General features: G+C 30.9%; 1 protein-coding gene across 7 annotated transcripts; it reads left to right on the top strand.

Moving 5' to 3' along the window:
- The first annotated feature begins 12,818 nt into the window (after positions 1-12,818).
- LOC132723672 (uncharacterized) lies at positions 12,819-67,245 on the top strand. Of its 7 annotated transcripts, none has more exons than XM_060708433.1 (2): positions 12,819-13,115; positions 65,977-67,245. In XM_060708433.1, exon 2 carries the CDS (start codon positions 66,003-66,005, stop codon positions 66,795-66,797), a length of 795 nt encoding a protein of 264 aa, XP_060564416.1. In that variant the 5' UTR covers positions 12,819-13,115; positions 65,977-66,002; the 3' UTR covers positions 66,798-67,245. The 7 variants fall into 7 exon arrangements, with proteins under 7 accessions (XP_060564416.1, XP_060564421.1, XP_060564418.1 ...); XM_060708438.1 differs by lacking the exon at positions 12,819-13,115 and adding an exon at positions 21,054-21,100; XM_060708435.1 differs by lacking the exon at positions 12,819-13,115 and adding an exon at positions 41,826-41,906.
- The last annotated feature ends 4,844 nt before the right edge of the window (positions 67,246-72,089 follow it).

The following is a 72,089-nucleotide window of genomic DNA, read 5'->3' as shown; positions in this document are numbered from 1 at the left end:
CTGAAATTAATAAGATATGCCCTGATATACCTTGAATTTAAAGTACATATGCTATACTTTTAAATAAATAGCCCTTAGAGAACAAGATATGTTTTGTTTGTGTTTAGTTACTTAGTAATATCAAATGATATGTTATATAATTTCCACGATAATTGCTGCAATTGTGCAATACTTATTTTTATATCTTAAAAATGTCTGTTTTTTATATCCTTAATGTATAATTTGTATTATAATTGTTCTTTATGTGTGTGTATATGCCAGTGGTCTTATTACGCAATAAAATGTTTTAAATGAAGCATTTGCGTTTATAAAAGATGATGAAGTAGCATGATGTTATTTCTGCTGAATTAGTAATATATTAGTAATATACTTTAAAGGTAGACTTACTAGTTTAGTGACCAGGGTGAAAATATTAGCAAACCTAGAACCAGGTTCAAGAAATAAACTAAGAATGCAATGATTAACGTGTTTGGTATGTTATTTGTGGCCGTTCAGTTATTAAAACAAACAACATACAATTACTTTGTTACGATTAATTTAATAAAAAGAGCGGTTATGGCTTTCTGACAGCTTGATTGAAACACACAAAGGCAGCTTAATTCTTATTAAGTAATCACATAGCCGAACGTGACTTTTGGAAAAACCATCTCAGGTCTGGTTAATAGGTTTTTATACTTGATTTACAGATATAATGCCACATTAACCATGTGACACTGATATAACTAAATGTCGTCTGACTCGTAACCATAGAAACGAATTTTATATTGCAAAGTGTTCCATTTAGGATAAGTTTTATAGTTATGTGAGATTGATACAGGGGGAAAATAAATCTCTTAGACTCCTGTAAAATCACTTAAAAAATCAACTGTGTGTTTATGTAATTACGCTATATTGCTAATTAAAAAATACCAATTAATTGAAACTAATTTAAACTTCAATTTCTAGACTAAATAATTATCATAGTTTAGAAGTACACGTACGAGGTATGATCAAAAAGTTATCGGCCCGATATACTTCTAGCCACAACACTGACATTTACATACGATATGTCGAGACCGATATCTTATTGAAGATTACTGACCGAATTACACGCGGTTTTACACAGATTGAGTAACATGAAACACACTTTGATCAGAAGAGGGGTGTGTCATTTAGACCAAATGGAGAAAGTTAAAATCAGAGCCGTCATTAAGTACCTCTGTAAGAAAGGGATGTCCCCCAAGAAAATACATGAAGTCTTCATGGATACATCTGGGAAGATGTCCCCTTCCTATAGCACTGTGAAAAAATGGGCTGCTGAATTAAAGAGAGACAGGGAGAGCATTTGAGATGATGATCGGCCTGGGCGGCAAAAAATACCATCAACGACGAAACTACCGAAACTGAGCACGAGGATGAACCTGACTTTATCTATCGGATGGTAATTTAGGATGAAACATGGGTCCATCACTTCGATCCAGAATCCAAAAAACAGAGAATGCAGTGCAAGTACCCTGGCTCACCCCTTCCGAAGAAATTCAAGAGGGTGTATCAGCAGGGAAGATGATGGCTTCAAAGTTTGGGATAGTCGGGGATAATGATGATTATTTTGAGCAAGGTCGTAACATAAACGGTACGTACTATGCAGACGAATTGAGACGTTTGCGCAAGGAAACCGCGCGTAAAAGGAGGGGCAGACTGGCTCAAGGTGTTCTGCTACTGCACTACAATGCGCCAGCTCACATATCTTAAGCTGCGATAGCTGCTTCAACTGACTGCAGCTTTGAAATTCTTCCCAATCCCCCATCTTCTCCGGACTTGCCCCCCTCCGACTTATGTTTCCGAAACCCAAAAGCAAGCTTTCTGGTAGACGTTTTGGAAGCAATGAAGGTGTCATGGAGAAGGTCAATCAGTTCTTAGAAGACCAAAATAGAGAGTTCTATTTTAAAGGGTAAACAAGTTGGAGCGAGCACAGTTGGGCAAAGTGCATTGATGGAGAGGGCGATTATATTGAAAAGTAAGATCATAAGTTGGGTTCTCTGACTACCAGAAGTACATCGGGCCAAGAACTTTTTGATCAATCCTTGTATGTTAAAGCTACAGCCACAGAACGAATTTGCATATACATTTACAAACCATTATAGTTCTTATATGTTTGAATTACATTTAACGCCTGTTAAACAAACTATATTTTATGATTTTAAATGATTTTATTTTTTAACAGTTATTCCAAAATGTCTTTGACTTGATTGCTTGTAGAAAACGACATGAATCTCATATGAATAGAGTTGCACATCACTTTTTCCTTCCTGTAAGTTTTTCTTTGTTCTTTTTCTCTTACACTGTTACAAACCCAGTTTCATATGAACAAAAAATTAAGGCTTTTTAATTGACAAAATTATCCTGTTTTGCACACATTTCTATTAATTCCTAAAAAAAAATATACAAAGAAGGCTGAAAGAATAAAAAAAATGTTTTCTATTAAAATACAGAAGTTTTTTGTTATTTCTTGTAATTCGTATTTCGTGTCAAATACAATATAATTGTTTTAAAAGGCACATAATGCCTAAGAAAATTGTTTACGTTTTAAGAAAGGGCTAACATGACTTAAGTAATGTTTGGTTTAAACATATTTTATTTCGAACATTTTGTACAAACAAATTTATCATACAATATTGAATAACAAAATACAATGCTGAAAAAGGATCAGATCCGAAAGCATAAATGCTTATATAGGCCTTTTCCTAACATACAATTAATTACTAGAAATAAGACGGGTTTGAAAATGTTTGAAATATTGAATAAGAAGAGAAAATAATTATTAATACTAGTAGATTAAAGAAACATGAAGAAGTAAAACAGATAAGATAACGACCTACGAAACAAAAACATATATATGTGTTTATACCTGAAAGGAGTAGAAACAGGGACTTGAGATAGAAAAGAAGCATAACGTAATAAAAAGTGGAAAAGAGAAAGAGGAAAATCTATTCGGTAAGTAAACTGGAGGAGCAGTAGATGTAGCATAGACTATGGAAATCGTTTGCTATCTCGGATATATATTTGAACTGCCTGAAATATATTGATGTTGATGTTGTCACTTAAGTTTGTGTCGCCGTTAAGTAGTGTGTGGAGAGTTACATTACAGTAATCTGAAAGTGTTTGAAAAAGTCTGTCTCTGATAGAAGTGTATTGTTTGCATTCAAAGAAAAAATGATGGTTAGTTTCTTGAAGTCCACATTGGCATAAAGGTGTGTTTACAATATTTTTTCTGAAAAGATGGTGGTTAAGAGAACTACACTCTGTTCGTAGACGTGCATGGTATATTTTCCATTTTCTGATACCTGTATAGAAATATTTTGGACACTTTTTAATGTTTCTATTCAATAGACACTTGAAAGAAGATAACGAAGGGGCATTTTGTATATCATCTGGAAGTTCATTCCATTCTCTGAGAGCTGAGGGAAGAAAAGCATTATAGTATAGAGAAGTTCTTGTATGTATCCCTTGTATATCGTTCGAATTTCGTAAATTATAACGCGAGGTGTCACCTACAGAGGGAGGGACAAGACTTGATAGGTAGTCAGGAGATAGTCCATTTTTCATTTTATAAACAAGAATTAATTTATGTTTCTTTCTTCTACTGTCTAAAGATTCCCAAGAGACCTCTCGATGGAGCTGATGAATGGACACAAGTTTGGTAACACCAGAGACAATTCTTGAAGCTTCATGCTGGATTTTATCGAGTTCATCTTTTTCATATTGAGTACAATTGGTGTAAACAACATCGGCGTATTCTAGAATTGGCCTGATATAAAACAAGTAGATTATTTCTAAAGATTTACGATCAAGTTGGAATTTAAATTTGCGCATGATATGTATACGTTTCCAAGCCCTCTCTTTTACATGATTAATATGAATATGCCATGACCCATCGTCTGAAAAGTGTAAGCCTAGGTGTTTGTGAGATGTCACTGAAGATATTGTCTGGTTTTGCATTGACAGAGGTGGATGGAATAGTTTAGATGTTTAACGTGTGATTAGCATGGTTTCAGATTTGGAAGGATTAAACTTTACTAGCCATTTGTCAGCCCATGAGGAAATCTTGTTAATGTCAGATTGAAGAATATCAGCCACAGTAACAGGATGGTCAACGATCAAATACAGACTGGTATCGTCGGCAAAAAGATTTACAAAGGACCTTAAGTCAACAACAATGTCATTTATATAGACTAAGAAAAGAAGCGGACCAAGAATCGAGCCTTGAGGTACTCCTGCGTTGATTACTGACCAATCAGATTTGGCACCAGGAAGGACAAACAGATTGGCGTCTATTTGACAGATAGTCCGAAAACCAGTCGAGAAGGGTCCTTGAATACCGGCTCTTTTTAATTTCACCAGGAGACCCTTGTGCCACACTTTATCGAAGGCCTTGCTGATGTCGAAAAAGACAATCCGTAACTCAAGACCTTCATCAAGGGCTTTACAGAAGGAGTTGTAAAGAAAGGTTAATTGATTCACAGTTGAGTCGCCAGGTTTGAAACCAGATTGAAGGGGAGATATAAAGTCATTATCATGAAGAAAATTATATATATACTTGAAAATTATTCGTTCAAAGATTTTTTCCATGCAGCATAAAAGAGATATAGGACGATAGTTATGGGTAAAGATGGATCGCCTTTCTTAAAAATTGGGCAAATATTGGCATCTTTCCAAGTTTGAGGAATCTTACAAGAGCGGAGTGAATGATTAAAAAGTGAACAAAGTGGGGATTTGATTACGGACGACGTTTCATATAAGATCCTATTGCTTATTTCATCAGGCCCAGAAGCTTTTTATTGGTATTAAGAGTTTTGATGGCATCTTCAAAATCTTGAGTTGTAATATATTATTGAAGTGAGGGTGTTCCCAGGTTGCTCATAGAAATCGTCCGGAACTTCTTTATCAGAGCTTTCAAGAGAGGACTGATTGCAAAAATAGTTGTTTAATAAGTCAGATTTTGATTTGTTGTCAAATGTAAGTCTTTGAGTAACTGGGTGAGAGAGTGCCGGAATTGTTTGTTTTTCAGTAGGTGAAATGAATGATTTAATGAGTCTCCACCAGTCTCTCTGCGATGTGTTGTTTGATGTAAGTGAGTCTGCAAGTTTCTGAATGTTGTTGCTTTTGGCCGTATGAATGAGTGAGACGATTTTATTACGTAATTGTTTGAATGAGTGCCAGTGCTTAGGATTTTTGAGTTTTTTTTGGCTCTATGATAAAGTCTTTTTCGTTTTTCGAATGAGCTTTTTTGATTTTGTGTCGTTATCCATACTGCATCAGTCGGTTTTACTATTATTGATTTTGTAGTATATGCTGCTTTGAAAGATCGAGGATTTTGTTGCTTAATAAAAGTTGCATTTCATTTATGTCGTAGTGTGAATATTGTTCCCAGTCAGTTTGCATGATGCTTTGTTTAAGAGAGTGGTAGTTGCCTCGATCATATAACCAAACAAAACGTTTGAAAGATCCTGATTTAGGTTTAGAAAAGGAAAAAAAGCAAAAATAGGGCAGTGGTAGCGATGATTTTGGTCTAGAACTTGTTCCCCAACACCGGAAGTTATTACTCGATGACTACAAGAAACAAGAAAAAGATCTAAAACAGAGGCTGAAGTCTCGGTAAAATGTGTAGGTTCGTTTATTAGCTGCTCAAGGTGAAATTGTTGACAAATTGAAAGAAGTTTGCGTGACAATGAAGGACTAGATGGATTAAAGTTAAAATCTCCAGTTACAATGATATCTGGTATATTTGTTTCTTCTGCCAAGTTTAGAGAGTGTTCAATAAGAGTCGTGTAATGTGAATCTGGGCTTGGAGGCCGATAAAAAATACCTAGCAAGATACGTTTAGATTGAGATAGAATAATCTCTACCCATACACATTCTACATTTCTAGGTTCGAGATCCATTCGCCGTTTGTAAAATAGTGAATTCTTAATGTATAAAGAAACTCCGCCATGACTGTCATCAACCCTGTCATTTCTTTCTGGAGCATGGAAACATGGTATAAATATGTCCGAATTGGAGACACTGGGATTAAGCCAAGTTTCTGAAAAGGCAAGAACATCGAACATACTAAATTCAGTGGTAAGAATTTCTATTTTGCTTAGCAGACTTTGAACATTATATTGTAGAACAGATAAACAGGAACCTGACGACATTAGACTTGCAAGGCCCAGGGACATAGATGACGTAGTGGATAATGATTCAGTTGAGGAATTTGTTGATGATGGACCAGGATTCGGATGAATATCTCCAGATAAAATAAGAACAATATGCAGCCATTGAATACATACCATTTTAGCGAGAATAGCGATGAGTTGATGGGTAAATGATACGTTTTGAATGTAGCACTCATAGCATGGAAGGACTTGTCTGTATGGGTATTTAATGTTGTCTGTAATTTGATTCCTGATGTTAAGAGACAGCGGGTATGTAAGAATCATGTTTGGAGCAATGTGAAATAGAACAAGCATATTAAGTAAGAGGGAAAATTTCCATGTACAAGAGTAAGAGTGCATGATAGTGGTGCATGACAATTTATTCACTATGTAATTGATGTTAGAAACAGCAAAAAGCGCACCGTTACTATCATGCCTCCAAGTATATCAATTATTAGCATCCGTAGCATTCCATTTACAATGTTCCGAATAGATGTCCTTGTGGGAAAAGAAGAGTGAATATAAAGGGAGAAAATCTGTTTGGGGAAGACAAAAATAAAGAAAACATGATGTAATAAAGTGACAATTTAAAGATCAATAAACAATATAAAAGGACCAAAAGGAGCACTGAAATCATAGACTAAGATAAAAAATAAGTAAGCATACTGTTAAAACTACCTGATTTTGTATAAAAAGCGTGCTTATAAATGATTACTTGTATTTCAAAATTTTATCATATTGTACTATATACATATCATTTAAATATCAGTATCATTAGCTCTGAAAGTTATTGAACAAATATTCACAACAGTGGTTTGTTTGAAATAGATTGGAAGAGATAGTAGTATGTTTAAATCATAAACGTGACAAAGCAAACTACATATTTCAATACAATTAATTATATATTAAGTATTCTTGTCAATATCATACTTGAAATAAATGGAATAATAAGAGTGACAATTTGCATAATGTACTTATGTATATTAATATCTTTTCTAAGAAAATATTCTTAAAAAGAGACACAAAAAATTCAAAGGAAAATTAGCCAGAAGCATATACAAAACTTATAAGTGCATATAAGCTATACTATTTATTGATTTTATTTACATGAACTATATGACTTGTATTTGTTGAAGTTGTCTAAATTATCTTCATTTTTCATTGAATTTTTAACAAGCAAAGCAAATAAACATACAAATATGTACATATACACGCATATAAAAATCACGCATGCACACATACATATATTATACACATGTACACAAAATTGAATGCATTCATGGTAAGATTAATCTTATTAATACAATCATATAAAATATTATTAGGTATTTCTATATAGTTTGAAAAGCTCATTTACTTCAACAATATATGATATTGATTTATAAGTATGAAATTTTTATTATAATCATTTAGGCAAATAAACATACAAATATATACATAAACACGTACATGCAAACAAGTAAAAGTACAAAAATATACATAAACACGTACATACAAAAACACATATTCACACATACATACAATGTACATATGTACACACATTTACATATGTACACATAAGTACATACATATGTACACACTCACATATACATGTGTTCATGGTAAAGCTTAACCTTATTAATGCAATCATATAAAATAACAAAAAATGTATTTCTATGTAGTATGAATAGCTCATTTACTTCAACAATATATGATATTGATTTATAAGTATGAAATTTTTATCATAATCATATACGTTTTCTAAAACATCACTGATATAGATGTATTTAAAGATAGTAGATTACGTCGCGATGTATATTCAATCTTATTTTTATAGGAAAAAAGAACAACTTTACAGAATAAGTAACTTGGTCAAAGTTAAAACTTGATAATGAGTAAGATCTTTATATGATATAATATAATATAATATGTCTCGTTATAATCGATATAGTTTTTTTCATATGATAATTGCAATAATCTTACAAGCTGTTTATATATGACTTTTTTCGAATTTCTAAAATGTAATGACAAAATGATTGATAGATAGTTTAAAAAGAAGATTTTGTTCATATCTCAGTATCAATATAAATATATGCGTACACATAGTACATACGCGACATATTTATCTACAGTATTAGTTTAACTGACTTAAACATAGTGCAAATCAAATATAGAACATAGAAACAGTTAAAGCGAAGAATGTAGTGTAAATGTTTTAGAATGTCACACACGATATTCACGGGATTGCTCTAATTGTTACGAGTAGAAGTATACTGCATAACTTTAACTACCCAACAGTATAGGAATAGAACTTAGATAAGTCACGTTTTGAAAGAATACGATGAATAGTCTCTGTGCTGCTTTTTACAATTATTATTCCATCAGTGGTCCAAGCGCCGAGAATTACTTTATTTTTAACAAGTTGGCGTGCTTCATATAGAAGTTCAGATCTAATTTTTGTTAAATCTTCATTAACAAAGGTTTTCGTGTGGCCTTTAGACTTCAGAAGAGCACGCTTCTTGAGAAGTTTATCTCTAGAGCGACGAGAGGCGAACTTCACCAAGATATCGCGCGGCTTTCCAGATGATCTAGGTTTACCGACTCGTTGTGACACAGCTATTTCATCTAAGCTCAAGTCAGCACCAATGCTTGAGCTCATATCAAGTATGATTTGGTCGGTGTTTTCATCTTTGTTTTCTGATATACCTGTGATACGCAGATTGTCACGACGACTATATTGTTCTGTAGCGTCGGCTCTGAGCTCAAGTATGTCAATTCGGGTAGATAGTAATGTTTACACAATGGTTTTAGAGATTGCTAGTTGCTTTTTACCGGAAGAAAGTAGCGATAATGTGAAATAATTGTTCATGGAAGTTGAAAACAAAGTAATATTTTGACTTCCATACAAAATAAACATTGACTTAAATATACTTATTGCTAAAAAGCAACAGTTGAAAAAAATGGTTCGGGTAATTAGCCACTGAGTAACGTTTTGGATACTATAAAAATACATCAATATTAAAAAGCTTTTGAGAAATAAAATAAAAAGTATTTCTGGAGCATAAGGGTGACTTAAAATAAGAATGCTACAAATACAGGACGTGATCCAACTTAGAGATGACACACAAACAATGTTTGCGTGTATAGACATCATTACATTTTATTGTCAAAAACACCTTTCAATGTCAGCTTAAAACAACAGTATTTGCAGTATCTGTAAAAAAGGCAATATATAATTGATATTAACGTATATCTGAAAATGTATTTTAATTTCGTCTTGTTTCAAAAAGGCACCGATGGCTGTCTTATATTTTTTAATTTTCAAAATGCTATTTCTTGCTTATTGAAATTTCCTGATGCATTAAATCTGCTTCTTGTGAACATTAATGTATGGAAATGATATTCAAAACTGTTGGAGGCACGAGACATTCTCGTAGAAAGAGAGAAAATTGATGGCCTCAACTAAAGTTTATGTTTCCGTTCAAATAATTTAGTTTCTATTTCTAGCAACATGCACTTAAAATTTACATCCAAATGAATAATTTTACCCATTGCTTAAATCAAGAGAAATTTATATCGGCTTCAATACGGATATTACAAATTTAAAGCTTTAACCTGACCTATATTATTTGCAAGGTGAACTGGACCACCTTTTTGGGGGGCCCGACAATTAGTCCTGTCTAATATTCAAAATATCATGCAATCCTATTTCAACCACAAACTATGCTTAAAATGTATGGAGCAATACATTAAAGATAGAGATATCCGAGACAATTTGCATTATATTGCCTCCTTTGGATTTCAGTGTTATAAATCTATTTATCAGTAATGTGTCCGCTATAAACTTTGTGGTGATATTTAATTTTCTCATTCAAATGATGTTATTTTTTATTTCGTCATCGGTTGATCGGATAAATTTGAGAAATTATGCCACCTCGTTTTACCTTTCAAATATATTTCGTGGTTTCAAACAAAGTAGATCAACAGCCATGCCATCAAAATCTGTTTCTATCGGAATACATTATAAATGTTAGTGATGAGCACAAAACAATATGATTATTTGACGTTTAGGTTATATCATTTCAATCTGCATTTTTATAGTGATATATTAACATAGCTTTCTGTGTGCTGATTTTAAATTACTTTGTTGCATTATTACTTAATTGCTCCGACGAATATTTGAATAATGTGATAAAACCTCTCAGAATTAGGGAGACTAAGTTAATGTAAAAATTAAGAGAAATCACGTTATTTAAAGTCATGAAAAAAATAAGATTAAACATTTTATTTTAACTCGATTCTAGCGTAAAAAGCTGCTCACGCAGGTATACATAAATGTAGAAGACTTCATGCATTAATGCACTAAACAATGTGCATTAAAATTCTGAAAATTTGTAGTGTATTTAGTGCATATGAAACACCCTCGGATCCTTAACTACAAAGTTTTGTTCTCTTTCTTTTTGGTTGAATTAGATAAAGCTTATTAAATTTAGTATGTGAAGACCGAGGGTGTTAATGTCACATGGCGTTTATCTAACTATACTAGTGATAAACCTCAGATGCCACTCCATGCATTATGTCAGGCACGAGCGGGCACCTGAGGTAGCTGGATAGCACCCTAATGAAAAAATCCCTTGCGATATTTGAACCATCATTGGTGAGATACCTTAAACACTCGGTCTAGGACGACCCATTACTTAGTATAAGCTGGTATCCTGTACTGAAACCTAATCGCAATAGAAGGAAAATAATTCGGAATATTTCGGTTTAGAGGAAAACACCTTAAACGCCAAGAAAAACTTGCACATCCTTGCAAGCTATTCGATTGACTGCTCATTATTTGTTTTCACCTTGACAATAACACGGCTGCAGCAAACAATTAAATGTTATTAAAATTACGATGTCTTATTCTGTGAAACGATAATAATAACCCATCGTGCTTAATTGATAAGATACATCCGCATGTAATATACTTATTCACATCGGATTATATAAGAAAATAATTACATGAATGGGTGTCACCTTTAGAATGACAAGAATAATACATTTAAAGGTTAATCACACAATGCACGTGACATTTACATATTAACTTACATTCGCCAGACTTATTTCCAAGAAAATTAAACGTGTATTACGAAATTCTCTATAATCTTACTTAATACGTTTTTATGATCTTGAATAAATGGAGACAACCATGTTAGCTTAAAAACATCGCTGACATTTTTAATAAGTTAACCATTTCTGTCAAGACATGTTACTTCACTTTACTTTAAACTTCTATCTAAATATACACGTTTTGAAGATGTGAGACAGAATAACTAAAAATTTGCGCTCTGAATGCTGTGGATCACTGTTAATTATGATTTGATCATTGTGCATTTAGTATTCTATATGTCTTTTCTTATACATGCATTTGAGAAATTGAGCTGTAAACGGGTTATTTATTTTGTTGAAGTAGTCAATCCACATGATAGTTGTGGAAACCCTTAAAAATTGATTATTGAATGTTTATACCGAAACAGTAAAAATGTTTGGCAGCACAAAGCGATTGTTAGCATTGCTTTACATATCGTGTCATTTCATAAACTGCATATTTGATAAATTTAGCTTTATCGTACTTCCCTAGCTTTATAACTCGTCAAAACAAATTGAATTGAAATAAAGAATGGAATATTTGTATCTACTACAAGTGTGAAATAATTAAACTGATAAACTTTAAATCGCATCGATTTTTTAAATATAAAAGCCTCTTTTACAATTGACTAAAATCATTTGAAACTATTTCTTATCGATAATCCGTGGTTGTAAAGTCGCATACCATTGCGCTTGGTATGACCTAAAGAATGGTTGGTTTCATTTAGAATTTATTTTTAAAAGAATAGGAAATTAAAATTGAAAACATGATATTAAAAAGAATATCAGATAAGTATTTGATTTAGTTTGTTTCTCAGGCTCGGCACGAATAAGAAGGAACGGAAATTTACAAAATTATGCAACAGACGTGTCATCTTTGGTAATCCATGTAAAAACGTTTTTTATTTGAACATGCTTTGGCACGCTGCAATCCTTTACCGACAGTAGACATTTTGTAATTGACATTTCAAAGGCCTCTATCGAAATGATGCACATTTAATTAAATACGTTTATCTACAAAATAGTTATATCTGCTCAATATGTTAACGCGCTTACGTGACTTTGTGATGAATTAAAGCACCTTATATGGATCTAAATCTTGTTAATGACGTAGTCAATCATCGCTAATTCTTTAAGATTTATATTAAGCACTTTATTCATTAATGCGTTCATGTTTTCACAACAAATGTTTAAAGCAAGACATTCAATCTAGAGTAGAATATTTCAGTATCTATGAAATACAATATATATCAGAATGATAAAAGGCTTAACTAAAACTGACGATTTATATCAAAAGGCCTAAATTCAGTATCTTTTATCACTACAAAATTGTAATCTATTCCATTTTCACATTCGTGAACATATCCTCTTTTATGTAAAAACCATCACTATCTTGAAATTAATTAAATGTGTAAAAACCATTCCGACATTCCTTTCTAGCTAGGTCTTAATCTCTTATAAGTTGTTTATAATCTTTTTTACAAAGGTGAAGAATATGATGGATATTTTCGTTGCTGGTAGATGGTTCAACAAAATGTAGTATCGTATACGTTATATGGTCAAGAATAGATTTAAGATATAGAAATTAAGTGTTTATTTTACTGACTGATAAAATAATAAAAAAGATATTGAAATATTTACCGACGGATTTGTTTTGTGGTTTCATTTCCTTACTTCAAGGTTCATATGATAATCTTCTGTAATTGATATTTAGTTTGGTTTTTTAAAGTTATATACTTACAATAGTATATATTAGTGAATATTTTGCACCATTCACCTTACCAGGATGTTTTTTTCTACATGAAAAGGAGGTAAATTTGGCTTCAGAAGGTAATTAACATAGCTTTGTCATTTTAACTTCTTTTTTATGACAGTTTTTTCAGTATTATACTGTGTTTGATAAACGTCTAGAATACCAAAAATATATATGCGATTTTGACGTACAATGTAATCGTACATGCACTTATTACTTTTTCAGGGAAAGAATGCGAAAACAATATCTAACAATTTGGGTGGTATTGTAAGAATATATAATAGAATAGAGGGTTAAGTTATCTGTCACGACACTTTAAAGGCAAGGGATTTAAAAGCATCTGTAGATATTTGTGAACTAAAAAAAGGTGCAGAAGCTCTATACTTACATGTCTGATTCGGTTTGTCTGCCTTTTGTTAATTGTTTTTCGTATAAACATGTTACGCCGCGCTTCTGTGATTTAACGTCATTGCAGTAAGCTCTTTTTACAAGGTGCACTGAAACGTTGAAACAAAAATAGCACACAGGAGACGATCGTCACAATGTTACTGTAGATATTGACATTATAAAAATAGAACAATGCTATGATTTAATCGGAAGGATGGTTACCCGTGAAACATAACATAAAGATAATCTTGTCTGAACAGCTGGTTACTGAGAGAACTAAATTATACTGTTTATGACTTAAACATATGGTGACATTAATGAGCGTGCAATGTACATAATATATTATCATTCGCAAAGTATAGATTACTTAGTGAAATTTTGATTAAATTAAAGTTTAATTACTTACCGGCAATGCAATCACACATATGGTGTTTGAACGTTTGGCGTGTGAAAATGGTTTATTTACACTTTAAATAGAAAAAGAAAAAAAAACGACGGTCCAAAAAAATGACCATGCCATGCGGAAATTTCCTAGCCATATGCGTTTTGTGCCTTTTATGTTTGCGAAGAGAACCTCCAAACTAATACAATTTCTAATCTACAAAGCAATCACACAAATTGTGTTTGAACGGTTGGCATCAGAATATGGTGTGTTTTCTTTACATTGTAGATTGATATGAAGAATCATATTTAATTAAAGATTGAGGTAATACAAATAGTCTTACATTGATATAAAAACCCCATTTAATAAGAGATAGATGAAATATCTTAAGAAATAAATTATACGGAACTTATTTAAACAATATTCAAAAAACACTTAGTAGCAGTGACATTGTTGGAGAACAATGTCAAATTAGTAAAAGTGGTAATGCACTAAACGTGCAAATGAATTAAACAGCTTTTTGCTATAAGCAAAACTAAAGTTACGTATACTTGTATCATTTATCCAAATAAAAAGAAAAAGAATGTCGTTATATTTATTTAAATATTGACCTTGAATTCTTAGCTTAACATGAGTAGCTGTGTTGTTATTTAAAGTCTTCTTAAAATCATCGGCCTTATTACAATATCAGTAACATATTTTAAATGTTTCTGGTTTTGATGCGCATGGTTTTTTCGATACTTCTCTAATGCTAAATACTTTATTGTATTAACGTTTAAGCTTTTTATGAGGAAATATCTTACAACCATTAACGTTCATTTTTACCAAAAGAAATTTGCCTTTTAAGATCCAATGAGCATATTGAAAAACAAGGTTCTTCACCAAGGAAATATTTAGGTTATTTACAATTATTTTCCAGACTGTCCATCCGCACTCCTTATTTACAAATGTACCACCTTTAATTCCACAAATAGAACAATATAAAGATAGGGAGTGGGACTGTACCGAAGCTTGTAAAACACTCATATTATCAAAAAAAAATGTTATACTTACTTTCATAGGTAAATTAATTATATTAATTTTCAAACCTGATTACTCATTAAAAGCCACCGGTGACAACACATGCATAAAAAAGAGAAGTGCAGACAGCTTTGCAAGCTGTCTAGGTCCTTTGGTAGTGCGTTTCTTAGCTTTTTTGCTTTTAATATTTAAACGATACATTAAAAATCAAACAACTTGAATTAAATAAGGATAACCCACTACAATGTCTCAGTAAGTATAAAGTGGATACACTGGACTAATGTGTTAATAGTCTTAAAAGTTTATCTAATAACAAACGTCGGCACTAGTCAGGTTTTATGAGAAAATAATTATCTGAATGAATGTGAACTTTAGAATTACAATCCTAGTTGGAATAAAATAGTCTATTTACAGCTGCGTGACATTGATATAGTTTAATGTTGACAGACTTGTTACCATGACTACAAAACTTGTTTTACAAAATGTTCCACGTTGCTACATGTAATTACGTAGGTAAATTTAGGATCATTAACTTAACGGATAGTGGTTCATCATTAAAAAAGGATCCGCAAATAAGCAGAATGTACGCAAATTAATAAGGATCAATTAAAGATAGCACAGTACTGTTCTGTATTTGTTTCAACTGAAGCGTAGAATTTTGTAATTAAGATGTCGTTATAATTTACTGGTCCTTCGGGATCATTGATTCCTGCACTTTTAAGTGTTGAAAATTGAGAACCACTCAAGCCAGTCCTATATAGGGGGCGTGAGGGATAATGCACTCATGTACAGACTCAAACAGAGTTTACAACTTTCATAAAATTTGGTTGCGATTAATACCCCGAGTCCAGATTTGTAATAGTATCTTTACCTACGATTTTTCGTAAACTTCTGTCTGATTATTGCTGGATAACTAATGAATACGATTATTGCATGCTCGGCCCGAATATTTCAACGACGTAAACAAATCATTTTAATAGAGAAATCGTCGACCGATCAAGCATTTTACAGCGAGACGGATTTTTATAATTGAATATTTTATAGTGGTTTTAAAATCGTGTCGGACTTAAAAAATATCATCATTATTCCCCCCCCCCATCACCATTGAGTCTATTAACAGACACAAAAATTTAATACATATTCCTATATGATTTGCTAAAAATGCCCCAGGTTAACACTTTAGCGTTGCTACATGATTTGCTATAAATTCTTCCGAGGTTAACCACTTTAGCGTTTAGGTCTATTAGCTTTGGTAGCTTTGACATTATTAATAAAATCCACAAAATTACTGTGTGTGATAACCTAGAACCTTTGAAACTCGTTACATTAAATCGTTAATGAGTAAATAACTTTAAACAATTTTTATAGTTGTACGCACAATATTTAAAATTTCAAGATACGATTTAATGCCTAGATGAAAATACGAGTACGTAATAAAAAATCTACACATGTGCAGGCAAAATGTATGATGACATAACGAGTGATATTAGACATAAATATTAACAAACGTTGTGGCATTCATCAATATTCCCTAGAACGCTGATACACCGCAGACACACCAAGGGAATGCTATATCTAACGACTTGACAAATGTAAGAAATGTTTCTGGCTTATTTTAATAATAACTAAACAAGTATTTTCATTTTTATGTAATTCACGTGTAAGAATGAAACTAAACAGATCCACGGTCTAATAATATTGACTGTACATAGGTACATAAGTTGAGTAATGATTAAATAATAATATGGTTCGGAACATATTGATTCAATACAGTAAATTCACCTGTAAATGAGTATGATCATTTTTGTTATAATGTTCTTGCTTAACAGCTTTTTTACTTTATCTAGGTTTCTAGGGGATTATATGACGCTATTTTTGGAATTACACTAGCCTGTTACATTGAAGGTTCCTTGATAACCACCATATGAACACGTTTGCGTGTGTTTTTTTTTAATTCAAAATTTCATCATTTGCGTGTTTTGATGTTGAACTCTGCTTAAGCCGGTGCTATGGGACGTGGACGATCGCTTGCAATAATCACTGCCTCCATAAACCGGCTCAATCAAACCGATCCTACAATATTTTCAATTTGCTGAGCTGGGCTTTCTTTAGGGATTCTGTTCTTCTGTATTTTCTGAGTATGTAAATATAAGAAATTTTAATTTAATTTAAATTCAATCGACATTTTTGCATTAGTTGAATGATTTCCTTCTAAAATTTGATACACTAAAAAGACTTTCCTTTGTATCTTATATATCAACATGTGTCTTTTTTAAGCAGCAAATCTTGTTGTTTGTACAGTATCAAGACTTTTTTTCCAAATTTGTTACAATTCTAATAAGTCTAGTCACAGGTGCATCACAGTATGGATATCAGAAGAATTAAAAAAAAATCAGAATCCCAAATTTTATCGCAGACATCTCTTAATTGTCAATCTTATTAAGCCGTGGTATATTATGTTTATTGCAAGCAAACGTGATTTTCTATTTGACATTTTATCCACCGTTAAATCATGGCGAAAGTATTACTACTCGAAGAGTTTCACATGCTACGTTTTTGTTTTCCATAATTTTTGGTGATTTGATTTCAATAAAACGTCAAATTTTATTCGAGAAAGTTTATTATGAGGAAGATTCTATATGATTAAAAGTAACTAGCCGGTGCTCCGCTATTTCAATATTAGTGATGCCAAATAATAAAATTAGCACTTTCTTTTGACCACTATGTAATATATTCCTACTGAACAATGCTACGCGAATCACGACACTACTTGCAAGGCTTTTTATAAATAGAATAAATCAGAGATAGTAAGAATAATTTTAAAATAATTCGGACAATGTAGGTGCATTGTCAGGTGACACTAATATGACCTGGTCAGCTGAACTTATCTGAAATAGTTAATATGATATGTTGATACTATGATTACTAATCATGTAGCAATGGCAGCATGGTCGGGTTACTCGTTCGTTCATTTTGTATGTTATTTACGTACTCATGTCCACAAGGCTGGATGTAATTAGAACCATTATATTATAAAAAGTGTAAGAATATAGAAAATAGAAGCTTTTTATCATTATCATTACAATTTTGTTTGTTACATATAACAAGACATTTAATGAGTTTACTTGTTTGTTTGTTTGACAGCAGCGAAACCGTATAGCCGTGGACACTAATTAATACTAATACTAATATTAGTATGCAAATATATAAATAGTTATATTACAGTCGTTACTTTTTCAGTTCAAATGCTTAAGACATTTGCCATCATTCACAGAAATACCTATGCATGCTATATACTGACATCCAAATATTTCCTTTTACTAAATTATATTAACTAACAATTACATTTTTATTTATGGAATGCATAGTTGTATGTCAAAACTATCATTATTCTGAACACGGTATTCAGCAAAACATTTCTGTTGATAGTTTTGTCCAACTTGGCGCCTTTTCGGTGGTTAAATGTACAGTAAGTCATTTTATGAATGTTGCCTTCTGGTGTGAACTATTGTTTTCTAGAATTTTCTACAATAGAAATTAGCTAAAACCGTACATGTATCTGCACGAAAAGAAAGTAAATATCTAAATCAAAAATGTGAGTTGGTGTCAAACAATTCTGATTAACAGTTCTTCCAATCCGTTTACACGGAATGATGTTTATGCTAACTGTGTAATGCAGAACTTTATAAAATCTAGAAAAGTTGATGTTACACGATCTGTAATCAGTGGTTATTTTGATGTCATAAACTAGGATGAATTTTCTCGAAGAAAATATCTCCTTTATTTGAATCCCAAAAACATGTTGCTTTAACAAGTGTTTTGGATTTGAGATACAAACGTCTTTAAATTTAATCAAGATTAATCACTCGAGAATCGAGAGAAATATTTGATTTGTAAAAGGAAAATTGATGCCAGAGAAGAGTATAAAACATTGAAAATTCAAAACAAAACAAAACAAATCGTCTTTTTACGGCATTTTCATAATTCTGAAAAGATCTCTCGAGAAAACGGAATACAAAATATATATGTCAAAATTGCAAATATACAGGTTTTCGTGTCTAAATCATTTACAATCAATTGCTTTGATCGTAAAATGTATACATCATCTGTTTGAATCAGGGTCCTAAGATAGTTTCAGCGATATACTTTTCTAATTTTGTCCAGACGAAACGAATGACTAAATCAATAGAGTACACAGTAATAAAAAAAACCCGTGTCATTAAACACAATTTTCGTTCCGCAAATTACTATTTACAAATTACTTTGGCATAATTATAACTTATATCGTTAGATTAATTAACCGTTCTGTTCTATATGTTGTATTGTCTTCTTTTCTGATTATGCCCTTGAATAGTACTTTAAGACACTGTCTTTCCTGTATATTCATCTTTTATATTTGATTAAACCGGTTGCACAGTGCACCGGTATGAAACGCCTCAAAATTTTACCTTTGTACAAAATGTATTACAAAATGTATGGTTACTTATATGAAAGACTATGAATACGCCAATAAACCAGTCTACTAAAACTAATCTTTGGAATAATTTTAGCTTTATTTATTTACAACGGTGAAAAAATCTCTTTTTTTCTAAGCGTGTGTTCTCGGCATCGACCATTTTTCTTCCAACTTAGTTTAAAAAATACAAATGATTTCAATAGAATCGATATTGTCGGTGCATGTTGTACACTCTTTGTAACTATGTACTGTCGCCTCCCTTTTGTCTTCTCCAAGTTTTAGATTATAAGCCCTGCTTTATGCTTTGCCTATGTCGGGGGCTATCTTTTGTTAACGTCTCGCCTTGATCTGTGTTATTTTTCTCTTCTGCCTTTGAAGTTTGTAAATTATCTGAAAAGCACCATTACGTATGTCTTATATTATTTTATATTACATGTATATCTTTGATTACGTTCTTTACCTCTATTCATTAAGTTTATGAAAACTTAATTTGAAACGTAATAGTGCCGTTAGCTCTTAGGTCAATTAATAGAAATCGAAAAGGTATTGGTTGTTTTTTGTTGTTGTTTTGTTTTCAAACAATAATTTATACTGTATTGACTATTACGTTTATTGCATAAATCGTTCATTGCAAGTTTCATTCTGCTAGACACTTTTATTTGTAACGGTAAAAGCATTGTTATTTATGTGCCCATTGTTACTTATTTGCCAGACTGCACATATACGTACTAATAAAACACTTAAACACAACATTTACGTTTCTTGTCAGACAATAATTGTCAAGAGACTATGTTTTCTAACTTATAAGTGACCAATAGCCAACATTGTATTCCCCCTGTAACACAGATAATATCAGATGACTCGTCTTCATGACGGGGGACGGGAAAGCATATGCAGTTGGTAACCTGGAATTATAATTCTAAATGTAGGATGCAATAGGAAAGTGAACACATTAAAATCAGTAGCCAGGGATGAAAAATATCACCTAGTAATAACAAAGTAATAAAAAAGCCCTGTAGTTGTCATTGCACTATCGATTTTATTTGGACCGTTCTTAAGAGAAAATGGAACGTGCAACATCTATCACTCCACATAGCACCGGCTTCAGATGAGGTAATCAGCAAAATATAACAGCAAAACGACATAGTCAATTGAAAGGAACATCAATATTTTGTTTGTTATCTCTGTTCTCTTAAATAAAATCAATGCATATAAATGATAGTTTATCAGCCATAATATTTGCTAAAGTATTTTATATGCTAATAAACATCGTCCGTATGTTTTAATTTGTAAACAGTCCAGATATTTTATGTTAATTTTGTTTACAAGTGAACATGTTGACTTTACTTGTTAACTGATTTAGTCATGGACTAAGATGATGTAAAGATATACATGTATAAAGAATCATACTTCGAACATTCGACATTTTATAATAAAACATCATTTGTATGCACCCATTTTAGATTATTTGAATGCAATGGACTCCCCTATTGCTATTTTTTTACATTGAAACAATTTCAATGCTTCTTTCATGAAACTTTAAATCTTTTGGAATTTCAACCGTCGGTGTTTTCAAAACATTTTATATGTTAAACATTTTAACATCATTTAAAATAAAAGAAAACTGTTTGTTGTGAAATCAACAACAGTTATATTGACACTGTATTATCTTGCTTGCTTGTTGTTTGATAAATCAATAGCACTGCATCTGACCTACTGTTACATCTTTTATATGAGAAGATAACAATATGTTTGGTGAGGCTCTTCTGTTATACGCTTGTTTGGATTTTTATTGGAACTAACTTTCATTCCTTGGAGTACGTATTATTCATAGTCTAACGTTTCTATTGTGTTTGTTGATGTTTTTAATATATAAAAACGATACTAAAAACTGTCTTGATTTTATTTAACAGAGAAAAAGAGAATCATTGAAAAATATTTTATATGTGAACATACTTTTATCAATCAATTTCTTAAGTAATCAACAAGATATTTAAGAAGTTAAAGTAAAATGTTGGCTTACTTATCAAACCATATCTCTGTGTTGGAATAGAACAATTGAAAATATTGCTTAATTATCATTATAAGTATTACCATATCATTGTTGCCGTGTTCTTCTTCTTATTCTTTCTCTTTGTCTGCCTCTTTTTCTTCATATTTGTTGTTGTTTTTCGTTTATTCTCTTTTATATTTCTTTCTATTCATCTTCCCTTGCTTCTTTTTTCTTTTTTCTTTTCATTATTGTGGTTGTTGTCAAATGCATGAATTACATTTTTTTGCTTAAAATTAAACATTTTATACAGACAACAAAAATGATATTTTTAACATTAACAATGTGAATCAGATAGGATAAATCGGCTTAACATTATTAAAAAGTTGTTTTGTAAAGTATGCGTTGAGATTATAAAACACATTAGAAAAATCTTACATGTGATGCTATGTATCGTAAATTACCCTAAAGTTACAATAACATTCTTAGACACAGTAAGTACATGATGAATGGTATTGCAACAATGTGGGACACTTCTTTCATTTATATTATGTTCTGATTGGCTTAATGCGACAGATAAGAAAATTCCGTGCTATTTTCACGTTGCGTCTTATAAGGTATCTTTTACTGATCAAATACAGTAATAGGTATTCGCACAAGACTTCTAATATATAATGATGTCTTGGTTACCAAGGAAACATATATCTTAATAAGTACTCCTTTAGTTTTTATTTTGTTCTTTTGACTCGGCAGTCGGTTCGGAGCGAGCATTATGCAAGATTATTAAACTAAGTAATGGTTTAGCTTATTTTCTTTTAATTTTATGTTCTTAAGTTTCATGATTATATTAATTAACGTCATCAAATATGATAAAGCTATATGAAGTTACAGAATAGGTCTTTTAAACTTAATCTACATGTACCAAAAATAGTTATGAGGTTATAGATACAGTCGATGCAACTTCTTAACAATAGACTGGTGGTGTTGACAGTGGGCTGTCAAAAGCGGGGCTTTGGAGATGTATTTGAACAGAAAAAAGGGAAAGGCCGGATCTTTCAGAAGCAACGAAAACAACAATATAATATGAATATTACAGACCAGGTTTGATTGAATCTGTTCATGAGAGATAATGAAAAAGTGCAACATCCCTCAAGTCCCCTAGCACCGGCCTAAGCGGTAATTAACCTTCACTACCTGTGTGCTTGAATAAATTATCCCAAAGGACCAGAAAGGTATAACAGCACAGAAGTGAAGTACGGGGCAGCATCTTACAACTACCACACAGCACTTTATACTGCTGTGAGGTATAAAAAGCCCGGATAAGGTGTCTCTAGGAAGCACAGAAAACAACAATATAATATGCAAATTGGAGACGCATTTTAAATGAGACTGTTTATGAGAGAAAACGAAAGTTTGCAACATCTATCATGCCCCCTAGCACCGGTTTAAGTGGTGTTCAAAGGCGGTATATAATCTTCAAGACAAGACGAGCATGTTTACAGATGTATTGATGGTGATCCCATTTCAAGAACCGTAGACAAATAAAATCAATCAAGATATTTTCAAATCTTTTGACTGAAATTTAACCCTTCGTAAGGAATATTTTTCTAAAAAAAATCACTATTATTTATAAAATTTCCAAACATATTTCATTAATATAAGATAGTGATAGAAATACTAATCAGTGTATGTTCTTCAATAAACAATTGTTCTTATTTCATTGCCTTATTTTTAATTGTGGTCCTAATATATCTCGTACAAATTTTAATGACCGTATCGCGCCTTTACAGTATCGTTGCTATAATTGTTATTGTTCTGCTTGCTTTTCGTCTGCTTATTCTTTTCTTCTTCTTTGTCTTCTTAATTCCTTCTCTTCTTCTACTTCTTCGTTGTATAATTATTTTTGTTGTTGTACATTCTGTTATCTTTATCAGAAATTATTTCACATGACTTCCGATAAAACAAAAAAATGACGTAAATTTCATTTTTTTTTAAAGTTTTTTGCTGATAGAACGGTCTAAAAGCGGTCCTTTAGATTTGTGTATGGCTAAAACAATTATTAAAAATCCAAAACATTAAATATATTTCCTAAATCAGCAGATATGATGGGACGTTTGTAACTTACACACATACATTTGGTTTTCCGGATTTAATTATCTTTATCATCTATTAACTAAGTATTACATAGTGCATTTGTTCAAATTAAGCATTTAATTATTTCCAACTAAAACAAAATTACTTGGCTATGACAATGGCACATTTAATCATTCTCTGTTGTTCTTTTTTTATAATGTTTGTAATTTTAAATGACATGTTATGGCAAGAAGCACACAATTTCAAATGCAAAAATGAAACCCTTGCCTTAGGTAAGACACTTTTTGTCAAATTAAGGAAAATTGAACTTTAAATTGCAATCTTAAAATGTAGCTGGAATTTTTTTTTGTTTATTACTGAAATTTAGTAACTAAATCGAATAGTTAATTTATTTTAAAACTGATATCAATTTCAGTAAAAACGAAATTTGAGATCCCTTAAGAACAATAAAAAAGGCAAATGTTCCAAATTGCATATTCGTTTTTTATAATTTTTACTTTAATATTTTTCGCTGCTTCTGATAAAAAAAAACAATAATAAATATTCACATCCGAAATATCATTTTGGTAACCAATGTCTTTATTAGTACTTTCTCACATTATTTACTTCTCTCATGAGTCGACTGTTGGTAATAAATTTCTAGAGTAGATATGATATTATTATTATATAGTATGTTTTATCTTTAAGAAACTTGATATAAATGTCATATAGACAAAAGTAATTTGTCTATATTAATCAGTAATTATATGGCAAACAAATTGATGTGTCATTTTGTTAGACATTGTTATTAATAATGGTTACAACATATATCACAATCTACCAGACATGATATATACCGACAAGAACAATACACTTCTGGCTAATTGTCAGAGGCTAATAGTTCTAAGACAAATGTGTGCCTCCTAAAATGGACCAAAAAGCGAAAATGAAATACCCATGTAAACATAATAAAAGAACAGATGTATCAGCTGTAATTTTAACAAGTGCAGGAAACACAAATCCTCTAGTGGGACAAAGATATGATGTCCCCGGGTTAAAGTCCTACCGTGTTCTCATGTTTTGAATTTCCCCGCGTTTCTTCTCTTTATCTGGATGTCAGGTGATACCTGCAATGTACGTGCAGTTTTTTTATCCGTGACGCCATAATGTGGGCTGCCATAAACCAAGTAAAACCTACACAATAAAGTGTTTGTACTTTTATTGCACTGTTGATAATTTTTCGTTATTTATGTATTATAAGATCATTATATAAGGAACTTTCTTAATGTCAAATCAACAAACTAATAGCATAATGCATTTTCCTTTGAACTTGTGGTTCGACAAATCAATAACCCAGTATCCGACCTGCTGTTACATCTTTTATTTGACAGACAACATGGATATGTTTGCTTTGTTTCTTCTGTAATACACCTGCTTGTCTGTGGGGACTTAACTTCAATGGACTGCTTATTATTAATATGTACCTTTGTCATATAGCATTGGTACGATACTATAATTTATAGTTTTGTATTCAGTAAATAAATGTACGTTAACGTACATGCAACTGTTAAATAAAAAAGGAATTCTTTTGTAATCATTATTCCATTTAAAACGCGACGTTAATGCTGTCTTCTGTGTGTCGGGTTAGAACAATGTAAAAAGTATTATCAAAATTTAAAGGAATTTTAACTTACTGTGTTGCCATTTTGAATAACTTTGTACCAGCTGCAAGTTTAATCTGAATCTTTTAAATGCTTTTTCATAATCTAAAAATGTAAATGTTTTCGAAAAGTTCCTTTAAATTTTGATAGAACTTTTTACATTGTTCTGTACATTTGGACAGGTAGCTAGCTAGATTTAGGTTTTCATTCACATGTAACGGGCGAAAGTCTGAAAATTGTTCTTACACAGTCTCTTTCGCCGGCGTGAACACATCAATCCTGCTGATAATGTCCTGGAAATGAATGTTGAAATTGTCTCTGTGTCTGTAATTGTTTTAATTTATTAGATTAGGTTATTAATGCGTCTGAAGGCAAGTAGATATGTTGTCATTTAGGTATGTGAATGATTATAATAAATAAGGCAATGGAATAAGAACAATAATTTATTGGAGGACATACACTTATTAGTATTTCTATCACATATTATGTGATTACCAAAATTTCCATTGTCGTCTTGTATTGAATTACAAATCTTTATATTCGAACATTTTTTTAAATTCATGTTATGCCAACTTATTTTGTTATTCGTAATACATGAATCGATTTGTTAATAAGCCAAACAAACGATATATATATTATTATTGTAAATTTAAACACACACAACATGCTCACCATGGATTTATGGGAATAACAAGGTCTTTATAATTATTTATGTAGTAGTACGGCAAGGTTTGAAGCCGTGTTACAACGAAATGAAATGTTGATTCCAAAATTATTCTGTATTATATTTTTAACTAAACTAAAAAAATGTAAACTTATATTTTCTGGTCCTTCTGGATTATTGATTGAAGCACATTAAGTGTTGAAAATTGAGTACCGCTTAAGCCGGTGTTTCATTATCACTCATGTACAGACTCAATCAAACCGAGTCTGCTATTTTCTGTAATTTTGTTGATTTTGGTGCTTCCGCGGTATTACTCTTATCCCAGATTTTTGTCTACCTTGTGGTCTTAAGAGAATGCTGATCTATCATTATAAATTTTGAAATATAGCTATGTGCTTGATATAAACAAATGTAATTTGTCTGTTTGTATTAATCAGTAATTATAAGGCATACAAATTGATGTGTCATTTTGTAGGACATTGTTATTAATAATGGTTACAACATATATCAACATTTGTCAGACAGAATATATAGCAACAGGAACACCACACTGTGGCTAATTGTCAGAGGTTAATAGTGTAGAGACAAATTTACGCTCTTTTTATATTGACCAAATCGAGATTACAAAATTCATCTGCAAAATGTAACGGAACAGATGCTGCACTTGTATCAGTACAAGAAGCAGTGGCCTAGTTAGACAACAGTATTCTCGAGATCCCGGATCAGTTTCCTGTCACCTGCTATGTCATACACAGTATACCATTGAATATACCCGCATCGCTGCACTTTTACAAGGTGTAAATTTAGACAAGGGCCGGCACAATTACTTAGTGCCATAACATTACATATTTAAGCAGAAGTGAATACCCACGTGGAAGAAGGATTGATAAATTACAGAAGATGCCTGTGGTAAGATTCTAAATACGGAAAGCATACCAAGTGAGTAAAATGTGTGCTATTAAATCTTTGTACTGGGCAAGAATATCTCAGCCCTGTCATGCCGATAAATGAACATTATATAAGTTACAAAATTGAATATAGTTAAGTAATTTTTACATTATTCTTGTAACTGTATGTTTTATTCAGTGGCATTTTTAAGAGCAGTAATATGATGTACTTTCCTGAAAAATTAAACAGTCATAATCGGCATTTCAGTTTATGTTAAAGGGAGATATTCAATCTATGTAGGCAATAAATAAGTTGTGCTTTTAATGAATTATAGTGCTGCAAATTCTTTGCCATAAATAATTATCTGGCATATCACGTACAATGTCACCAAACGGTTTATTGATTGAATGGTAATAAAAAAAGTTAACACAGAAAAATTTCAAACCTTTAATCAACATCGGTGCAATCTGAACAAAACCACAAAGTTTAACCCAGTTTAGCAAAACAGCATTAACAACAATACCAATGTTTTTTTCCATTACCACGAAGGCCTTGTTATCGACTTATTATATAAGAAACTCACGTGTTGCCCGTTTTTCATGCAAAGAAAAATGATTATAGTGAAATTCAAAAACAAAACCATCGTTAAGTTTGTTATTCCAATATTTTGAATCAGTCACGTATTGGAGACTTGTTGACATGTTTTCTTAACTTTGGAGAACTTTTTTTTCAAATTAAAAAAAATATAATAATAATTAGATAGAAACAAAATGATGCACTTATTTTTACACGAAAAAAATAAATTAAGCTCTTTCTTCATTTTAGTGAGAATTTCTTTACATCCTATTAAAAGCAACATTCGCTCCCAACTGAAACTTTATACAAAAAGAATCAGCAAAATATTTTTTGTCGTCAAACTAGAAAACATGTAATTTGAATTTAGGATCGAATGAGTGTAAGCAGCAGAATTTATTTGATTTGACGTTGAGTAAATTAAGGTTAATGGTTAAATTGTTATAATGTGATATCAACTTCAGAAAATCGACAGTCAATTGAAGCTTGAAGAAAATAATTAATTTAGTTTTTCCTTATATATTGTGAAATTGATCGATATGCATACTCATTATAAAATTTAATCAGTCATAATATATTTTCAGGTATTTTCTATGCTTATATTTATCGGCCTATTGACCCTTTCATTTTGTTAATTATTGTACACTTACAAACTTATATTACTTGCTTTACATAATCACATGTTTAAAATTCAAAGGGTAATTTTGTACCAAATTGTTATGTTATCTATTCACGTAAAAGATGGTTAAAAGTTGTATATAAAATCGTATCTTTTTTAAAATACTGATATCAATGTTATTTGAATGTAATCAATCTAGATTATTTGTACGGAATGGAGCTATTTTTCATGTCTTGAAATAAGTATAATACTTCTTAAATTTAATGTCAGATTAATGACTTTTTGAAACTTCTAAAAGTTATGTTTCAAATAACTTGATAACTAATGACACCATACTCGTATTTATCAAATCATTAATAAGGAGGAGCGGCGTTCTTGAAGAAAAATCAACAACTATTGATAATGTGCATGATTCTGTTTGCTTGTTGTTTGACAAATCAATAGCCCTTTATCAGACCTGCTGTTACATCTTTTATTTGATATAAGATAGAAATATGTTTGGTTTTGCTCTTCACTAATATGCTTGTTTAAAAAAATGTTTGGAAAAGTAATATTATTGGAACTTAAGTTTGATTTGTTGGAATATTAAGAATATTTCACCTTTGCCCGTCGTAGGTGAGTGTAGTTTTAGTTACATTATTTGACTATGTTTTGAAATAGTTGCATTTAGTTTATGTTAGTAAAATATTTTGCATCTGTCTAAAGAGATATATGGAAACAAATTTTAAAGAAAAGCTATGCAAATAACTAATGTTTATCAAAAGATACATTTAACTGTGAATTTAGCCCCCCAAAAATGTATGCATGATTCATTTGATTATATATAAGAAACCGAAAAACTTTGATAAGTAAAACAAGTTTTATGCACGCGTTGTTTTTAAAATATATCTATCATTCTAACATAAAATTGCCTTTGTATTTGTATAGTAATCTACATTATTTTAGATAAGAAATATGTTGTATATTTAAGAATCAAAACGAATGTGTTAGAGTCATTCTAGATATGGTTCATTTTATATACGATATTAAAAGCAAGCGTGTACAATACGACGCTTTATTTCAAAATTTATACCAGCTTGACAACTATTACTAGATCTGTAGTAAAAAAAAACAACAAAACATTTGTCAGGAAATGATTTTAATACTTACTGAAGATTAAAAGGAAAAAAAGACAGATCTAACATTAACTTTTTAGGTTCTAGTAAGGTGACACTATTTGAACACACTGCATATGCATGTGTTAACATATTACTCTGATCGACTCTGCTGTATATTAGCATATTGCAAAGTAGCAGTATAATTCGCCGTAACAATAATAATTTAAATTAACTTTTGGTATTAGGTAAGCTTATCAACATATCGTATCAAAAGTAGGATGGAATTTCAAATTCTGATCACATACATTAGCATAGCAATTATTCCAGAAAGATACTGATATTTTTTTGTCTTTCTTATGCACACACAAAAACTCATTTGTTGTAAAAAACATCTTATTTCCTCTCATTCAGAAAAGATTGTTTTCACTAGCCGTGATATGTATGTACTAGTATCCAATTTAAATGGTAATGATGTAATTACTGTACCAAGTTTAGTAATGAAGCATGCTACTGACAGACAGTCTCCCCATCATGATACATGTACGTGTATGTATATACATGTATATATCTCATTATTCAAACTAGAATTGAGTTTAAGGGGTTTTAAGCAAAAATAAGCAATCAGATATTTGTTGGTATCTTAGTTAAAATCATACTTTGTATAAAGTACTTAAATCTACAGAGTGATGTTCGTGAATTTATAAATAAACGGTTTTCGGACGCGAAAATTCATTGCCAAGTATACAAAAATACATTTTTGTTAAAGAACTTTTTATTCCGTTTAATTATACAATGATAAGTAACTTGTAGAGGTACTAAATCCAAAGATTACAATAAGAATATGGAAACAACCTTTGGACCATACTCCGTTTTCTTTTGTTTTTTTTGTTCTTTTTTGTTTGTTTTTTTGTTGTTTTTTTTAGGGGGTGGGGGGAGTTGCATGATAACCGCCATTTAAACACGCCAGTTTCATGTTTAAATGTTGAATTTTGCTTAAGCCGGTGCTAGGGGTCATTGACGGTGACTTGCACTTTAAAGTACCATCTATGAACAAACTCAATCAAACCGAGCCTGCAACAATTTCAATTTTGTCATTTTGGGCATTCTTTAAGGATCCCGTTTTTTGTCTATTTTATAGTTTTTGCTTTGTTTTGTATATTGTATTGTGTAAGTTAAAGCTTTACATTCTAAACCTATAGATCAGCAGGCAGTAATACTACATAATTCAAATTGTATCTCAACTTCAGAATTTCTATGAGAATATTTATCTACTCTGTGTACATGTCCATGAGTTTTAACCATTGCTGATAAAATATTTCTAAATTGTTTTTAACTTAACCAAATACAATAGCGTTGTTCATAATTGTAAACTTCGGAGCAAGGCTAAATTTCTCTCGGACACTTCCTGCTAATTCAGAAATCATGTGAGATTAGTAGTGGTCTCTTGCGACAGTATTTGTAATTACTGCTAAATTAATCATGGAAGTTCGTGCCAATATACATGTATCACCAAAAGTGTTTTAAAATCGGCTTAAAAACCAAAACTGAATGAATTGAATGAACAAACAAACCATGTTCACGCAGTTAAATCGAGATAGAATAAAGCCAAATTGATAACATTCATTTACAAGCTATATATGAACATGAGTTGACTGAAAACAAATATGGACTCTCCATTGACGACAGAAAGGTTAAGCCTGACGAAGTTGGTTTACTAGCCTCTAACCAATAGAAAGTTTAAATCCTGATTTTAATTAACATAAAAATTTCTTTTATTTTATAGGGCTATCCAGCAGTCGTACAAGAGGTTATGTCGTTCTACTAATTTTCCCAGCGTATGACTTAAAATTCACTTAGGGACCCCTAAAGTTTTCTCTACAAGTAAAGCTGGACAGTAATTATGTGCCTTTCACAATGTCAGTAGGACTAATGTTATAACCAAAATAGAATACAAATTCTGTCTATATCATCAACGAAAATGACCACTACAAATTGTCGTGTCTGTAAATGATTTACTGTATTTGATTAGGTTATAAATTGGTATAAAGACAAGTAGATATGTTGCTTTTTTGTCACGGGACTTGTTATAATGAACATCTGAGACAATGCAATAAGAACCAGATTGTATTGAGTGACACAGACTTATCTTTATCACGTTCTCTGTGATAAACTTTTAAGTAATGTCTTCACACTAATTCTCCCGAATCTTTATTAATGTGTCGCATTTTATTCAGCAAAGAAGGAACATCTTTTATCATAGTTATCATTATTTTCGTTATAACTGTTCTCCTTTTAAATAGTTTGCTCCTTCTTATTTTTTCTCCTTTTTCTTTTAGTTTTTCTACATAATTATGAATATTACTATTATCATCATTTTTATGATGATAAAAAATAATAATCATCATCATTATCATCGTTGTCGTCGTCATCATTATCATCACTGTTGGTTTTACACCTTTTGTTACATAAATCCTTATGTTTAGTATGTTTATGATTTTGCTTCTTCTATTACTAGTATTAATAATATCGATGAAAATAATTCGTATTGAATTTAAGAGATCGCTTCTATTTTCCAATAGAAGATTTAAAAGAACAACAGAATTTGATACTCTATTTTGATTTTGACAATATTTATAGTTAATTCATTCCTCAAATGAACATTTTTTTCTTTTGGAAAAATTAATTAATGTAGTCTGCATACATTATGTTCTAAATGTATTTGGCTTCATTTTACAGATAAAAAAACTTCGTGATAATTTCACGCTGCGTCTAGTAGGTTTTTTTTTGTCTGTTCAATTATATTAGACTAGTTATAGTTATTTACATAGTCTATTTTACAAATAAGTATTTTGGTTACCAAGGAAACTTACATATATTTTTAGAGTAATATATATTTTTCATTATTCAGCTGTTGGTTAGGGATGTTAAGGGAATGACACGAAAGTGTCACATTAAAGATTCCTTGATATCTACCATATGAAAACATCTGCAAATTTTAATTTCACATTTTTCGTGCTTTCGCTTTTCAATATGGTTCATGAACAGCTTTTATTAATATGAGCCTGCAGCTTTTTCAACTTTGCCGTGATGAGATTTCACATGAGTGATACATTGCTCAAACGGTCTTCTTGTTAGTTTGCTTAGTTTGTATATGATGTACACAAATGTTACAATACAGTTTAACAGGCAACACGTGATTCGTTTTTATTCGGTATATCCTTTACAGAAATAGACATATTAGAATGGGGTCGATCCTGAAAAATGTGGAAAGTCTAACAATTATCCCGGCCTCCTCTTATAACAAACTGATAAACCTATGCATCGTTGAGATACTAAAATATCATGTATATGCTAAATGACATGAACTTTTGACCCTTGCAAACATTATTAAAGTAAAGAATCACAAATTTTATGGTAATTTCATATTCAAAGATCCGTGTTTACTTAAATCATTAAATCATGTAATCATATTTATACAACCTTTTGAAAATCAGATTATTGATTGCTTTTATTTTCAATTCCTTTAAACATCTTTATAAACTTCTTAGGCTAATTTTGTTGATGAATTTTAAAAAAAAGTAATTAAATTCTTTTGTTGAAGATGTTCAATAAATTTGACGCTAAATATTTAAGCAATTGGTATGAGATTTGAACACTTATTCAAGGGACTTTAATATGTTGTATAACCTATACTGCAGTGGATTCGGTAAGTCTTGAATACATATATCATAGTGAATTCGGTATGTCTTGAAACACACAACTTAGTGAATTTGGTATGTCTCGAAAAATTAACATTACATTCTATTTGATTAGATATTCATGTACATATTTACATTGTATTTTAAAACATAAATATATGTACATCTATGGATTCAGTTAACATATCTTAAGATCAATTATCATACTTTATTTAGGATGATTTGAAACAGCAGATATATTTTAGTGGATTCAAATACGGCTCGAAAGCATACAGTTTTCGAGGTTTTATAAACGAAAAAAATGTTTGCATAAAAAAAAACGAATCAGTTTAAAATTCTAGAGCTACAGACAATATACTAGCAACCATCTGTTAGTTTGACAAATCAATAGACCTGCATTTGACATGCTGGAGTTGCTTTTAGATGAGAGAAGACAGAATTCTGTTGATTTAGCTATTCTGTAATCCGTTAGTTTGGAATTTTATTGCAATCGTATTCAGAGTTTTTGGAGTGCTATAAAACATGTGTCATATGTATGAAGGAAACGTGAGTATTACATTTTTAACGAACTAAGTGAAATCTGCAAAATATAGTGAATTTTATGTTATTTTTTGCACTGTTTTTTTTTTTAATTTTCCTTTTAATACCAGTATATTCTGTCAAAAAAAATAATATTCAAATGTTCGTCTAAACCTGCCTTATTTTATGCTCATTCGTCGATTTGTATAAATTCGACAAACCTAATGTTTTATAAAATTTTGATGTACTATTATTATTTTTATTTTATAATGCAGTATTTAGGATTTTCTTTCAATGCGTAAATACAGCATTATACCATATGATTTTGCACGTTTTTTTTTTCTTTTTTAAAATATGTAAATGACAATCGTTAAAAATGTCTAATTTAGGGACCAATTGAAATTCTGATTGAAATAGATTATTGATAAATAAAATTAGGTTTATTTGACATTTAGCAGGCTTTTACCCATGCGACCGATTAAGAACATTGTTTGCTATTCAGTCAAAGAATATTTGTATATCTTCTCTAAATGTGATGAAAGTATTTTTCCTAGCTTGAGAGATGGGCAGATTAAATTGGTACGGGTGATGAGACTTGGTTTATGAAAATGGACAAATGAACTGTAAGAAACAAGATAATGTGACTAATAGAATACGATCTCCAGGGTTTTTTTATTCAGTTTTTTATTATTAAGAGAGAGACTTATATGAAGAGATAAAGATTCATTATCTTAAAAAAGCGATATGTTGCAAAGCTTTAAATTAAATGAATTTCATGATTTACACAAAACAAACACCGAGAATCGGCGTTTAAGAGCATGCAAGTGTGGAAAAACCTAGAAACAAACTTCAAACATGTACTATTCACGTTCTGTAAACACCGCAAGCTAAAAAACGTACTTATTTTGGGTTGGTTTTTTTGTATGCAATAGTTTTTTTTAATATGACTATGCGTTGCAATGTCCCTTTTACGTGCATGACTACTCTGTCGGATTTGTAACACGACTGTGGGAGGTTTTTTATGTTTACAATTCGACCTTGATTGGCCGCGAATCTCTGTCTGGAATTTTATTCGTGAACTTTTCTAATACAAGCAAAAAGTACTAGGAAAAAATACCTTTCTTATATGCTCCACGTGGGCGTCGTACAGTAGCCGTGCAAGCGCCATGTGATCCCTACAAAAGCACCTTAGACGCCGAAGTTTCATAGCACACACTCCAAGAACACACTGAAGCGTCACATAAACGTCATAAGAAAGACAACGTGTAAACGTGTACAAACACCATAAACGTACTTGGGAAAAGTACCAGTTATATATTTTGCAGTTAGAACGCCCACGAGGGTATTTCTAACATTAATTATTAACATAACTTGAGAAGTTTGCTTTTAAAGTATATGTATACGTCTGTAATACAATAGCCTACTCTTGTAACTGAAAACATACGGAAAATTATATCTTATAACTAAAATAAGTTTTTGTTTAGAATATCTATTTTTCTAACGTGTATAGCTACAATTGTTTTTCTTACTCCAAGGTAATTATTTTATAAAATTCATATTAACCATCTTAAAATATTTACGTCAGAAAATAGCTGTGTTGGCATGTTCGTTTCTCTAAACACAAGTATAATCGACAACAAAAACAAAACAAACAAAAAACTGCCTCCATAATTTTGATCGTAAGACCAATTCTTTCAAACGACCATATATTATGTCGATTCAAAACCCATTGTTTTACGTAAAAGGAATTATTGCCCCCCAAGTTTAATTATTCAATTGATTTTATATAAGGAAAAATTAAACCATTCATGAAATAAATTGAACGAAAGTATTCAAGCAATTCGTATAAATACTCTTTATTCAGAATAAGGCGGAATTAAAGAGCCAAAGGGAGCTCATTATTGGAGAAAAAATAGATTAAAATAGATGTCTATTAGTTGAATGTTTACTGAAGATTAAACCACGAATGTCATATGTTGCCTGTGGCGGAATTACACATATAGTTATATAAACAGATAAAAATCATGCTATATTCAGTGAATTGCCTAATTTATGATACACTTCAATTCTTGTAAATAATTACACGTATTGCAGAAATTACAGAAATGATTAAGATTGAAATGATTGAGGATCCAACTAAAGGGACTTTGTTTTATTCTGGCAACAAAATGTATTATGATTCTTATTGTTTTTCTTTCGTTTGTTTGTGTCTATAAGATAAATGATTTCTAACATGAGCTGAGCATTTGTATTAAAGTGTGTGATTGAGTAGGTTTTTTTTATTCGCTGACAAGCGGACACTATTAGCTTTCTAATTATGTGCTTCTGCAATGAAATCGGCCGATGGATTAGGTCAAAGTGTCTTTCGGAAAAAGAAAATTCATCCCGGGCGGTTTTATACTGACTTGGTTGTAAAAATTTGGATGTAACCCAAACGCGTTGCACATAGTCAGATAAAAAGAATTACATTTTTCTACAATGCCCTTCTCCCAAACACATATCTTCTTGATTTATACTTTGAATTCGTGTTGATTCTTGTCATTTTTAAATGTAAAAAAGTCTCCATCATTGAAATCTTTTGACCTGAAATGCTTTGCCAGTGAAAAAGCACGATTGTTGCGTAAAAACTGGTTCACGCACTAAAATGATACAAAATAATTTCCCTTCCTCTTAAATTGATTTATTACATTCTGTGAGCAATCATTGCTTTCATTTACCGTGGTAATTTGTTTTCCAATTTAGATGGTAATTCTCCAAACCCAGCATCACTATACTCATTTCATTTTGGTCAGATTCATGAAAATCACATTACGAGCTGTAGCATTTCATTAATTTACAAAACGCCCAAATTGGTATTCAATGACTAAATTTTATTGCTAAATGATGTCAGGGTTTGTTGTATCAATTTAGGTCAAAGAAATATCTAATAGAATAACCAGATGCCATATTGATTGTTGGGTATCATGCTCATGAAAATATTCTCCAAATAATTGTCCCGTTCTGTTGAAAAGATGGGTGTATACCTGTAAATAGAAAAAAATAGTCCTTGAATTTTATATATACTTGTATTTGAGTTCATTGTATTATAATAGAATGCATACATTGCATTTTCAAATAACGCGTCTTAAGAGTATTCTTATTCATTTTGGCTTAGAAAAACTTAAATTATGTTCCAATCACTTGTCTTTTATAATTACGCAGACTGCATACAAAGCAACCAGATTTAGACTATAAAATGAATATTGAATAAATAGTATGATCAATAAGGCTTTAAGTAAGACTGTGTTTCTATGCTTTCATTGGATTTGTATTCGTTGCTTTGAAAAAAAGAATATCTATTTAAGTCGAACTGTAAAAAAAATATGATGACACTCTCATTAAGAAGAAAAGCGAAATTTAAACAGTGTTGTTTATACATTTCACAGTTTTTATGTGATGTAACACAGCACTGATTATCGTTAAAATGCTCCGTTCCATTCTTTCTTTTTAATTCGACTTGATGATTCCACGCGGTATTAGTTTAAACCAATCAGTATCGTAATAAATCGTCACCTTGGTGCAGTGACGGGCTAATTCCTATTAAAAAACAAAAGGGGTAAAAAAATCTGGAAACTTTACCCATTTCTACAATAAGTTGACGAAATATATTTCTTTTCGTTATATCAAAATATGATATATGTCCTTTGCCTTAAATGATTTAAAAACCCATTAAATTAGTGTTTCAATGATAAATATGGTATAATGGAAATATGGAAATGCTGGTATAAAGCTATATTATAATGAATTATTTATGAACTATAACATTAACAGAATAAAATGTTCCAGAACAAAACATTATTCTGCTATTCAAAGAGGAATTTTAACCATTTAGCGCAGGCACCATTTTATATAAAGAAAATATTCAAGCATATTCATTTCATATAGAAATATTGGGATTATTCTTTATTCAAATTTTAAACAATAAATTTTATAAACAACAAACATCTGATATACAGGTTTATTCACTTTAAAGGGGCACCCGTCAATAATAACGAATAGAGATGATCATAAGTAATTGCATGTAGTTGTCAGAAAAAAGATACAAATGAAAAGGAAAAAAAACTTTATATTCATAACAATAGGAAATCATACAGATTCACTCAGGATTATTTTCTGATAGACGTAATATCTGCCATTCATGTCATATTTCTGTGAAGGTCATAAATCAATATCACTCTCTACATTGTGGCATAACGTTTCTACCATGGAGAGGTTTTTGTTATAATATTTCTTTTGAGATCTTGGCTCTATGGAACAAGAATTGGCAAATGCTCATTTTGTGTCGTAAAAACATAATGGCTGTTATTCAAGAACAAGAGTTCTAGTGTAGACACGCATTGAAATGACGTTTGTCGAAGGTCCTTTGCCTTTTATATTTCAACCCTTATCACGCTAAATATCTTAAATGAACTTGTCCATCTTTCAATCTGGACGAAACCATTTACCTTTTTTAGTAATAAATAAATTATAAAAAAACACGAATTGACCAAATAGCGAACAGTGCAGACAATGATCAGATGGCACAGTGTGTCGGCATGCATATTTTGGTCTACACTAGTCGCATGGCATGATAGGAATTATGTTGCCACCAGCATACTGAAGGTTAAAAAAATGACATTTAAAAAGTCAAACCAAACCCATGATAAAACTCATGTCACATTTAAACAGTCTTTGTTTGGTTTATTGACGTCATACTTATTTTTTATGACGTGGTCCAGGCAAGTATCGTTAATTTAAGAAGTTTGATTTTCAGTTTTATTTCTTTTTTTATAACAACGTGACTGGAACATTTTTTAATAAATTGACCCGACTTTTGTCTGGTCCTCCGAGGGAGATATTTGGTTCCAATTCTTATATTGTTGAAGATTGAATATCGATTAAGCCAATATATATGTCCAACTTGTCATTATTACAGTTTAACAATCTAATTCAAACTGAGTTACTAAAAAGTCATGTTTATACTATTGTTTTCTTTTCTCCGGAGGGATACCCCCTTTCCATATTTGTTTAACATATTTCATCGTGTCTATGCATTTAAATGATTCACTTAAGTTTAATGATGTATGTGCTATGGATAAGTAAGACATTATCTAAAATGTGTAAGAATTGAAGATAACGAAACCATTTTTTTTATTCCACAGCAATCATTTTCTAGTTTAGTACGAACAGTATGCATTATGTATTTTAATATTGTCAATGCAAATTACTATTCCACAAATCTTTACACACATGATACCATTAAACCTTATGGCCTTTTAACACGCAAGTCCACTGATTGTTAATCTAGCCTTATTGTTTATACAACTTTATTGCATGGACAGAAATATCTATTACAGCTCAAAATAAAGCACACTTCCTCCTGTACACTTGATACATGTAAAACAACAATGGTCATTATCACATGGTTTGTATTTTTTGTACTTTGTAACATTTACTTTTTTACGCGTTTTAAACGTTAAAATCATTGTTCCTAAATGTAATTTGGTGCTATGAGGCACAGTCTGTATAAAAACATCCACCTTATTTCTATTTGGTTCTCACGCTTTTAGATGTACAATAATTAAGAAAAATCAAAATTCGGTCATTTACATGTACAATAAAAATTAACTGAGGTTCCGAATTGGTTTATGATTTATCAGGAGAAGGATTAATATGAATTAAAATTTCATGTCTAATCAAATTTTTATTTCTATTTATGATGCGTTAAAACGGTTAAAGTATATCGAACTTGACTGTTATGAGGAAATATCATGACCTGGACTGCATCTATAAAAATTCCTATGAAGCGACCCTAAATTGATTGTTTTATTATTTATATTTAGGTTTACCAACTACAATAGTGGTAAGTTTATTTGTAAACTTTGTGGCAAGGCTTACAAATTACCTCAAACGTCGATTCTTGTCTCTCACTGGTAATTTAGTAATCATGTGAGATTAGTAGTCGGTCACTTGCGGCTTTATTTGTAATTACTGCTAAATAAACCGAGGAAAGATTGTTAGTTGAATCAACCGCCAACATGTATCACCAAAGGTGTACAAAACAATTGAATGCAATCAAGCAGTTACATCGAGATAGAATACGCAAAATTGATACCATTCAATCACAAGCTATATATAGCCAAACATAACTTTAATACAAATATTGACTCGCTATTGACGAGATATAAAGGCTGACGATTTTGGTTTACTAGCCTCTAACCTCTGGAAAGTTTGAATCCTGACTTTAACATAATGATTTCTTTTATATTAAAAGGCTATCCAGCAATTTTGCAAGCGGTTGTTTGGTTCTACTAATTTGCCCAGCGTATGGCTGAAAATTCACTAAGGGACCCCTAAAGATTTTTCCACAAGTAAAGCCGGACAATTATTATGTACCCTTTACAATGTCAGTAGGACTAATGATATAACCAAAATAGAATACAAATTCTTTCTATATTATCAACAAAATGACCAGTACAAATTGTCGTGTTTGTAAATGATTTACTGTATTTGATTATGATATAAAATGGTATAAGGACAAGTAGATCTGTTGCTATTTTGTCACGGTACTTGCTATAATGAACATTTGAGACAATGCAATAAGAACCAGATTGTATTGAATGACACAGACTTATTAGTATCTTCATCACGTTCTCTGTGATTAATTTTAAGTAATGTCTTCACACTAATTCTCCCGAATCATTATTAATGTGTCGTATTTTATTCAGCAAAGAAGGTACATCTTTTATCTTTATTTTCGTTTAAACTGTTTCCTTTTTAATCGCTTGCTCCTTATTATTCTTTTTTTCTTCTATTTCGTCTTTCTGTATAATTATGAATATAACCACCACTACCACTACCTCTACTGCTACTTCTTATTCTTCTTCTCCTTCCTTCTACTGCTTCTTCTTTTTCTTCTTCTCCTCCTTCTTCTTATTCTATCATTATTATTATTATTATTATTATTATTATTATTATTATTATTATTATTATTACTATTATTATCAATGAATATAGTTCGCATTGAATTAAAGAGATTGTTTAACAAAATATGCTTATATAGATTTAAAAGAACACGAAAAAAACTCTATTTTGATTCTACAATATATGTAGTTAATTCATTCTTCAAATGATTATATCTTTCCCCTTTTTGAACCACAGTCTGCACATGATGTTCTCATTGTTACTGGTTTAACTTTACAGATAAGAAAATGTCGTGATGATTTCACGCTGCGTCTAGTAGGGTATTTTTCTCTGTTCAAATATATCAGACGTAGTAATAGTTATTCACGTAAAACATTTTTTTACAAATAGGTATTTTGGTTACCAAGGAAACATATAGTTTTAGAGTTTGATATATGTTTTTTATTCAGATGTTGGTAAGGGATGTTACGGACTGACACGAAAGTGTCTTATTAAAGATTCCTTATAACTTTAGTTTAGTCTTGTTAGTTTGCTAAGTTTATACATGATGTACTCAAATGTTACAATACTGTATTACAGACAACACATAATTCGCATTTATTCGGCATGTCGTTTACAGGACTCGGCTTATTAAAATAAGTTCGATAATTAAAAAATTTGGAACACCTTTCCCCGACATCTCCTTTTAAAGAGAGTGATAAACTTATGCATCGAAGTGATACTAAGGTATAATTTATCTTTTAACTTTTGACCCTTGCAAACATTGTTAAACAAGTAAACAAACACACATTTTATGGTAATTTTATATTGGACGGTTCACGTTTACTTAATTCATAAAAATGTTAAACTATATAATCATATTAATAAAACCTTTAAAAATTCAGATTATTTATCGCTTTTATTTGCAATTCCTTTAAACATCTTTATAACCTTCTTAAGCTAACAAATACTGAAAACATACAAATCAAAGTTTCATGTTATAAGCAATTCATTTTGTTGATGAAATTTAAACAAAATTAATTCTTTTGTTGAAGATGTTCAATAAATTTGACGCTTAATATTCAAAAACATTTGGTATGAGATTTAAACATTTATTCAAGGGACTTTAAAATGATGTATAACGTGTACCGCAGTGGATTCGGTAAGTCTTGAAAACATATATCTTTGTATATCTGGTATTTCTTGAAAACATATATCATAGATTATTCAGTATGTCTTGAAAACATATATTTTAGTGGATTTGGTATGTCTTTGAAGCATATGTCTTAGAGGATTCGTTATGCCTTGAACGCAAACATCTAAGTGGATTGGTGTGTCTTGATATATATCTTAGTGGATCCGGTTGGCTTGAAAACATATATCATAGTTGAGTCGGTATGTCTTGAAAACACACAGCTTGGTGGATTCGGTATGCCATGAAAGCACACAACTTAATGAATTTAGTATGTTCAAAAAAGTAACATTATATTCTTTTTGATTAGATATACATCTACATTTGTACATTGTATTTAAAAAAAACAACATAAATATATGTACATATGTGGATTCAGTTAACATATCTTAAGATCAATTTTTACACTTTATTTAGGATGATTTGAAAACGGCAGATAAATTTTAGTAGATTCAAGGGCTTGTATAAACGGAAAAAAAATGTTTGCATCAAAATTATTATAATGAATCAGTTTAAAATTCTAGAGCTACAAACATTAACAAACAACCATCTGTTAGTTTGACAAATCAATAGACCTGCATTTGATATGCTGGAGTTGCTTTTTGATGAGAGAAGACAGAATTCTGTTGATTTAGCTATTCTGTAGTCCGTTAGTTTGGAATTTTATTGCAATCGAATTCAGAGTTTTTGGAGTGCTATAAAACATGTGTCATATGTATGAAGGAAACGTGAGTATTACATTTTTAACCCTCAAAATTTAAGTGAATTTTATGTTATTTTTTGCACTATTTTTTTTTAAATTTTCCTTTTAATACCAGTATATTCTGTTAAGAAAATTTAATATTCAAATGTTCGTCTAACCCTGCCTTATTTTATGCACATTCGTCGATTTGTTTAAATTCGACAAACCTAATGTTTTATAAAATTTTGATGTACTATTATTATTTTTATTTTATAATGCAGTATTTAGGATTTTCTTTCAATGCGTAAATACAGCATAATACCATATGATTTTGCACGTTTTTTTCTTAATAAATGTAAATGATAATTGTTAACAATTTAATGTCTAATTTAGGGACCAATTGAAATTTTGATTGAAATAGATTATTGATAAATAAAAATAGGTTTATTTGACCTTTAGCAGGTTTTTACCCAGGCGACCGATTCAGAACATTTGCTATTCAGTCAATGAATATTTGTATATCTTTCCTAAATGTGATGAAAGTATTTTTCCTAGCTTGAGAGATGGGCCGATTAATTTGATAAGGGTGATAAGACTTGGTTTATGAAATTGGACAAATGAACTGTAAGAAACAAGATAATGTGACTAATAGAAAACAATCTCCAGAAAGAAAAACGTTGGGTTTTCTTATTCGGTTTTTTATTATTAAGAGAGACACTTATATGAATAGATAAAGATTCATTATCTTAAAATCGCGATATGTTGCAAAGCTTTAATGAATTTCATGATTTACACAAAACAAACACCGAGAATCGGCGTTCCAAGAGAGTGCAAATATGGAAATTTCCTAGGGACAAACCTCAATCATGTACTATGCACCTACTGTTAACACCGCAAGCTTAACAACTTAGTTGTTTTGGTTTTTTTTTAATATGACTATGCCGTTTTAGGTCCCTTTTACGTGCATGACTACTCTGTCGGATTTGTAGTACGACTGTAGAGGTTTTTTCCGGTTTGCAATTCGACATTGATTGGCCGCGAATCTTTGCCTGGAATTTTACATTATTCGTGAACTTTTCTAATATAAGTAAAAAGTACTATGAAAAAATACCCTTCTTATATGCGCCACGTGGGCGTCGTACAGTTGCCGTACAAGCGCCATGTGAACCCTACAAGACCACCTTAGAACGCCCACGAGGTATTTCTAACATTTATTATTAACATAACTTGAGACGATTGCTTTAAAAGTATATGTATACGTCTGTAATACAATAGTCTACTCTTGTAACTGGAAACATATGGAAAGCTATATCTATCAACTAAAATAAGTTTTTGTACAGAATATCTATTTTTCTAATGCAAAAGCATAAAACGTGTATAGCTACAATTGTTTTTCTTACTCCAGGGTATTTATTTTTTTTTAATTCATATTAACCATCTTAAAACGTTTACGTCAGAAAATGGCTTTGTTGGCATATTCATTTCTCTAAACACAAGTATAATCGACAACAAAAACAAAACAAACAAAAATGCCTCCATAAATATGATCGAAAGACCAATTCTTTCAAACGTTTATATATAATGTCGATATTAAGCCCACTGTTTTATATTAAACGGAATTATTGCCCCGAAGTCTTATTATTCAATTGATTTTGTATAAGCATAATTGCATAGGAATAATTAAATCATTCATGAAATAAATTGAACGGAGGTTCTCAAGCAATTCGTATAAATACCGATCTTTATTCAGAATAAGGCGGAATTAAAGTGCTAAAGGGAACTCTTTATTGGAGAAAAATATATGATTTAAATAGATGTTTATTAGTTGAATGTTTACTGAAGATTAAACCACGGATGTCTTATGTTGCCTGTGGCGAAATTACACATATACGAGGGTTGTTCAAAAAGTAATAGGACTGCAGCTCTACTGTTCACATTTTTTCATCTACGTACACGAGTTTACAAAAATCAAATATCGGAACTTGTCCTCTATATACAGTGAAAATATCAAAACAATATGTTTAAAAACAACAATTCTGTACAACTTACAAATAACAAGGGGTACGTTGTTAAAGTAGTGATATAAACAGATAAAGTTCATGCTATATTCAGTAAATTGCCTGATTTATGATACAAAGCTTTGTAAATAATTACGAGTATTGCTGAAATAACAGAATTGAATAAAATTAAATTGAATGAGCATCCAACTACACGGACTTTATTTCATTTCGGCAACAAAATGTATTATGAATTCTTTTGTTGTTCTTGTGTTTGTGTTCCTTTGTGTCTATAAGAGAAATGATTTCTAATATGAGCTGAGTATTTGTATTGTTTCGCCAACAAGAGGGCAATATTGTATGTCTCATTCTGTGCTTCTGCAATAAAATCGGCCGATTTACTTGGCAAAAGTTTGTTTTGGAAAAATGATATTCTTTCCATGCGGTCCTATAATGATTTTGTTGTCAACATTTGGAAGTAACCAAAGGCATGGCGCATGAGCCAGATTAAAAGGAACTACATTTTCCACAATGCCCTTCCCCCAAACACCTATCCTCTTGAACTTATAATTTAAAGTCGTGTTGATTCTAGTCATTCTTAAATGTAAAATATTTTCCCGATCATTTTGAAAATTTTTTATGGCGTAATGACCTGAAATGCTTTGCCAGTAAAAAGGCACGATTGTTGCGTAAAAAACTGGTTGTCGCACTAAAATGATACAAAGTAATTTTCCTTCCTCTTAGATTTCTTTATTACATTCTGTGAGCAATCATTGCTTTCATTGACCGTGATTATTTGTTTTCCAATTTAGATGGTAATTCTCTAAACCCAGCATCACTATACTCATTTCATTTCGGTCAGTTTCATGAAAATCACATTATGAGCTGTAGCATTTCATTAATTTACAAAACGCCCAAATTGGTATTCTATGACTTAATTTTATTGCTAAATGATGTCAGGTTTATTGTAACAATTTAGGTAAAAGAAATATCTAGAAGAAAAGCGAATTTTAAACGTTGTTGTTTTCATAAAGTTTACAATATTTTAGGTCTTCCGTATCTGTGATGCAACACAACACTGATTATCGTTAAAATGTTCCATTCCATTTTTTTTCGACTTGATGATTCCACGCGGTGTTAGTTTAAAGCAATCAGTATCGTAATAAATCGTCACATTAGTGAAGTGACTGTTAATTCCTATTAAAAACACAAGGAGTTACCCAATTCTGCAATAAGTTGACGAAATATATTTCTTTTCGTTATATCAAAATATGAAATATGTGCCTTGCCGTTTTTCTTAAAAATGGAAAGAAAACATTAAATTATTGTTTCAATGATCGATAAGGTAAAATGGAAATATGGAAATGCTGGTATAAAACTTTACATAGTGAAATATTCTATGAAATATATTAACAGTTTAATTATATTGTTTCCATAATCGGTTTGGTCGATTCTTGAATGCGTTGTAAGACAGAATCCCCTTTTTTACAAATATGAACAATGTACATTAACAAATTATAATGTTTTGGAACAAAATATTACTCTGCTATTGTATGAGGACTTTAACCATTTAGTGCATGCGCAATTCGCTTTAAAGGAAATATACAAACATAGTCATTTCAGAAGAAATTTTGGAATCCTTCTTTTTTATAAAATTCAAATAGTTTTTTTTTGTAAACTACATGCATCAGATATACAGCTTTATTCATTTTAAAGGAGCACACGTCAATTTTCACGAATGAAGATGAGAATAAGAAATTGCATGTAGTTGTCTCAATAAAAAGACAAATGAAGAGGGAAAAAAACTTTATATTCATAACAAAAGGAAATCATACAGATTCACTCAAGATCATTTTCTAATAGAGGTTATATCTGTTATTCATGTCATATATCTGTGAAGGTCGTAAATCAATATCACTCTCTACATTGTGGCATAACTTTTCCACCACAAAGAGGTTTTTGTTAAAATATTTCTTTTGAGATCATGGCTCTATGGAACAAGAATTGGCAAATGCTTTTGTTGAAGAATTGTCCTAGTGTCGAAACATGACAAAATGAAAACATAATGAGATTATTCTGGCGTAGACATACATTAAAATGATGTTTGTCGAAGGTCCTTTCTCTTTTATATATTAACCCTTACCACGCTTAATATCTTTAATAAATGTGTTTAATCTTTCAATCTAGACGTTTAGTGGAAAATAAATTAAAAAACCACATGAATTGACTGAAAAGCGAACGGTGCAGGCAATAATCTGGACTGGTCGGATTTGTAGGAATTATCCTCCCGCCAGTAGAATGATTTTCAGTTTCATTTTTTTATAATAACGTGACTGGAACATATTTGAATAAATGGATACGAGGGGGATATTTGGTTCCATTACTTTAATTGTTGAAGATTGAATATCGCTTAAGCCGGTGCTAGAGGGGCAACATATATGTTCAACTTGTCATTATCACAGTTGAACAAACTAATTCAAACTGAGTTACTAAAAGTTCATGTTTTTACTATTGTTTTCATTGCTCCGGAGGGATACCCCTTTTCCATATTTGTTTAACATATTTTATCGTATCTATGCATTTAAATGATACACTTAAGTAAAATCGTATTTGTTCAATGGGTAAATAAGACATTAACAAAGATGTTTAAGTTAAGAGATAAGAAACAAATCTATTTTATCACAAAGCAATCATTTTCTAGTTTAGTACGAACAGTATACTTATGTATTTCAATATTGTCAATGCAAATTACTATTCCACAAACCTTTACACACATGATACCATTAAACCTTAAGTCCACTGATTGTTAATCTAGCCTTATTGTTTATACAACTTTATTGCATGGACAGAAATATTCATTACAGCGAGTAAGTGATTTAGATTGATCTCAGATGGACATGAAAGCTGTTTCTCATTTGATACTTTTAGACACGACCATTTATCATTAATCATTTTAGCTCCTCCATTATTTTTTTTCGTAATATTCTATAATGCTTTTTAGATAATATCGTAAGTGGACACACAAAAACAAATCCAGTCGAAAATGGGGTGTGGTATTTCATCATAATAAAATAAAGATACCCAAATAGAGTACACTTCCCCCTGTACACTTGATATATGTAAAACAATAATGGTATTATGGCATGGTTTGTATTTTTTACGTGTTTTAAACGTTTAAATAAAAATCAAAATTCGGTCATTTACATGTACCATAAAAATCAATCGAGGTTCCGAAAATGGGTTCATGATTTATCAAGAGATGGGAAAATATGAATTAAAATTTCATGTCTAAGCAAATATTCATTTCTATTTATAATGCGTTAAAACGGTTAAATTATATCGAACTCGACTGTTATGAGGAAATATCATCACCTGGGCTGCATCTACACATGTATAAATATTCCTTAGAAGTGACCCTAAATTGATTGTTTTATAATTATATTTAGGTTTACCAACTACAGTAGTGGTAAGGTTATTTGTAAACTTTGGGGCAAGGCAAAATTATTCGCTTACTAATTAACCCAGCGTATGGCTGAAAATTCACTAAGGGGCTTCTAAAGATGTCTCCACAAGTAAAGCTGGACAATTATTATGTACCCTTTACAATGTCAGTAGCACTAATGATATAAATATAGATATTTTGGAAAATTAATTAATGTAGTCTGCACATGGTGTTCTCAATGTATTTGGCTTCATTTTACAGATAAAAAAATTTCGTGATAATTTCACGCTGCATCAAGTAGGTGTTTATCTCTGTTCAATTATATCAGACCTAGTTATAGGCATTTTTTTACTAATAAGTATTTTGGTTACCAAGGAAACATATATATTTTTTTTATTATTCTGCTGTTGGATAGGGATGTACGAAAGTGTCACATTTAAGATTCCTTGATATCGACCGCATAAAAACATCTGCAAATTTAAAATTTCACATTTTTCGTGCTTGCACTTTTCAATACTGATCATTTACAGTTTAAATCAATCTGAGCCTGCAGCTTTTTCAAATTTGCCGTTATGAGCTTTCACGTGAGTGATACATTGCCCAAACGGCCTGCTTGTTAGTTTGCTTAGTATATACATGATGTACACAAATGTTACAATACAGTATTACAGGCAACATTTGATTCGTTTTTATTCGGTATATTCTTTACATAAATGGGCATATAAAAGGGGGTCGATCCTGAAAAATGTGGAAAGTCCAACAATTATCCCCGGCCTACTCTTATAACAAACTGATAAACTTATGCATCGTTGAGATACTAAAATATCATGTATATGCTACATGACATGAACTTTTGACCCTTGCAAACATTATTTAAGTAAACAATCACAAATTTTATGGTAATTTTATAGCCAAGTGTTTATGTTTACTAAATTCATTTAGAATGTTAAATCGTGTAGTGAAATAAATACAACCTTTTAAAATTAAGAGTATTGATTGCTTTTATTTGCAGCTCCTTTAAACATCTTTATAAACTTCTTAGGCTAACAAATACTGAAAACATACAAATCAAAGTTGCATTATATAAGAAATTCAGTTTGTTGATGAAATTTAAACAAAATTAATTCTTTTGTTGAAGATGTTTAATAAATTTGACGCTTAACTTTCAAAAGCATTTGGTATGAGATGAAAACTTTTATTCAAGGGACTTTAAAATGTTGTATAACGTGTACTGCAGTGGATTCGGTAAGTCTTGAAAACATATATCTTTGTATGACTGGTAATTCTTGAAAACATATATCTTAGTTGATTTGGTATGTCTTGAAAACATATTTCTTAGTGCATTTGGTATGTCTTTGAAGCATATGTCTTAATTAGTGGATTCGGTATGACTGGAACGCAAACATCTAAGTGGATTGGTGTGTCTTGAAAACATATATCTTATTGGATCCGGTTGGACTGAAAACATATATATCATAGTGGATTCGGTATGTCTTGAAAACACACAACTAGGTGGAATCGGTATGCCGTGAAAGCACACAACTTAATGAATTTAGTATGTTCAAAAAAGTAACATTATATTCTTTTTGATTAGATATACTTTTGTACATTTTATTTTTTAAAAAAACATAAATATATGTACATCTGTGGATTCAGTTAACATATCTTAACCACAATACTTTATTTAGGATGATTTGAAAACGGCAGATATATTTTAGTAGATTCAAGTATAGCTTGAAAGCACACAGTTTCCGGGCTTTTATAAACGAAAACAAAATGTTTGCATCAAAAAAAAAGATGAATCAGTTTAAAATTCTAGAGCTACAGACAATATACTAGCAACCATCTGTAAGTTTGACAAATCAATAGACCTGCATTTGACATGCTGGAGTTGCTTGTCGATGAGAAAAGACAGAATTCTGTTGATTTAGCTATTCTGTAATCCGTTAGTATGGAATTTTATTGCAATCGAATTCAGAGTTTTTTGAGTGCTATAAAACATGTGTCATATGTATGAAGGAAACGTGAGTATTACATTTTTAACGAACTAAGTGAAACCTGCAAAATATAGTGAATTTAATGTTATTTTTTGCTCTATTTTTTTAAAGTTTACTTTTAATACCAATATATTCTGTCAAGAAAATTTAACATTAAAATGTTCGTCTAAACCTGCCTTATTTTATGCACATTCGTCGATTTGTATAAATTCGACAAACCTAATGTTTTATAAAATTTTGATGTACTATTATTATTTTTATTTAATAATGCAGTATTTAGGATTTTCTTTCAATGCGTAAATACAGCATTATACCATATGATTTTGCACGTTTTTTTTTTCTTTTTTTAATAAATGTAAATGATAATCGTTAAAAAGTTAATGTCTAATTTAGGGACCAATTGAAATTTTGATTGAAATAGATTATTGATAAATAAAAATAGGTTTATTTGACCTTTAGCAGGCTTTTTTCTCAGGCGACCGATTCAGAACATTGTTTGCTATTCAGTCAATGAATATTTGTATATCTTCTCTAAATGTTATGAAAGTATTTTTCCTAGCTTGAGAGATGGGCATATTAATTTGGTAAGGGTGATGAGACTTGGTTTATGAAATTGTAAGAAACGAATGATATGAACTGTAAGAAACAAGATAATGTGACTTATAGAAAACGATTTCCAGAAAAAAAATCATTGGGTTTTTTATTCAAGTTTTTATTATTAAGAGAGACACTTATATGAATAGATAAAGATTTGTTATTTTAAAAACAAACATCAAGAATCGGCGTTCCAAGGAAGTGCAAATATGGAAAATCCTAGGGACAAACCTCAATCATGTACTATGCACGTACTGTAAACACCACAAACTTAACAACGTAGTTGTTTTGGGATTTTTTTATTTGACTATGCTGTTATAAGGTCCCTTTTACGTGCATGACTACTCTGTCGGATTTGTTATACGACTGTAGAGGTTTTTTCGGTTTGCAATTCCACCTGGATTGGTCGCGAATCTTTGTCTGGAATTTTATATTATTCTTTTCTAATACAAGTAAAAAGTACTCGTAAAAAAAACCTTCTTATATACGCCACGTGGGTGTCGTACAGTTGCCGTGCAAGCGCCATGTGAACCCTACAAGAGCACATTAGACACCGGAGTATCTCAGTACACACTCCAAGAACGTTCTGAAGCGTCATATAAACGTTATAAGAAAGGTAACGTGTAAACGTGTACAAACGCCATTTAAAAACGTACTGGGAAAAATACCAGTTATATATTTTGCAGTTTACCCACGAGGGTATTTTAACATAACTTGAGAAGTTTGCTTTTAAAGTATATGTATACGTCTGTAATACAAAAGCCTACTCTTGTAACTGAAAACATATGGGAAAATATATCTTACAACTAAAATACATTTTCGTATAGAATATCTATTTTTCTAATACAAAAGCAAAAAATGTGTATAGCTACAATTGTTTTTCTTACTCCAGGGTAATTTTTTTATAAAATTCATATTAACCATCTTAAGGTATTAACGTCAGAAAATGGCTGTGTTGGCATGTTCGTTTCTCTAAACACAAGTATAATCGATAACAAAAATAAAACAAACAAACATAAATAGCCACCATAATTTTGATCGTTAGACCAATTCTTTCAAACTTCATATATTGTGTCGATTTTTAGCCCACATTTTTACATTAAAAAGAATTATTGCCCCCAAGTTTAATTATTTTTGTATAAGCATAATTGCATAGGAATAATTAAATCATTCATGAAATAAATTGAACGAAGGTTCTCAAGCAATTCGTATAAATACCCTTTATTCAGAATAAGGCGGAATTTAAGTGCCAAAGGGAGCTCTTTATTGGAGAAAAATAGATTTAAATAGATGTCTATTAGTTGAATGTTTACAGAAGATTAAACCACGAATGCCATATGTCGCCTGTGTGATATATACAGATGAAGTTATGCCATTTTCAGTGAATTGCCTAATTTATGATACACTTAAAGCTTTGTTAATAATTACACGTATTTCAGGAATAACAGAATTGAATAAAATTGAATTGATTGAGCATCCAATTATATGGATTTTATTTTATTCTGGCAACAAATGTATTGTGAATTCTATTGTTTTTTTGTTTCTGTTCGTTTTGTGTCTATTAGAGAAATGATTTCTAGCATGAGCTGAGCATTTGTATTAAAGTTTGTGTTTTAGTGGTTTGTTTCGCCAACAAGAGGGCACTATAATATGTTAAATTTATGCTTTTGCAATGAAATCGGCCGATTTACTTGGTTAAAGTATGATTTGGAAAAAGTATTTATCCTGCGCGGTCCTATATCCACTTTGTTGTAAATTTGGTCCCCATTGGTGTGGTGCATTTAGCCAGTGAAAAAACACAATTATTGCGTAAAAAACATGTTCACGCAATAAAATGATACAGAGTAATTTTCCTTCCTCTTAGATTTCTTTATTACATTCTTTGAGCAATCATTGCTTTCATTGACCGTGATTATTTGTTTTCCAATTTAGATGGTAATTCTCTAAACCCAGCATCACTATACTCATTTCATTTCGGTCAGTTTCATGAAAATCACATTATGAGCTGTAGCATTTCATTAATTTACAAAACGCCCAAATTGGTATTCTATGACTTAATTTTATTGCTAAATGATGTTAGGGTTTGTTGTAACAATTTAGGTTAAAGAAATATCTAATAGAATAACCAGATGCCATATTGATTGCTGGGTATCATGCTCATGAAAATATTCACCAAATAATTCGCCCGTTCAGTCGAAAAGGTAGGTATATACATATATGTAGAAATATTAGTCGTTAGGTTTTATATATTTACGTTTATTATATTTATGATAAAACGCATGCATTGTTTTTTTTTTTTCAAATAACCCATCTTAAAGGTATTATAAATAGATTATATTAATCTTGATATAGAGAAAAACTAAATTCTGTTCTAATCACATGTCTTTTTTAATTATGCATACGGGTACATAGACTACACACAAAGAAACCAGATTTTAACTATCAAATAAATACTAGATGTTGCTGTATTACTATAACATGGTCAAAAAAACTTAGGTAAGGACATTTTCAAAAACTATGGTTTTGTGCTTTCAGTTGATTTGATAATTATTATAATCTGAGAGATGAAATACTATTCTGTATATGTACATGTATATCTTTGATGGACAATAATAGATGTAAGTGAATTTGACGTAAGAATGTTATGTAATTACAAGTTGATTCTGACGTATTACATTGTAAGACAATTGCGTCGTTAATCAATTGGTTTGATATATTAAAATATGATATTTAAAATTCTGAAGTATCTCATGTTAAGAAACATTGTAAACTGTCTTTGTTTGGTTAAATGACGTCATAGGTCTGTCTGACGTCATATGAGTGTTGATGGTTATTTTTAACATTATACATCGAAGTGATACTAAATTATAAGCGTTGTCTAATTGCTTCAAAAAAGAATATCTATTTAAGCCAAACTGTAAAAAATAGAAGAAAAGCGAATTTTAAACATTGTTGTTTTCATAAAGTTTACAGTATTTTAGCTCTTCCGTATCTGTGCTGCAACACAGCAATGATTATCGTTAAAATGTTCCATTCCATTTTTTTCGACTTGATGATTCCACCCGGTGTTAGTTTAAACCAATCAGTATCGTAATAAATCGTCACATTAGTGAAGTGACTGGTTAATTCCTATTAAAAACACAAGGAGTTACCCAATTCTGCAATGTGTTGACGAAATATATTTCGTTTCGCTATATCAAAATATGATATATGTGCTTTGCCGTTTTTTCTAAAATAAAATGGAAAGAAAACATTAAATTAGTGTTTCAATGATAAATATGTTTTAATGGAAATATGGAAATGCTCGTATAAAGCTATATTATAATGAATTATTTATGAAATATATATATAACATTAACAGAATAAAATGTTCCAGAACAAAATATTATTCTGCTCTTCAAAGCATTAACCATTTAGCGCAGGCACCATTTTATTAAAAGAAAATATTCAAACATATTCATTTCATATAGAAATACTGGGATTATTCTTTATTCAAATTTTAAATAATAAATTTTATAAACAACAAACATCTGATATACAGCTTTATTCACTTTAATGGAGCATTCGTCAATGATAACGAATGAAGATGAGAATAAGAAATTACATGTAGTTGTCAGAAAAAAGATACAAATGAAGAGGGGAAAAACTTTATATTCATAACAATAGGAAATCATACAGATTCACTCAGGATTATTTTCTGATAGACGTAATATCTGCCATACATGTCATATTTCTGTGAAGGTCATAAATCAATATCACTCTCTACATTGTGGCATAACGTTTCCACCATGAAGAGGTTTTTGTCATAATATTTCTTTTGAGATCGTGGGCTCTATGGAACAAAAATTGGCAAATGCTTTTGTTGAAGTATTGTCCTAGTTTCGAAACATGACAAAGTGAAAACATTATGGCTGTTATTTAAGAACATGATAGTTCTGACGTAGATACGCATTGAAATGACCTTTGTCGAAAGCCCTTTGTCTTTTCTATATTCACTTTTACAGCGATAAATATAATAAATGAACCTGGCCCTCTTTCAATCTGGACAAAACCATTTATCATGTTTGGTGAAAAAAGCAACATGAATTGGCTGAATAGCGAACAGTGCAGGTTAGGAACAGAAAGCATAATGTTTCGTCATATGGTATGCACTAGTCGTATGGTAGGAATTATTTTGCTACCAGCAGGCTATTGGTTCAAATATGACATTTTAAAAGTCAAACACATAATAAAAGAAAACAACATTTAAACCATTTTTTATTTGATTTATAGACGTCGTACTTATTTTTTATGACGTGGTACAGACATGTATCGTCAATCTAAGTCGTTTGATTTTCAGTTTTATTCTTTATTTTATAACAACGTGACTGGAACATTTTCTAATAAATGGACACGACTTTTTCTGGTCCTCCGAGGGAGATATTTGGTTCCATTACTTTAATTGTTGAAGATTGAATATCGCTTAAGCCGGTGCTAGAGGGGCAACATATATGTTCAGCTTGTCATTATCACAGTTGAAACAATATTAATTTTTTCAAACCTTGAAAAAAAAGGTTCTACTAAAAAGTTTTGTTTTAGTATTTTTTCATTGGGCTCCGGAGGGTTTCCCCTTTCCATTATTTGTTTAACAATTTTATTCGTATCTATGCATTAAATGATACACTTAAGTAAATCGTATTTGTTCAATGGGTAAATAAGACATTAACCAAGATGTTTAAATTCAAGAGATATAAGAAACCAATCTTTTTATCACAAAGCAATCATTTTCTAGTTTAGTACGAACAGTAGTATTATACAATTATTGACTAGTGAGCCATTGAATATGATGTGATATTCACAGGCAGATGACATATCTCGGCGATAGCGAGGTCAATATGACTTTCTGCCGGTGAATATCACATATATTCAAGGTTCACTAGTCAATAATTGTTTTATTATATGAATAGGCTAAGAAATTAAAAAGAAATAAAAAAGTACAACCTTATAATTATACATGTACAAAAAAAAAAAAAAAAATTTGCCTCGTTGAAGCGCGGGAAAAAAGACGCACGTGTTAGGCGTACAACGACTACTCGAAACGCTGAGCATACAAACATAGTTCAAGTTTATACTCATCATTGCGGTGTAACCTTTAAGTATAATAGTAAAGTATTGATATTTTAATCGAGAAATATGCCATAAAGAACAAAAAGCAACAATTACTTTTTAATTAACACGCATAATTAACAGTCTACGGTGTATGATCATTGAATATGAGTCTCAATCTATTTTTTACACTGGGAAAATCCACTTCAGTCAGTGAATATGATACTACACCCAGTGAATATGATTTTATAAAAAGGTCTGTTGATATACTGTTTGGACCAATGAGATTGCAGCTATATTTAGATCATATAATAAATTTTAATATTGTCAATGCAAATAACTATTCAACACACCTTACACACATGACACCATTAAACAGTATGGCCTTTTATCACACAAGCCCACTGATTGTTTATCTAGACTTATTGTTTCTACAACTTTATTGTATGGATAGAAATATTCATTACAGCGAGTAAGTGATCTAGATTGATCTCAAATGGACATGAAAGTTGTTTCCCATTTGATACTTTTAGACACGACCATTTATCATTAATCATTTTAGCTCCCCCATTATTGTATTCATAATATTCCATAATGCTTTTTAGATAATATCGTAAGAGGTCATATAATTTGCACAAACAAAAATTCAAATCTAGACAAAAATGAGGCGTGGTATTTAATCATAATAAAATAAAGATCTCCAATAAGATCACACATTTCTCCTGCACACAAATTAAAATAAATTCAAAAATCTTACAAAAAGTATTTATCTATGTTTTGCATAGTAAACGCAATACTTTAGCTTGGCCATTGTAATATGTTAGATACACACTTGATACATGTAAAACTACAGTGGTCATTATTTTGAATTTACGAATATTGTTCAGCTCCATGATGTATGATGTACAGGCTGAAGCGATAGTAAAATTTGTATATGACGTTGTTAATTAAACGTTTATAACACAAAGAAGCATAACACGAGTTAGAAGATAAACGATATCTGCGAGCCTTTACAATTTAATGTGTACCCTTGCGTCTGCGAGCACATGCTACTTCCGATCACTAAACCTTTCATGGGAGTTCGTATGTCTTTGTATTTTTACTTGTGCCTTCTTGTAAAAACAAGAAGTAGATTTGTTTAAAGACTCTGTGAAACCATACGTGACGATGAAAACATATTCAGTTGAATGAAATGATTCAAGAGAACGTGATTATAAAATTTTAATATGTAAATAAAATTGAACCGTGTGTAGTCATACGTCTGAATGTGCATAATAAAACAAGCGTGTCGATGATATCGAATGTCCTGGTTTAATCGAATGTCCTGGTTAAAACGAATATACGGGTTAAAACGAATATGCTGGTTAAAACGAATATACTGTTAATTATAAGTAAATTCGAATGAGCTTATCAAATCGAATATACTTTGAATACCAATCATACCATTTAGTTTGATGTTTACTTAGAATAAAATCACATCAAAAAATATTCATTTGAAGTTAGATTTAAAAGTTCTTCATCTTGATGGATATTTGAAAATGTAAAGGAATTTTTATATTTAAAAACGCAAAGATATTTTGATGATATCGTAATTTAATAATTTATTTCCATCGATTCGCAAGTTCAAAGCAAGTTCAAGCCTATTAAACGCTGTGTCAAATATGGGTTTTTTCTACCTGATATCACACATTTGTAGTTATTCTCGGGAGAGGTAATCAACAGGAAATTATTTTGTTACCATGACAACAAATTTTAGTTCATAATTATTACTTTTTTAATTGATAAAGTTTATATTCATATTATAAAAATTCTCCCAAAACTTCAATTTATTCTCAATACCGCTGTATTCTCAACGCCGCTTTATTCTCAATGCTGCATGAAAATTACATTTGTTGCTTAGCTTTATTTGTTACTGCATTTTTGTTGGGCTATAAGTTACCCAGACACTGTAATGGTCATATTGCTACTTTCCAGTTCTGTCCTGGTGGAGGAGGACTTCGTTTGTGCCTCTGTATGCTTTTATTCTGACAAAAGCATGCACCTGAGTAGAACCACTGACATTCCGTAAGATAAAAAGATAACTTCCTCACATGAAAAAATTTAAAGTCCCTCACGTGATTCGAAACCCAAAGCGATAACGGGTAAATAACAAGAAGTCAACAATCTAAACCAATATCGTAAACAATATTATTATATACAAAATCATGCTCTCTTAGATATTATAGATATAAATACAGCAAAAAGGGTTGTTTAGAGGATATATTTCCTAAAACAAAGCCTTTATATATTGGATATTTCTGTAAGTTCCATAAATCAATAGCAGCATTAACTGATGTTTGTCACTAGTTGAAGTGTAACAGATAGTTTCTGAAAGCTTTTTGTGGAATATTGCTTGATTTAGGAGATCAAAGTGGTTATTGATAAAAGAGTGGTATATTAATTCAGTTAACACAGCAGTGTCGGGATATTACTGAAGGTAAATTTTGTTTCTGTACATGTCAACGAAAACCACTTATTTTTCATTTCAAGCATTAAATGCCTTTTCTTATAGAAAGGGCACTTTTTAATTCAAAGAGAGCGCTTAAAGACAGGAATTATTACCTTTAGTCAACCAAATATCGAGATATAACTAAAGGTAAACTTTGTTTTTGTAATTGTCAATGAAAATAACTTATTTTTCATTACATTCATTAAATGCCTCTTCTTTATAGAAAACGGCACCTTTTTGAAGTCAAAGGGCGTTTTTAAAGCCATGAATTATTACGTTTAACTTATTTAGTCATACAATTCATCGGGATAAAACTAAAGATAATTTTGTTTTTGTACATGTACTTGTCAATAACATCACTTATTTCATTACATTTATAAAATGTCGCTTCTTAAGAGAAAAGGTCTATTTTTTTAAATTCAAAAAGCGCTTTTAAAGTCCGACATTGTGATGTTATTTAGTAAACAAACTTTATATAGCTTTATATTGCGCAATGATTACTGATAATTATACATATTAATCATGCTGTCGTCTGCGTAAATACATTTAGTTCTCAATTTACGTCATATTTAATACAAAGTATTGTATACTGAAGTTTTTTCTATGATAATTATATGTACACTGGTTGGTTAAGAGGTTAAATGCCGAAGAAAAAACTGAAAATGCTAATTGATTGATGAAATGAAATAAATTATTCTATATCACGAGATAAGCGTTTTCAAATATATCTTTCTTTTAAGTGCAACAGCACTTAAATACTGCAGTCACTATTTTTCGGATACTTGAACAAAAATTTTTCTGTTGGAGGTTCAATCGTTGTATCATAATGACGAAATCCCTTTCATTGAAAGCGGATTGTCCCGAATCCCTTTCACTGTAAGCGGATTATCCCGAATCACAGCATGGCGTATTAATGATAAGAAATCAGTAGGTTAAGAGTTTAATGTTTGTTAACTTGTTATTTACCTATAGTACCATGATTAATACATTTGGAAGTAATGTTGTATGCTATGGTATTAATATATTGAATATTGATATTTTGTTTTTCAAAAGAATGTACATTAAGAGATGTTTAGCTTTCACACTTTCACTCAGGTGCCCGTTCGTGCCTGAAAAAATGCACGGATGGGCACCTGAGGTCTTCCTCCACCAGTAAAGCTGGAACGTCGCCAGATGATCTATACTGTGTCGGTGTGACGTAAAACCCAAATCAAACAAACAAACAAAAGTCACACTTTCACACTATCACACCCTGTTTTTTACATTGATTATACTGTTTCATGGCAGGTTCTGTTACAAAAGCTGCCAGTATGTCCAAATATTTATTGAACTTCTTTCTGGAGATATATGTTGGTATGTAATATATGCCTAATGAGGATAACAAATTGATGATCATTTTTGTACTGTACAAGTGATACACGTTTTATAACGTCGATTTCCATTACATGATCATGACTTTTATATTATCATGGAAATGTATGAATCATTTTATCTTTATATCAAAGTAGGCCTTAGTGATTGTGATGACTTTATGAATTATTTATAAAGACATCGACAGGTTATATGACCAGAAAAAATACTTTTGTTTTCTATACATAACCTGAGCGGCTAGGCAAGAGTATTATATACTTATGTTGATAATGAGTCATATAACTTTTCGTTATATTTACAAGTTATAATTCATTTACATCTGTTTTAGTGTAAAATACATAACAAATGTTCATGTGATACAGATATCAATAAATATTTAATTTACAGAACTTTGAAATTCTTAATCGACTGAAATGTTTGTTTGTTTGCGTTTCACTCAAATCACAATTCTTGGTATATGATTTTGTTTACTTAAATTGTAAAATTTTGAACAAAACGCCAAATTGTATTTGCGGCATCAAAAATTATAAATAAAAACTGTCTTTTCTAAAAAAAATATTTTCTGACTCGCTCGTTTACTTTTTTTACTTTGGCGGATCACAATTCCTATTTTCCTTCAGAACTTTTGTGGTAAGATGGTTAGTGTAAAACCTGAATTTCCTCAAGATATTCTTTTATCATAATTATTTTCTTGCCTTAGAATTAAATTGTTCTAACTATTAATTTATATCTGGACAAAGCTCTCGTTATTTCCTTGTATTCTACACATTTTCATTTCATATCACGAATGACATTTAGCAACTGACATTTATAGCTAATTTGACCAGATTTGGTTTATTAGCATAACGTGCTTTGACATGGTAATAGGAGAAATAATCAATGGGTAAAGGTTTGTTACCAGAGCGTTTTTTCGATGTTGAAGCAAAATATGACCACTTCATATCACCATTCAGACACGTTGCATAAGAAAAGCTGACATATCATTGAACTCTGTCTATTTAGAACAAAGTATGGTTATTAAATGAAAATATAAGAAGAAAAAGGAAACAAACATATTGCAAGGGTTGTTCTTGGGGTAATTGTCATCATTATATTTATATGGACAGTGAATGCATATGAGGTTGCAATATCATATTTCATACTTATGGCACACAAATAGTAATTACCACGTTTACCGCGTTCTTCGAATTTCGTGCTGATCGAAAATATGCTAATTTGCATACGTAGCACATCTTTTAAAAAACATGACAAATTAACCTAAATGTTATTGTAAAAAATCTTTGTCATGAACTTTGATAGACATGTTTGTAAAGTAAGGATGCATCAGTTTAAACCAAAGTAGAATACAATATTTTAGTAATTATTTGTCCTTATAACAATTTCCTAACAAAGAAAGTTCTTTTATATTGTGTATGCCATTTATTGACATATATATTCAAAGGCATGACTTTATATACAAAATGTAGAAAACAATTCATACTTATAATAGCTTAATGACGGCTTTTTATTACTTTTTTATTGTATTCTTCTACCCATTAATGTGGTGAGGATTATTTAAAAAAATACAAAAAAAACACGAATTCATTGGCATGCTGTTTTCAAATAACGAACTTTTTTATTACATGTGTGGTCGGTAATCTCATTTTACATAAATTAATGATATTTAGCACGGCTGTTGCTTTGTGGGTTTTTCATGCCGTATTTTTGTCACGGATCGTATGACAGTGTTGATATAGCTGCCTGAAACATAACTAATGAATCAATTATAATAAATTAAAAGAACATAATTTTATGTGAATATGATACCGCTTGATACCGCTTGCAAGAAATTTGAAACTGGTATAATGAATTTGTGATGTACATTAAACTGTTACACAAAGGTGACATGTGCATTTCTTAATCACCTCTCGGGAAGGAGGTATAACCTAATGGCAACGACATAATATCTCTTGTAGACGAGATATTATGTCGTGGGAACCAGATATTACATTGTGGGTTTGAGATAAGTAACGAAGTGCGCATGTCACATCTATGCACCCGTTATATTAGATTGAAGAGCATGTTCATTATCAGCAGTAAAGATTTTCAAAAGTTACATTATGCCGCGTGCTTACGGTTTCTTGCTTACACAACCATTACCACATGGCGGTGTTAAGCGTGCAAACAACTTTTGATACACGTACATATAAAGCGTATAGTTTATAGTACTGCACATTTGCCTTCTTCGTTTAAATGTAAGGATTCATAAATTAGCAGCCGTATGATGTCAAATATTTGATATTAAAATCACAATTGTCCTTTGAAATCCGACGTTACAAACGTGCAGCATTATAAAATTTCACATTGTTTGGCACAGGGCTAAACTGGTTTAACGTGCTGTAACGATATGACGGGCAAACAATTCACGAAACCTAATAGCTCGAGATATTGCATTATTTGAAAATATGTTGTTTTTTACAAAAATAACAATAAAATATATTTTGTATGTGTGTGATACAAATGTTAACTTTTTCTTATTTTGGTTATTTGTATGCTAATTAAACATGCAATTTGAGGCCGACTGTCAACAAAAGTGTTTGTTTTGCGTTTATGCAGATAAAAACGAATAAAAAGATTATGTTTTTATTATATTTCAAGTACAGAAACATATGTCATCAGTTTATATCATCTATACAGATAGTGCGTCCTGTATTCAGACCTTATCGTCGTTTAGACAATCCTGATAAAAAAATAAGTTCTTGTTTCATACAGATATGATTAAATGTCTGCAATTTTCCAATTTTCTCATTAATTTTGCTAGTGCAATTTCCTTCTATCATTGTATTTGTCAATTGATTTTTTACAATAACCATTTTTCCAAGATCCAATTTAGATCCAATTAAGATGAATAACATACATCTGCCATTTGATATGAAGGTTGTACATGTATCATTTGATATGATGGTTCTATATACTAGATTAAAACCAATTAAAGTGTATCACTCAATCTATAAATCAATTTTTGTTGATTCAATAAAAATTATTCCAAATAAATGAAACCTATTCAAAGTTCCAAGACTAATAACTGCTGTTTAATGATTTACCTGTTATATGCTATAAATGACTGATTTTGCAGTTTTAAAAACTTTTTTTCTACTGCGTTACTACCGCAGTAATGACTATTTTTGCATGTTTTGACCTTTATTTAGTATTTTACGTTGATTGTGTACAATGTGTAAATTACTCTCTTTGTTTATTTGACAATATTTTACTTTTCAATACATTTTCAAAATTTTCATGAATAATACCATAAATCTGGAGGCACGCTGCTTTAATCATATCACAGATATGATTCTTAGTTTTCTTGTGAGATATGCATGAGAATATGGTCTATTTAAGATAAATGATCTTCGTAGTTTCTGTGACTGTTAAGTCTGATTATTAACTTTTTCAAAAAGTCAGGGATCTTGAGGTGGCAATGTGCTGACGGTTTATATAGAATCTATATACTAAGCGGGCCATCCCATGAAAATTCAAAATATGATTATGTAAAGTGTTTTTTGTACTTTGTTTCTTTTTTCCATTACTTGATTATTTGCAACCTCACAATAAACGTATTAGTCAAGTTTGTGTATCAAAAAAGAAATAAAAAAATAATACAAATAAACGAAACTGCGTCGCGGACGGTGTCATATTAATATTATAAATACCGTCTTCTTTTCGTCACGGGTATGACAAAAATAGAAGGAACATATTGATTATACACTTTAAATGTCTTAAGGAATCTCCCGTGTAGCCGGATACTCGATCAGAAGAATGACCTAGTAATCGAGTACTGGAATCGGGTCTCGTGTCCACTCCTACAAAGAACATGTCCTTTAGATAGTTACGTATCAATAACGTCAATCAAATGCAGATTTGTTTAAATAGCCGTAAATGGGTTTGTTGATTTGTTACTAGAATAACGTCAATATCATTAAAGACTTTAGCTAATCTCTTTGTGAGTGTGCCCGTTCAAAGGCATTGTTATTTTCCCAGAAAATACAAAAAAAGATTCTTTTGGAATGTTTCTGATGGCTGATGACGATTTTCATTTAAGGATCTGACGCAGAAAATTTCCTCTGAGAGACTATTAGTACTTGTTACAGTTTTCAGAACAAAACATTCAATTGTTTATGACAGGTCTAAAATATCAGAGTGTATAATAAACAATGGCATTTTGAATAGTGTGTAAGAATTGCTTTTAACGCTTTAGCTATGTTGTTATTTTTTCGTATTGGATTAAATTTAGTAATGTTCAACCTTATCGTGCTAGAAACATTTGGTCACGTGATTTCAGGTTATAAATATTAATCACATGTCAGCATACTTAGATTCTCACTTTAATCAGCTAATCTTTACTGTCTTGATGTTTACATTTTTGCTTGCTCGATTGTAAATTTGAATCCAGCTGAACGAGGTCCTGATAACATTTTTGTTCTGATCTAGACAGTTATTTTACCAGACCATACAATGATATATGGTGGTTGTTAACATAGTGACAATTTTGTCGTGCTTTCGCTTCGCGGGCTCCAGGCAAAAACACGAAAATACAACAAAGTGATCGGCTCCAGGCGAAACCGCGAAAATACGACAAAATGATCACATTGTCATATTTTCGTGATTCCGAATGGCGCCCCACGAAGCAAACATACAGCATGGCACCATATATAATAGCACTTTGAAATGCTCATTCTAGGTGATGTTTGTTTAGTTCTCTACACGTTTGTTACACGTGTAGCCCATGAAATGTTGATCTTAGTTTCCTAACTAACCATTTAGACATAACCATTGATATAGGATCTATAAAAATAATAGTAGTACAGTCGAACTTCGTTCGCTCGAACTCGGAGGGCCTGTGCAAATTTGTTGGGGAGATCGGTAGTTCGAGCCAACCGAGGTTGAACTATTATTACGTTGATCATATGACTAAAGGTTTTCCTAGCTTACACCGGTCGAATGATAAATGCATCAATATAATTGTTTGTTAGTATATCTGTTTGTCGAATATTTCATATTCAGAATTATTATCCCAATGTTTTAATTAAGTATTAACGGTACGCTGTGTTCATCTATATTCATGCATATTGAAATTGGTTGAGTTCGATTGGGCAATCACACTAAACTTGTTATACACTGTTCAAATTATAATTATATGTTAATAATTGGATGAATTAAATTTTAAAAAATAAATTAATGAAATATTTATTAAAACATTTACAGCAGCGTCTATTTGTAGCCATTTACTAAAATAAACATGTATTTCCTAAATCAAAATTCCATATCATGGTTTTATATGTGTGCATTTACAATTCCATATCGAGAAATAGTTATTCAAAAACAATATAAGAAACATATTGTTTTTTTGTCAAGATTTTATACCAATAAAAAGGCCATTAATATTTTAATATGGAATACCATTCCATTAAATTTTGCTTGAATTGGCCACTCAGACAGTATTGTACTCTATTTTATTCCCTCATTTTAAATGTGATTTTCATATATTTTTCTGGTCCTTCGGGATCATTGATGCTAGGGGGCGTGAGGGATGTTGCACTTATTCATTATCCCTCATGTACAGACTCAATCAAACCGAGTCTGCAATTTTCATGTAATTTTGTTGTGATTATTGCTTCCCAGGGATCACTTTGTTTCCAGATTTTTTTACGTTGACGTGTTGCGTCCGTAAAATAACACCCGATCATTACTTTTGTCAAGTTATGTCGTTTATGTTTTTATTAAATCCATTTTGATTGATTTAATCAAACAATAAAATGATTTTCTACGAAATCAATCGACGTGATAATATCAAAAGCATTTCATTCGATAATTACCATCATTCTCTATCTTTTGTAACATTTGATTTTCATTTTCAAATTGCATCCTGATATATTTCTTTTCTAATGTAGTTTATAGAGAGGGAAAGCATTAAATATTCTTTGACGATAAATGACCATAAAATACAGCTATAGCGACGTACTGTTGAATCTAGTTATAGCTCGGAAATTAATATTGATTTGCTAATACAGCTTTAATTATTTTTCTGATACAAGCAATGTTTTCATCTTCTTTTTTTTATGAATTTGCAAAAGTTGAGGTTTGAATTACCATTAAGTGACAGGAATGCAATAATTCCATAAAACTTTAAAGGGACCAATTAGTTTTGTACTTCTTCTTTTATTATTATTATTATTATTATTATTATTATTATTAATAATATTATTATTATTATTACTGCTACTGCTACCACTACCACCACCACCACCACCACTACTACTTTCTACTACTACTACTATTCACGTGTATGCATTGCTTGTTTTTAAGCAATATTTCATACTTCTTTATTTTTAAATAAATACTTTGTTTCTCTATGTTTAAAGTGAAACTAGATTCTGTTTTATAAAGTTTTTTTTAACAATTTGACATTAATTTCCCAGCTATAATTGAAAAGTTAGCAATTTGAAAGAATATATATGGTAATGTGAAAGTGTTTCATTAATACTCTCTGATATACGCTGAATCTCAGACATCACAAAATCAGACTTAATATTTTCAACTGGAGGTGTGTTCGAAATAAGTGAATTGTAACAGTCGTCTTAACGGAATTGAAAATGTCAGGAAAACATATTCTCAGATGACTTACGACACTTTGTAAAGATATTAAACTTTTAATTTGATTGTGTTGTCTTGTAGTTTCTAGTCATTATTAGTTGATTCTCTGCTCTGTGTTTCATCTGACATTTCTACAATTGATCTAGCACAAACCCCTATATAAAACTTAATGGGAAAGACGGCTTACTGACATTTAAATAATTATACAGAATGATAAAACTATACAGGTCTGGTAATTAGAAACTGTGTGAAGGGAGACAACTTATTTATAACGTTTTTCATTATAAGCAGGAGAAAATGATACCCACCAAATAGGCGGAATTCTTGACATCTGTTTTGCTGATGTATTATCATCATTAACAAAAATGATAGTAAAGTTATTGTCAGAGTATACAAAAGAATCTTTTGATTCAGAAATAAATCAAGGTTTTTGAAAAGTTTCGGACAAATTAAGCATGTACAGTAAGTAGAGTATAGATGTATCAATTGTATGAAATATTCATCTTTTTCAGAATGCTAATGTGACTGTGAATTAACAATGACTGACGAGAAGAAATACAAAGAATCGCCCAGGAAATTATCTCATTTACAAGTGTCTCGAAAACTAAGCCGAGGAGCAGACGACTCTTTTGATGCTGATGACTATGCTAATGAGTATTATAATTATCAAGACAGACGAAGTTCTAGCCAATCAATATCGAGATTTAATTCCTGTCCTCAACTCCTTGATCAGGATCCAGAAACGCGTCCTGAATCATATGAGCAGACGACTGATGATATAAACACAGGTTTAAGTGCTCCTTATCTAGAACGACAATGTGTTTTCGTTCAAGGCCCATCGCCTGTGTTACAGAGGAAGTTATATGTAGAAAATGGACAAATTTCGGATACACCAACACCGCCGTCTACTCCAAAAAGTCGACGAAGCGCGTTCTCTTCTCGTGAATCGTTGTTGTCGTCACCCGACAAAACATTTACGTCACCATTTACGTCCCCAAGACTTCTACTTAGAAAACAATTAATTCAAAGTGCTTTAAGTAGAGATTCGTCTATCGATAGCCTTACGGAGAAGTCTACCAGTGAAACTGCCAAAAAAGTTCCGCTAAGTGTTGAAAATCTGAATAAGTTTGATGAAATCAAATCAAAGGATGAGTCTCTTAAAAGTTCAAAAGAGGATGTGGGTAAAATACATCATAAAGTTCGTGGACGGAGGAGCATTCAACCGGAAGTTACTGAAACAGTAAATAAATGTGAAAACTGGTTACAAACATTACAAATTGTGCAGACAGACAGAATCAAATCCAGAAGTAATATACAACTTCCGCCAATATGAAAGTTTATTTTAAGATTTATATATTTAGGTGCTCAAGTCATTTGCCAGTATTACCATGATACAAACTGAATTTTTGGTCACGTGATTAATATGATAGCTTTGTTTGATTGGTCAGTCCTACTAGTTCTTAAATTTATTAAATCAAAAATTGAAAAAGAAGCATTATAAAAGGCCTACATCAATTTTGTGTTACATTAAAATTGTATTTTTTTAATATCTCGAAAGCTTATGTCAGAGAGAATTAACAAGCAACATTTCATGATATGGTTAAGTCTATGTTGGTCTTTTGTATAGTATTTTTGTTACATATATTATATAAATATTGAGCTCATTTAGTACAAAATAATTTGCTACTTCAAATGTTAAAGAATCATAATCAAAATCAGATGGACTACAAATCTGATAAACAACATTTCAAACATCTCTGTAATAAAACTTATTAAACACAGCTTTATTCATGATACATGTAGATACGTATACACGTATTTTCCCTGTGTTCCATATCTGCTTGTGTCAAACATATACATGTAATTTACCAGTAGTTTTGACCTACTTTTTCGTCAAATTAGAATACATTGATTTGAAAATGTCTGACAGTCTGCTTCGCATAAACTGTCCTCATTAGCATGTAATTAACCACTCGTTAATGTTGGTCAACCAACAAGTCGCATGTACTTACTAGGCGCTTATAACAAATTGCTACAGTCAGTTTACGTCACTCTTTTAGAGTTGTTTGAATCGCCCTTTTTTCTTTGGAACCAATGACATTTGGGAAAAGTGATTAAAAAGACTTTCTGATAATCGTTTAAACACTTTAAAAAAGACAGTGATGTATTAGAATATTTTATTACAACTGCGAGAATTATTGAATTATTTTGGGCATTCCATTTTTGACTCTTGGCGCCACGGTTCATTCTCTTACATATGTATATATGAAGACAATAGTTCAAAGGTCTGTATTATTCTACTGCTTTAAAGTGGATTTGTCTATAATGAGTACATTTTCTATAAGAAATTCATATAATTGATAAAACAATAGAAAAGAATCTTTGGATATTCTCATAAAAATATTGCTTGAAAAAGAAATGTTGATAATGTTTTTGGTGGTTTATTGTGAACATTTATATGATTATTAACAATATTTTGTTCTAGAACATTTTATTATCATTTCTGCTATAAAACATCTTATCATGCATCTTACACTTGCATCCATTTAAACCATTATTTCTGGTCCTTCGTGATAATTGATTCCAACACTTAAGTGTTGAAAATTGAATACCGCTCTCAGTCGGTGCTAGGGGGCGAAAAGGATGTTGCACTTTTTCATTATCCCTCAACCGAGGTTGCAATTTCGTGTAATTTTGTTGTTTGCCTGTTTACATTGACGATATTATTGTTTTGGCATTCCTCACAAACTTTGTACAAAACATGAACTGTTATTTTGTGACTCATTTTTTCTACAGCTATATATTAGATATATCTAGAAAAAATTGCAGACACAATAATTTTGTTACTTTTCGAATGACATACGGTCTGCTGTTCAACTATACGCCATATCAAGTAACAATAAAAATCCAAAATAGAAATTGATTGAACGAAATATTATTTATTGTCTGCATGAAATCAAAATTTGTAATGTTGCTAAGGCAATATTAAGTTTACTATTCTTAGAGCAATATCTTGTATGTGTTTTAAATGATTTTTTTTCCTTATTGATTTAATGATTTTTCGATACCTATAAGGGTCGAGTCATATGGATACTTTCCAGCTTTACTGGTGAAGAACACCTAAGGTGCGCCTCAGTGCATTATTTCAGGCACGAGCAGGCACTGACCTTCCGACAGCTAGCTAGATATATCCAGTCAAAACTCACTCGAGAGATTTAAACCAACAGGGATTCGGGGCGAGAAAACCACTAATTGTAAGGTCACTTCTAGATACTTAGACAATCCTATCTTTGAGTCTAATTTTCACCCATTTCTTACTCGGCGGATGTGGTGCCGTTATATGTCGCAATCCCGCTAAATGTCGCACTAACAACTGAATGTCTCACCATTGCCGCTAAATGTCGAAACTGCCGCTAAATGTCGCAAAATCTTCTGCCACTCAATGTCGCAATGGTAACATTAAATGTCCCACGATTTTCTCCTTTGCCGTAAAGTGTCGCAACACTTCCGTTTGATGTCGCAAGATGTAATTAATTAAGTAAGCTGGTTGTAATAAATTACAATAAAGACTGAGTAAATGTTAAATGTTGGACATAAAGGTATGTTCCAATATATATGTCGACTCAAGATGAAAAATGCTTCTTAAAAAGGATTGGTCTACAATGGGCACATTGTCGAGAAATGCATGCACTTTAAATATTGAGCAATAGAAAATTTCATTTGAATATTCTTATGAGTAGTTCTTTACATGTCCTTTTTGTTTGCAATTAAAACGTTTTTTTAAAATGTTAAAGCTAGTATGCAACTGCGCTTCATGTACTTAAGTTTAAAAACATAGTGCCTTCCGTGTGAACTAGACAAGTGTCCATCTCCTTGACTTTATATGGTTAACGACTAACATTTTGAAAATTGCACAATACACCCCTAAAAAATTATGAAAATAAAAATGATAACATTTCAGGTTAAATTGTTGGCAAAGTCAGTGTAAAAACATCAGTTCATATCTGAAAAATTCCAGTGAAGACTTCAAACAAATGGAAATGATACATGAATAGCGTCTATTGGGAAAAGTGAACTCTAGTTGACCTCTCAATTAAATATCTACAAAAAACACAATTTGCTGATAACCACTAAGCTACATGTTACCATTATAAACTGTTTTAGATACAGTTAATATTAAGCTATCTAAACCGGAACCTTATAAAAATTAGGAATTTAAAGAACGACTTCATTGACACACATTTGTAAGTAAGACTTGACCTGTGGATGTTTCTACATTCCAAATTTTGTAATTTCAGGCTAATGTTGAATTCTGCTAAAACCGTTGCTAGGTTGCATTTCCATGTACCGTCCATGAAAAAACTCACTTCAACATTTTCAATTTTACCGTTGGACGTGCTTATAAGGTCTTATTTCCCCTTTTTCAAAGTTAATTTGTCGCAATTCCAATTTTCAGAGACGTATTTCATAGTTATTTTCAAAACCATCATAATGCTTCAGTGAAGAACGGTTACATATACACAACAAACTTTTTTACAATATACAATAAGTATTTCTAATGAAGAAAAATTTGAGAAATAATTATTATTTATAGACCACAGAAAATAATATTTGAATAATAAAATTGACAGCAATATTTCAATTAACATGATGGACAATATAAAATGCTCTTGTTTGCTATTAATGTTCAATGACGTCAAGCTGTAACTTAATCAATTCAGTATCATTATCTTAATGCCATCAGGGGATTGTTTACTTGTAATTACATTATGACAGGCTTTATCAAAACAAAACTATAAAATATATTTATATTATTTGTTCCAAGGCCAAATAAACGCTTCGTCAATGCCGATTCTCTCATGAGTTTTACCCTTTGTTTTATTAATTTTTGTTTTTGTAAAACAATAATGATATTTTCAATGTATAAACTACCTTCATAATCATCCTCTGAAAATTATTTTCTATGGAAACTTTAAGTGAGCATTATATTTTTTTAGTTTATACAGGCAGGTATGTATGGCTCCGCTTTTTATATGGTGTTTTTACCCTCATCAGCGCTGTCTTTTATTGCTGAATCTTCTGCCAGTCCATTCTTGGTTCTTAACAGAAAGAAAACGACAAATTATGCAAGTAGATTCCATCGATAAATTGAAATCCTCGACAGGTTAACAAAGCATCACTTGGTACTTGGGATGATTTGACCATGACCTGCCGTGTGCCTTCTTCGAGACGAGCACTTCTTGAAAGGGGAATTTGGAAAAGAAGTACATTGAAAACCGTATCATAGTGTAAAGTGTATTTATGGGCATAAGTTGATAAAAATGTAAACACACTTAAATTGGTCATCGACAAATTATACTTACATTCTCATATAAAGAAGTCCAAAGTGAAATAATATTTGTAAGAGTATTATAATAAATACCATTTATTATTTTAAAAAAAGTCAGAACAGCAATAAAAGGGACAAAGACAAAAAATATCATTCACATCAAAGTAACAATATCATATTATATCATATCATATTTATCATATCATATTGTCACATAACTATTGTATGATTTTTTTTAATTAAGAGACCAATGACCTAAACATTACCTTTAACTGACATAGATATTGGTCAGAATTATTTGTGTTTTTCCCGACAAATCATTGCGCTATTGATATTCTATTTATGATTTGACCGGGGTAAATGGTTCAGAAACATGATCCATTGAAGCGATGTTGATTCGACGCTGAGACTATCTTACAGTTATTACACTTATTAGAATTCGATGGCCTTGTCAACAGCCATTACATACATGTATATAGTGAGGTGACACTTATCAAGTATAAAACATGTTGTAGTTTGTAAATATCAAACTATTTTTGCAACTCAGAGGATAATGCTTTGTCCTTAGATGGCTGTGTTTTGACCAAGCTAATTTTTTGAGATATCAAAATTCAATTGCCACGTAAATAACTTGGAATTGCTCTGATATTATACATAAATCATGACTGGCCAACAAATAGGTATTATTCTCCTTCCACATAATTAACTTAGATTTAAAATATCTGTCGATTTCATATGTATGTTCCCGTCGCTGTAAATTGATAATTTGAGGACCAGTTAAATGTATTCTTAAGTAAAATCTTATGTCATTGGATTTCGCGATGTATTATAGGACTAAGTATTAGATAATTATTTTTTATGAGATAGTGTTCTCGTAACGTTGAATACATTGGATCAATTCAAATAACCTAGTTTAAAGCACGAATTTTGACTTATGATGAATTGATAATTTATCTTTAAACGTTATCCTTACATCAATCATGCTTTCCTTTCAAAATAACAATTTCTTTGCAGGTACTGAGACAGGTAAGTTACGTACGTTAAATAAATTCAATTAAACGCTTTTTGTAGTAATGTTATTAAAATGATCACACTTACCTTTTAAAGCAAATAATGAGAGTATGAAAAAAGTGTTTTATCAGATTTATGAATGAAAGATTGACAATCATCATACCTTGAACAAAAACCCTATTTGATACAAGGTCAATTATCATTCAAACATATTATATGATATGATATCATATCATATATGCAATTATCAAACTGCTTTTATAATTAATAAACCCTCATCACGCA

The sequence above is a fragment of the Ruditapes philippinarum genome, unplaced genomic scaffold (genome assembly GCF_026571515.1).
Source record: "Ruditapes philippinarum isolate M1 unplaced genomic scaffold, ASM2657151v2 ctg3705_1_1_1_1, whole genome shotgun sequence".
NCBI classification, from domain to species: domain Eukaryota; kingdom Metazoa; phylum Mollusca; class Bivalvia; order Venerida; family Veneridae; genus Ruditapes; species Ruditapes philippinarum.
This window is presented reverse-complemented; position numbering and strand designations above follow the sequence as displayed.

What these genes read in the sequence shown, in the direction of transcription:
- LOC132723672 (XM_060708433.1), top strand. Translation starts at nt 66,003, where the DNA reads ATGACTGACGAGAAGAAATACAAAGAATCGCCCAGGAAATTATCTCAT.